This window comes from Arachis ipaensis, chromosome B5, assembly GCF_059453495.1.
Source record: "Arachis ipaensis isolate K30076 ecotype BB chromosome B5, ASM5945349v1, whole genome shotgun sequence".
In the NCBI taxonomy this organism is placed as follows: domain Eukaryota; kingdom Viridiplantae; phylum Streptophyta; class Magnoliopsida; order Fabales; family Fabaceae; genus Arachis; species Arachis ipaensis.
This window is the reverse complement of record NC_142440.1, coordinates 101,862,990-101,935,078: the sequence shown is the minus strand read 5'-3', so window position 1 is coordinate 101,935,078 and position 72,089 is coordinate 101,862,990. Positions and strand designations below refer to the sequence as shown.

Sequence of the window (72,089 nt, the reverse complement as noted above, 5' to 3'; positions counted from 1 at the left end):
AACAGAGGAGAGTATTGGCTTCCTATACTTTTGCAAATGCTAGACATTGTGGAAGCAGCATTCTCACCCCTAATGTCAATGCAAATAACTTTGAACTGAAGCCACAACTCATCACATTGGTCCAGAACAACTGCTCATTTGGAGGAGGACCATTGGAGGATCCAAATCAGCATCTATCTACCTTCTTGAGGATCTGTGACACTGTCAAATCCAATGGTGTGAATCCTGAAACCTACAAGCTTCTGCTATTCCCGTTCTCATTAAGGGATAAGGCTGCACAATGGCTTGAAACTTTTCCCCAAGCAAGTATCACTAGTTGGGATGACTTGGTGACTAAATTTCTAGCCAAATTCTATCCACCCCAGAGAGTCATCAGGCTGAAAACCGAGGTGCAGACATTCACACAATTAGATGCTGAATCCTTGTATGAAGCATGGGAGAGGTACAAAGCCTTAATCAGAAAGTGTCCTCCAGAGATGTTCAATGAATGGGACGTGCTGCAAAATTTCTATGAAGGCCTGACATTGAAATCTCAGGAGGCATTAGATCATTCTGCTGGAGGTTCACTACAACTAATGAAAACTGCGGAGGAAGCTCAGAATCTTGTGGATATGGTGGCCAACAACCAATATTTCTTTGCTCATCAAAGAAGCCGCCAACCATCACAAAGAAGAGGAGTAATGGAACTAGAAGGAGTGGATTCAATCCTAGCTCAAAACAAGATAATGCAGCAGCAAATTCAACAACAATTTGAGCAAATGGCCAAGAGGATTGATAGTCTCCAAGTTGCAGCAGTCAACACTAGCCAACCATCAACCACATGGGGACAGAGTGAAGAAACTCAAGAAGAACAACAACAAGAGCAAGTTCAGTATATGCACAACCAAGGACCAAATGAAGTGTATGGTGACACATACAATCCATCCTGGAAGAACCACCCGAACCTCAGATGGGGAGATAACCATACCCAAAACCAACAACCATGGCAGAGAAACTCAAACCAACACAACCCAAGAAACAACCAAAATCACAACCAGCAGCAGACTAACCAAAACTCCTTCAGAAAACCTCAAAACAACTACCCCAACATCAACCAATACCAATCTAATAACCAATCCACCAACCAAAATGCCTACTATCCACCACCTACATCTCATAACCCACCTCAAGTATCACCTGAAGCCCAAAGACTCACTCACTTGGAAGCCATGATAGACAAAATGTTGAAACACCAAGAAATGGTAGCCAAGAATCAGGAAGCCTCTATAAAGAGCCTAGAGAGACAGATGGGGCAACTCTCCAAGCAAGTATCTGTTGAGAGACCTTCAAACTCACTGCCCAGTGACACAATTCCAAATCCCAAGGAAGAATACAAGGCAATACAATTAAGAAGTGGAAGAGCATTGACAAACAACAATGACACTACAAGGAAGCAAGCAAAGAACATCAAAGAACCAACAGAGGATGAGAATCAAACAAAGGTAGATGAGGACAAGGAGCAAGATGTGATGCCAAACAAAGACACTGAGAAACTCAAAGAGAAAAACAACTAGCCACATAGCTCAAAGGAAGTAGCTCAGGGGCAGCAGCAAATAGGAAAAAGTATCACACCTCCACTGCCTTACCCTCAGAGGTTTAACAAAGAGATTAAAGACAAGCATTTTCACAAATTCCTTGAGATTTTTAAGAAGCTGGAAATCAACATTCCCTTGGCTGAAGCACTTGAACAAATGCCTCTATACTCCAAGTTTCTGAAGGATCTTATCAACAAGAAAAGAAGTTGGCTTGAAAGGGAAACCATACTACTCACCGAGGAATGCAGTGCTGTAATTCAACGGGGTATTCCACCAAAACTTAAGGATCCGGGAAGCTTTGTAGTCTCATGCACTATTGGCAAGATAATTCTTAACAAGGCTCTCTGTGACCTGGGTGCCAGCATCAATTTAATGCCTCTCTCAATGATGAGAAAACTTGCAATAGAAGAACTTAAACCCACCAGGATGTCACTAGTCATGGCTGACAGATCAATCAAGACACCTAATGGAATTGTGGAGAATCTGTTGGTGAAGATTGGGGAGTTTATTTTCCCAGCAGATTTTGTGATTTTGGACACCGAAGAAGAAGGAAACGATTCAATCATTCTGGGAAGGCCATTCCTACATACAGCAAGGGCCATTATTGATGTAGAAAAAGGAGAAATGACCTTCAGGGTCCATAATGAACAAATGATCATAAATGTGTTCAAATCAATGCAAAACGCTCCTGAGCAAGAAGATTACATGAGAGTGGATATGATAGACAGTTTGGTGGAAGAAACAGTGGAAGAAAATTTCCAAGAGCAAGAAGGAAATCAAGGGGCAACAGAGGAACAAGTGGCTAAGACCTCTACTGAGCAAGATGAAAAGGCAAGATAAGAAGGAAGATGTACAAAGACAAGAAATGAAACCTTTACCCACCCATCTCAAATATGCATTCCTTGGCACATCGGAGAGCTTCCCAGTAATCATTAATTCGTCCCTGACAAAGAAGGAAGAAGGAGAACTTCTTGATGTACTCAGAGCTCACAAAGATGCTTTAGGGTGGACCATTGATGACCTGAAGGGAATCAGCCCTGCAGTATGTATGCATAAGATCCTCTTAGAAGATAATTCCAAACCAGTGGTTCAACCGCAAAGAAGATTAAACCCCACAATGAAGGAAGTTGTCCAGAAGGAAGTAATGAAGTTGTGGAATGCAGGGATAATTTTCCCAATATCTGACAGCCCATGGGTAAGCCCGGTTCAAGTTGTACCAAAGAAGGGAGGGATGACGGTCATCACTAATGAAAAGAATGAGTTGATCCCTACTAGAACAGTGACTGGGTGGAGAATGTGCATAGACTATAGAAGATTGAATGATGCCACCAGGAAGGATCATTTCCCTCTCCCATTCATTGATCAGATGCTGGAAAGGTTAGCCGGCCATGCCTATTACTGCTTTTTGGACGGATATTCTGGGTATAATCAAATCGTGGTGGATCCCAAGGACCAAGAAAAAACTGCCTTTACATGTCCATTTGGAGTTTTTGCATATCGGAGGATGCCCTTTGGGCTCTGCAATGCCCCTGCCACATTTCAAAGGTGTATGCTCTCCATTTTCTCTGATATGGTCGAAAAATTTTTAGAAGTTTTCATGGATGACTTCTCTGTTTTTGGTGATAATTTCAATGCTTGCCTAAACCATTTAACCCTTGTCTTGAAACGGTGCCAAGAAACCAATTTGGTTTTAAACTGGGAGAAATGCCATTTCATGGTACCCGAAGGGATTGTTCTTGGCCATAAAGTTTCAAAAAAGGGGATAGAGGTTGATAAGGCAAAGGTTGAGATTATAGAAAAACTCCCTCCACCAATTAATGTGAAATCTGTTAGAAGTTTCTTGGGGCATGCCGGATTTTATAGAAGGTTTATCAAGGACTTTTCAAAAATAGCCAAACCTTTGAGTAATCTGTTAATGCTTGATAACCCTTTTGTTTTTTATGAAAACTGCAAGCATGCCTTTGAAACTTTAAAAAATAGACTCACAACAGCACCAATCATCACACCTCCAGATTGGGAATTACCTTTTGAACTCATGTGTGATGCAAGCGATCTTGCAATTGGTGCTGTACTTGGGCAGAAAAAGGGAAATTTGCATCATGTCATATATTATGCAAGTAAAGTGTTGAATGAGACCCAAAGAAATTACACCACAACAGAAAAGGAATTGCTAGCTGTAGTCTATGCATTTGATAAGTTTAGATCATATCTAGTAGGATCCAAGGTTGTAGTCTACACTGATCATGCTGCACTTAAGTATTTGATGTCAAAGCAGGATGCTAAACCAAGACTCATCAGATGGATACTGCTCCTACAAGAATTTGACATAGAGATAAAAGATAGGAAGGGCACTGAAAATCAGGTCGCTGATCATCTGTCGAGGTTACCACAAGAAACAAATCAGAAAGCATCCCAGCCCATAAATGAAAACTTCCCAGATGAGTACCTCCTGCAAATCCAGCAAGCACCTTGGTTTGCTGACATAGCAAATTACAAAGTGGGAAGGAAGATACCCCAAGAATTCTCTAAGCAACAAGTGAAGAAGTTGATCAAAGAAGCAAGGAAATTTTCATGGGATGAACCCTTCTTATTCAAGAGATGCTCTGATGGAGTAATCAGGAGGTGTATTCCCGAAAGTGAAGTGAGGGACATTTTGTGGCATTGTCATGGTTCAGCTTATGGTGGACACTTTGGCCCAGAAAAAACAGCCGCAAAAATACTGCAGAGTGGCTTCTATTGGCCAACTATATTCAAGGATGCCAGAGAATATGTACACCAATGTAATGAATGCCAGAAAACAGGAGGATTAACAAGAAGGAATGAGATGCCTCAAAATTTTATCTTAGAATTAGAATTATTCGATCTATGGGGAATTGATTTCATGGGGCCTTTTCCTCCTTCCTATTCTTTTAGATACATCCTGGTAGCAGTGGAATATGTCTCAAAATGGGTAGAAGCCATAGCCACAACCACTTGTGATGCACAGATCGTCCTCCAATTCCTCAAAAAGCACATCTTCACTAGGTTTGGAGTACCCAAAGGTCTTATTAGTGATGGTGGTAGTCACTTTTGCAACAAACAAATGGAGAAACTCCTCCACAAGTATGGAGTAATTCACAAAGTAGCCACACCTTACCATCCTCAGACTAATGGCCAAGCTGAACTTGCAAATAGAGAATTAAAGAAGATTCTAGAGAAAACAGTGGGAATCACAAGGAAAGATTGGGCTAGAAAACTAGATGATGCATTGTGGGCGTATAGGACAGCTTTCAAAACTCCTATTGGCAAGTCACCCTTCCAGCTATTGTATGGCAAATCTTGCCATCTCCCTGTAGAGCTTGAACACAGAGCTTTCTGGGCCACTAAACTTCTCAACCTTGATCCCCAAGCTGCAGGAGAAAAAAGGTTGTTACAACTAAATGAACTGGATGAATTCAGACTGGAAGCCTATGAAAATGCGAAGATATACAAGGAGAAAGCTAAGAAGTGGCATGACAACAAGATCACAAAGAAGGAATTCAAGCCAGGGCAGCAAGTGCTCCTGTATAATTCGAGGCTTAAAATCTTCCCTGGCAAACTGAAGTCTAAATGGACTGGCCCATACTTAGTGACAAAGATTTTTCCCTATGGGAATATTGAACTGCTCGATGAGGCAACAAAGAATCAATTCACTGTAAATGGTCACAGAGCAAAGTTGTACTTAGGAGGACAATGGGGTAAGGAAAAAGAGGTTCAGCACCTACAGCCCTCTTAAAAAGAATTGAAAGGTGTCAAGCTAGTGACAATAAAAGAGCGCTTGTTGGGAGGCAACCCAACCTGAGGTAGTTTTCTTTTCATAGTTATTTCAATAAAAAGGTTAAATGATTGGAATGTATTGCAAGGAGCTAAGTTTGGTGTTTCACACCAAAACAAATTAAGGGAGAATAAAGGATTCTAAGTTTGGTGTTCCACCAAAATCCTACTTACAAGCACATTCTCACTTTCCACATAAAAGGATTACTAGCTCCAAGCAATCTGATAAATCATTTAATCATTCTCTGTTTCTATTTTTTTTTGTTTTATTATCTTTAGCAAAGACTTAGGCTTTCTCATAGAGTTATGCATAAGAAACATGGCAAGGGACTAAGTTTGGTGTTCACATACCAAAGTAAGTTCAAACGCCTACAAGAAAGTCCTGCACACTAACCAGTCTTCTAAGGGCTTGAGAAACAAGCAACTTCCATGAACACTGCAGGAATTCAATCACTCTCTTGGGAGGACTATACACCATCAGCTGAAAGGAAGAAGAAACCACCAAGAGGTTGTATTAACACTTAACTCCATCAGCATTGAATTGCTCTAAAATTGGAAGTATGAATATGCCCATTTTAATAGTAACTGTTAGTGTAGTCATCTATGCATCATTTATGTTTGTTTCTTTTAAAACAAATAGGCTAGTTTATGTGTTGGCTTGTGTGTTCATTTTCACTTAACAAAAAGCATGTGTTATCCCCTGCATCTTTTAATTCAATAAAAGAACAGTTTGAATGTGAAGAATAATAGTCTCTGTTAGTTAGAAGTGGAATAAAAGTAAGTGGTGGTATGTGTGTGATTGTATAATAACTCACTTTTAGTGAATAAAGAGCTAGGATATCTCCTTCTAAGTAGAGAGTGGCCTACTGTCTATGAATCTCAATTGAATAAGATTCCTTGGTTAGAAAGAAAAACAAAAAGAAAGAAAGAACAAAGAAAGCCAAAAAGTGGCAAAACAAAAGAAAAACAAAAAGAAACAAAGCTGGACACCAATAGCTTGAACTCTGAAATATATGCCTGTGATGTTTTTGTACTAGGATCTGCTTGGATTAGTAAGCTCTTAGGAGTGCCTCAACACTTGATGACTTGGGTTAACTAACCCGGGATCATCAGCTGAAAATCCACTATCAAGAGCAACCTAACTACAAAGCATTTAGTAGCCCAAAGAGGTGCTGGGCATCAATGTTTCAAGAAGGAATGTGAGCCAAGTGTCTATGGTGAATAATGTGTCAAGTAGAAAGAAAAGAAAATGAACTTGCTACACATGACACTCAATTAAAGCTTTTGAATAAAGTAAAAGCCAAGGATAAAGGAATAATGAGAGGTCATAGCATTATGTCACTTGAAGCTTGTAGGAGACTTTCTGGGCCTAGGAGTCAATAAGAAGTGAGTATTTGCTTTTCCACACAAAACCCCATGAACTGTCAATAATACTCTGCTAGCATGAACATTCTCTTCCATTTCATTCTTTCTTCTCAATAATTCATTTCTTGCTTGGGGACAAGCAAGCTTTAAGTTTGGTGTTGTGATGACAAGTCATCTTAGCCCATTTTAGCTAGTCTTTTTCTTTAGTTTTCATTAGAATTATGCACTTTCTTGAGCTACAAGCAAGCTAATTGAGTAGATTTTCATGTTTCCCTTAATTGAACCAACCATATGTGAATTCATGCCATTTCATGAGGTTTTGTGCTATATTTGTTGCATATTGTGGAAGATTGAATACCTCATGATTTTGAGCAAAGCTTTGATTAGTTTGGTTGATCAATGATAGGTGAAGAAGGCTTGGAGAAAGGGTGAAGCAAAGAGGAATGGCTAGGAGTGAAGAGAGGACAATAGAATAAGTGAAAATTGAACCGGGTTGCATGAAGTTAGCCCCAACGTTAGCCCCCTAACTTGGAGGCTAACGTTGGGCATGTAAATCACTCCCTGGAAGTGGCCAACGTTAGCTCCAACGTTAGCCCCCTAACTTGGAGGCTAACGTTGGAACTTGAGAGTTTCTCCCCTGGGCACCAACGTTTGCGCCAACGTTAGCCCCCTAACTTGGAGGCTAACGTTGGCACTTAAAATACAAAGAGGGAAGGCCAACGTTTGCGCCAACGTTAGCCCCCTAACTTGGAGGCTAACGTTGGCACTTGAATCACAAAGGAGGAAGGCCAACGTTTGCGCCAACGTTAGCCCCCTAACTTGGAGGCTAACGTTGGCACCACTAGCACCAAGCATTGCCAACGTTAGGGTCAAAGTTAGACCCCTAACGTTGGCACCAACGTCCAAACCAGGGAATTTAGCTTGCTGATATGAAAAGTTAGGGTCAAAGTTAGACCCCTAACTTTGACCCTAACGTTGAGACTAACTTTGGCTAACTTCAAAAACCGGTTCAATTGGTTCAATTCGGTTCTTCTTCAATCTTCAAGAGCAATCAACCAAGGCCTCTTTCAACCCAATTCCACCAAGAACAAAGGCCCAACTCAAGGCTTGAAGATCATTTTGGAAAGTGTATAAATAGGATAGAATTCAAGTTATTGGGGAGCTTTTCTTTTAGAATTTTCAGAATAGTTTTTGGGAAGCTTTTGTTACGGAGTGAACTTGAATTTCTTTGTTTCCATTGCTTTTAATTTCATTTTACTTTTGTCTTGGATCTTGGATTGGAGAATTGAAGAAATTCTGTTTCAATCTCAATTTTGGATCTCTCTGTTTCTTTACTTTACTGTTAATTGAATTTCATTTCCTGTTACTTGATCTTCATCTCTTTTCTTTGCAATTTACAATTTCCTTGCTATTGTTCTTGTTGGATCTAGGACGGCATTGAGATCTAGACTTGGTTTTCTAGTCTCTGGGCCCTGAGATCTCAATTTCCCATTTCAATTCTCTGTTTCTTACTTTTAATGTTCATTTACATTACTGTTTTGTTTCCGGTTCAATCCCAATTCCCCTTCCCTCTTCTGTTTGATGCAATTTAGTTTTTCTTTGTTTAAATTCTGCAAATCCACATCCCAATTCCCTTTCCATTTCAAGCAATTTATATTCCTTGCACTTTAAGATTCCGCAATTTACATTTCTTGCACTTTAAGTTTCTGCCATTTAATTTCTTGTTCTTTAAGTTTCAGCAATTTACTTTCCCGCTCTCTTTAATTTCATGCAATTTACATTCTGCAATTCACAAATCACCCAACCAAATCTTGATTCGCTTGACTAAATCAACCACTAAACTAAAATTGCTCAATCCTTCAATCCCTGTGGGATCGACCTCACTCCCGTGAGTTTTTATTACTTGATACGACCCGGTGCACTTGCCGGTTAGTTTTGTGATGTTTTGTGAGAGATTCGTTTCTCATCAAAATATCTCATCAGCTGCCAAGAGGAAGAGGTTAAAATTGAAGAAGCTTGCAAAGAGGTGGAAGTTGTCATAGAGCACAAGGGAGTGGAGCTTGAAATCACCTTACCAAAGTTATTGGAAACCCCTCCCCCTAAGTTCCCATCATCCTTCACAACATTCAAGTGGGTAAAATTCATATCCCATAGCTTTCTAATCCCACTTGAATATGGGCTACTGGAGACGGATGGTCAACTTAGAGCTCTTTGTGGCATTAAGAGTAAGAGGAAGATGGCCAGTGATAAGAATTGTCAAGCAAGGTTCAACATGGTTGTGTGCTCAAAGTTTAAATGTAAAGGTTGGTGTAAAGCTCAACTGAATGGGTCTAGGAAGTTGTTTGGCCGCTTACGTGAGAATTCAGACTGCTTGCCACCCAGAGGGAACAATATTGCTCAACCAAAAGACGAGTGCAAAAGCAAGATCTGGGACCCCGGAATCCATTCTACCAATCACCACTCTTGGGGCCTTGTCACTTGCTTTAACTTACTTGAAGGCTTTCTGCGCCTAGTTTGGGACCCCGGAGGTTACTAGAATCACAAACACTGGTGGAGATTCTTGGATGAGTTCAAGCATAAGCCACCATAACAGGAAGCTCATCAAATGTCCAACTTAAGGACTTTAACTAAAAGTGCTAGGTAGGAGACAACCCACCATGGTATGATCGTCCTTTTTCATTTTTATTTACTTTTATTTATTTTATTTTGTTATATTGAACCTGGAGTTTTGCATCACATTCATATTAACACTGCATTCTGCATTTTTCAGATTACAAAAAAAAAAAGCGAGCACGCGACGCGACCGCATCAGCGACGCATTCGCGTTGCAAGGATATGGGAGACAATATTAATATGAACAGAGAGTTTCGTAGGAGCAGCGCTGGAGGCGTGCCAATGGCACAAATCACCCCACGCGACCGCGTCATATGGGAATAATGGCCTCCCACGCGACCGCGTCACCCACGCGGCCGCGTGGCCTGAAATCGGCGTAAAAAGGGTGCATGGCCAAAAGATTGTGCTGGAGTTAGGCTGGACTCGTGCTGGCAGCCCAAGCCCTCCCACGCGAACGCGTGCCCCACGCGTTCGCGTCGTTTTCAAAAGATGGCCACCCCCGCGACCGCGTCAACCACGCAATTGCGTCACCCAGAATTTTGGCAAAAAGAGTTTCGAACAGAGAGTTGTGCGACCGCGAGGCTGCACTCGTGCCATTAGCACAAATCGAGTCACGTGATCGCGTACCTTACGCGTCCGCGTCGCCTGACCTTATTGCGCACCATGCGACCGCGTCGCCAGCGTCGCACAACCTATCCAGATTAGTGCCAATTTTCTTATCTTTTCTCTTCTAATCCTAATTTTTTCCTTCTCTCTCCTTTTTCACTTTCTTTTTCTACTTCTCATTCTTTTTCACTTTCATTTTATTTTATTTATTTTTTTGCATACTTTCATTCATTGCATATTTTATTTTTCTAAAGTTATTATTGGTGTTCAAATATTCTTATTTAACTGTTACATCTTTTCTGGTATTTTCTTGGTGCTTAGTGACTTGTTTTATTCGGATTGGGTAATATTATTTAAATCAATACTAATTTTTATAATACCGATATTCCTTTTGCATTGACATGAACTCACATTGTCTTTCATTACCCACTCTCTTCCCCATTGTTGCAAATTTTGCACCATTGGTATGCCATGGCTTCTATTGTTTTCTCACTTACATGTTGAAGCTTCCATGTAAATGAGACCCTTATCATTTGGCATTAACCCACCCATACTTCTTTTATTTTCTTATCTCTATTTCTAGGTTACTCTTCTTCCCTTTTTCTTTCAGGATGGCCACCCAGAAGGGAAGCGGAAGACATTTTACATGGGGAGACAAACAAGTCCATCTGCACAATCCTTAGAGAAAAGCAACAGTTGAAACAACCCATCCACCTGCAAATCTCAGCATGCACCGAGGATGGTGCAATCTTTAAGTGTGGGGAGGTCGATACCGATCTCCGTGGGTTAGTACTTTCTTTTCAACACCAATAATCTTATTTTCTTTATTTGTTCATTGTTGCATCTGCATATTTGATTGCATGTTTATTTGATTTTATGCATTTAGTTACTACTTGGTTGAAGTAATATTTTCTTTTTCAAGAAATTTTTATAATATTTCACTAATTTAAATTGAAAAAAAAAATTTCTTGTGTTAAACTTGTTTGGAAGTTGTATTTGGAACATGGTTTTTGAACCAAAGAACACACAACCTGTGAGATTTGAGCTTATTTATATGGTTACATTATTTAACCATAAAATTTTTATTCTTGTGTGTTTTCTTCTCTATAATTGCAATCTTTGCTTTGTTCCATTCTATATGTCCATTATTTAGTATATTTACATGCTTGCATATGATTGAAGCCATTATTTGTTATTAGCTCACTTATCCCAAATAAGCCTACCTTTTACATCACCTTTGTTAGCCCCTTGAGCTTTTAATCCCCTCTTGTTCTATAACCACGTTACTAACCTTAAGCAGAAAAACAAATTAATTATCCCAAATTGAATCTTTGGTTAGCTTAAGTTAGAGATTGTGCATCAATTAAGTGTGGGAAAATTGTGGGAACATGGGTTGATAAGGGAATGTAACATGTTTCTAATTTATTTGAATATTAGGAATTTGGGAACCTACTCATGAAAAACCAAAATAGAAAAATAATGAAGAATCCATGTGCATTAATAAGTTATGTTTGCTTTTATGATTCAAAAAAAAAAGAGAAAAAGAGAAAAAGAAAAAAAAAATATATATATAGATAAATAAATAAGGGGACAAAATTACCCCAATATTAAGTTTAATAAAAGATCAATGCACATGTGATAAAAATTAAAGAAAAATTGGTACATGAGTATGGGAATTATACAAAAGTGGGAATTATGGGTAGCTAGGCATGAATTTAAAAGTATATAGAGTATATGTATATTAGGTGAGAGCTTAGGTTAATTAAAGATTCATATTATAGCTCACTTGGCCATACATATATCCTTACCTTTACCTCAGCCCCATTACAACCTTGAAAAGACCTCACGATGTTTGCATTGGTATACTAAATTTTGTATATAATATGCTATAGTTCCCCTGACGTTAGGCGACGCGACCGCGTGATCCATGCGACCGCGTGATCCATGCGGCCGCGTCGCAGTGACGGAAATCCAACGTGGCAAAATTTGAAACCAGCGAATTCTGGATTGTTTTTTACCCAGTTTGCGGCCTAGAAAACACAGATTAGAGGCTATAAAGTGGGGGAATACATCCATTCATGGAGAGGCACACACATTCACAATTTTAGGAGTAGATGTAGTTTTTAGAGAGAGAGGTTCTCTCCTCTCTCTTAGGATTAGGATTTAGAATTTCTCTTAGTTTTAGGAGTGACTCTCAATCCCAGGTTCTTTATTTTTATTTACTTTCTCAATTTAATTTATGAACTCCATGTTAGAATTGATTTCTTTATTTAATATAATTTGAGGTATTTTCAGACTTATGATTGCTCTCTTTAATTTATTACTGCCCTTTGTGTATCCAAATTATTTTCATTCAAGTAGACATTTTTCCCTTTTGGCTTTGGTTGAGTCATTGGAGACACTTAAGTTATCAAACTCATTATGGATTGAAAATTGGATTTCTTCATTTCATTAATTCAAGTTCCAATAACTCTAGTCTTTCCCAAAGAAAGACTAGGACCTGAGGAATAAAAATTAATTCATCCACTTAACTTACCTTCATAGTTAGAGGTTAACAAATTGGGAGAAAAATCCAATTCTCATCACAATTGATAAGGATAACCAGGATAGGACTTCCAGTCTTCATACCTTGCCAAGAGTTTATTTTATTATTATTATTTTATTTTATTCTTTTTGTGCAACATACTGCTTCCTTACTTCCAAAACCCCCAATTTACAATCTTCCTAACCAATAATAAGAACATACCTCCCTGCAATTCCTTGAGAAGATGACCCGAGGTTTGAATACTCGGTTATCAATTTCAAAGGGGTTTGTTACTTGTGACAACCAAAATGTTTGTATGAAAGGACTTTTGAAGGTTTAGAAACTATACTTGCAACGAGGATTTATCCGCAATTTCTAGACCACGCAAAAGTTACTCGCATCAGAGTGTCACTAACGTTGGCGACTCCTTGCTCCTCCCACGTTAGAGTTCACGTTAATGTAGTTAATGTGACTCTTAACGTGGCCAATTGGGCTTAGTCCAACGTTAGTGACAAAGGTGAGTGTCACTAACGTTGGCATGGTCTTCCTTTCCATGTTAGAGTTCACGTTAACTAAGTTAACGTGACTCTTAACGTGACTAATTGCCAATTTGGAGCGTTAGTGGTATTCACTTTTACCACTAACGCTGGAGCTCCCTTTCTCTCCACGTTAACTACCACGTTAATGTAGTTAACGTGGCAATTAACGTGGGCCACGATGGTTTCGAAGGCGTTATTGGCAATCACTTTTCTCATTAACGTTGCAAGTTTATTCCCATTCCACGTTAGTGGTCACGTTAATTAGATTAACGTGGCTACTAATGTGGCTCTTCCTTGCTTCCTTTGTCCTGAAATCAAGCAAATAAAGTGCATCAAAGCTCTAATCCAAGTTATGAGACATGCATTATCCAATTTGTCATTCAATTCATGCATAATTCTCATAAAATCACATGAAATTCACAATGTTTGCTTGAATCAAGATGTACGTGATTATCTACCCAAAACTTGCTTATTAACTAAGAAAATGCATGAAACTACCCTAAAACAGTAAAGAAAAGGTCAGTAAAACTGGCCAAAATACCCTGACATCACAACACCAAACTTAAAGCTTGCTTGTCCCTAAGCAAGTACTGAAACATAAGAATGATGAATGAAATGACAAGAGAAATGAATCATTATTGTGGAAGTCATGTCCTTGGTTTTATGGGGTTTCATACATAGCAACTTAGGTTCATTCCTTTATTGGCTTTCAGACCTTTACCATGCCCTGGAATACTCACTTGATTGCACGCTGTGAGACTTTTATTTATTGATCCCTTTTTCTTTTCAGGGTTTGATTGTGTTCTTTAGGCTAGGTGCTTTGTAAGGGGGCGACTCTTTAAGATAAGCTTTCAGCCAGCACTCCCGAACTAGTTGGTCCAAGGTGCTGGGTGTTAAGACACCCCTAAGGACTTACTCCCTCAAGTCTCTTTCCCCCATACATACACACCACAGGCACATGGTTTGTTATTTTCTTACTTGAGGCCTTGGTGTCCAATACCTCTTTGGGTTACTAAGTGTTCTGTAGCAAAGGTTACTCTTGATAGTGGACTTTCAGCTGATAATCCCGGGTTAGTTAACCCAAGTTACCAAGTGATAAGGCACCCCTGAGAGCTTATTCATCCAAGTATATCCTTTGCACAGGAGCACCACAAACACATGCCTTAAGGTTCAACCCTTGGTGCCTAGCCTTATTTCTTATTCTTTTTCTTTATTTCTCAACTTTCATTTTTCTTTCTCTTTTTCTAATTAGGATCTTGTTATGTAGCTAGTCTCATGGGGTGTGTTTCAAGCATATGATTCAGGACAGATAGTTGCCTTCCTACCTTGTTGGTGAACCAACTTAGCTAAGTAATTACTACACCACAAGCTTAAGAAATTTAATCCACAAATTGAACATCACTCTGGTCTTTCATAACATCTCTTTTTATTTGACTTCAAAGGACAAGCATACAAGTAAGCAAGGTGAAAATGCAGCAGATAATTTGGCACAGCTAGCATAGACCTAAGCAGTAAACTTAAAGGCAGAATTTAAAATCCTAAATTACCATGGAAGCATGTTCTATTTCATACATGAATTTCCTTATTTAAAACTTGAAAAAGATGGAACAAAGAGGGAACTCCACTACCTTTTACTCATGGGAGTGCTCATGCTCTCCCTCTTGTTTGTCCTCTTTGTGTCCACTTATGCTTCCTTGTATCCGTGCCAGTCTGGCTTTCTTCCACTCCTCAAGTGCCTTCCTTACTGATTCGTGACCCTTTTCTACCCTCTCTCTTTCTTCTCGCGCTAATTCATCTTTCACCTCTTCATATCTTGTGATTCCCGGATGCAATATAGGCAGTTGTCCAACTAAGTACCCTAGCCTGGCTTGAGTGTTTACATGATGTCCAGTCTCGTTCATGTAAACTACCTCTGCGAACGCTCTGTATTCATCAAAGAGTTCTGCCTGTTCTAATTGTTTCCGATGCATTTCATGTATGTGTGCACCTTGATGTGCTTGGATGTTGATTAGCTTTTGGATGGCTTCTTGTTGTTGATCCTGCCTTTGCTTTATCCTGTGGAAGGATTCACCCCATTGTTTCCCTTGTTCCAGTTGTTGTTCCATTAATTGCTTTTGCCACTCCCCTTGTTGATTCGTCCATCTAGAGAGTGATTCTTCTTGACGATCCATCAATTGTAGTTGAAGCTCTTTCTGTGCCCCTTGATTTTCCAAGTATTGTCTAGATAAGCCATCAATGGCTTCCTGTAGTTGGTGCATGTCCAGAGGGGCTTGCTCCTCTAAGTTTTGTCCTTCTACCACTTGCTGGGCTGGCCTCTTTCTTTGCTTTCTTTGAGGTAGGGGAGATGCAACAGCATGCATCCGTCGAACAGTAATTGGGATGCCCACTTTTATCCACTCAGGGTTCTCATCCTCGAACACCACCCCAGCCTTGTCACACAGACAGAAAATAGTGCTGGGGTAGCCCAACCTTCCTCCAGAATCGCTTTTCTTAGCCATCTTCCTAATGCCTTGGGCTATGAGTTCATGAACCTTGATCTCTCCCCCTTTTAGTATACATTGCACCATTGTTGCTCTCTTAAGATTTACCTCTGAGTTATTCCCGGTGGGGAAGATGGATCTCCTTACAATTTCGAACCACCCCTTTGCTTCAGGAGTGAGGTCCCCTCTCTTGATGAACTTGGGCTTCCCTTGAGGGTCTCGTACCCAATCAGCCCCTTGTACACAAATATCTTGCACAATCTTGTTATGATCGGGACTGCCATCTATTTTGGAGTGATAGCTTTCTTCTGCAAATGGTATGGTTCTTAGCTTTAACGCCCTCATGATGCTCATAGGACTGAAATCCACGGTCACCCCTCTTACGAAGCTTATATAGGATTCATCTGCCTTATCATACCTGACTGCATTTGCATAAAACTCTCTTACAAGAGTTGCATTTACTTTTATGACTGGATCAGTAAGGAGCTCCCATCTTCTCTTTTCCACCTTCTCTGTGATTTCGGGGCACTCAGTTTTTCTTACTTGAAAGCCTAGCTCATAGATGATCTCCTTATCAACCATCCACCCGAATTGTAATGCATGGTGAAAGGTTCTAAATTTCTTCTCATCAAAAGGGCGTTGCTCCATAGGCTCCTTTCCCTTTCTTCTTTTAGAGCTTGACGATGCCATCAATAGGAGTTGGTATGTAAAGGTGGTGAGGAGTATGAGTTGCTGGTGAAATTCGATTGGGTTTGGATAGAGTGTAGTTAAAGGAGTAGGTGAGAGTGCTTTTGATGGGGTAAGAGGAGTTGGGTGCCAAAAGTGGGAAGTACAAAGGATGGAAATTAGAATGTGAAAGGGAGTATAAAATAAGAACCACTTATATAGGGAAGTGGTGAGTGAATGAAAGGTGTGGATTGATGGAGTGGGTGTATGATGAATGGATGGGGTTTAGCATGGGATGAGCACAAGGATCATCAACTTTATGATGGGTTTGGTTCGATTTCCAAGCGTGTCATTCTTCCAATGTTGCATGGCAACATTTCCCAATGCATCTCCCTTGAAGACACGTGTATAGTCCTCTCCTTTTGTGGTGGCCGAACCCTTCCTCCTTCAATTGTCCCATCAATTCTCCTACAAAACAAAAGGGATGTGATTAATGAAATTGTGGAAAGTGGCGGCAAAATTTAAAACAAAATGGGATAACTACTTTTTTTAAAGTTTTTGTTTCTAACTAACTAAGTGCTATTCATGACTGCAAACCAACTGTCTATTGAATTGTCCATGTATGCAACATTGGTGACACCAAACTTAGTTTGTGGCCATGTGGTGTACAAAGTTTTGTTCAAGGTTCTAAGAGTGACATGATATGAATTGCATTCATGCCCTCTTAGTGTGCCTTGAACACCAAACTTGTTCTTCACTATATGTTGCATAAAAGGATTCATTCAAGTATATGTCAGAGTTGAATTGGAATTCATGAACCTTGCATTATTAACTACTTAAAAGCATATAAAACATGGGTTGCCTCCCATGAAGCGCTTCTTTAGTGTCACTAGCTTGACATTCTGACTTTGTCAGGGTGGTTGGTAATGCTTCAAATCTTCCCCCTCGCAGTAAATCTATCTCCATTGGCTTCATCAAGGATCTCCACATGTTCTAAGGAGAGAATCCTGTTGATGGTGAAAACTTTAGGTAGCTGAGATGGGATGGTGGGGAGATGAGGTGGGATAACTGGGAAATAAGATGAGATCACTTTATCCCCTGGAGAGAAGTCCTCTGTAGGGGTCTTCTTGTTCCTCCACCTCCTTGGTGCCTTCTTCTTTGTTCCTTTTGATGTTGCCCTGCTCTTTGTGACCTCTTTTTCCAAGGAAATTTTGTTGCTGGTCTCATATGACTCTGGTGGTTTAGGTTCCTCCTGGTTTTCCTTTTTCTGTGACAACTGCTGACTGTCTTGTTCATCAACCAAAGGGATTCCCAGGTGTACAGCTTGTGCTTCAATGCTTGTTTCTTCCACCAGTGCTTTGTCGTGCTCTCCCCTTGGTTCCTTGCTTTCCTGATCTGCTTCTTGTGAGGGTTTGAAGACATTGAATGCGAGTTGTTCATCATGTATCCTCAGTATTAGCTCTCCTCGCTCCACATCTATGAGCGCTCTGCTGTAGCTAGGAATGGTCTTCCCAATATGATTGGGTGAAGGTGACTCTCTTCCATTTCCAATATGACAAAGTCTGTGGGAAGGAAGTAGTTCCCAACCTTCACCAACATATTTTCAACCACTCCTACTGCTTGTTTTTTAGTTTTGTCAGCCAGCCTGATGACTACGTCTGTGGGCATTAGCTCATTGATCTCCAGCTTCTTCATAAGGGATAAAGGCATTAAGTTGATGCTTGCTCCCAGGTCACAGAGTCCTTTGTCAAACATTGTTTCTCCTATGGCATAGGGGATGTGAAAACTCCATGGGTCCTTCCTTTTTGTAGGCAACTCTGGTTGAATGAGAGCACTGCACTCCTTATTCATCACTATTGTTTGCCCTCCTTTGAGTGAGCCTTTCCTGGTCAGCAGCTCTGTCATACACTTAATGTATGAGGGCATTTGTTGGAGAGCCTTGATGAATGGTATGTTCACATGGAGAGATACAAACATATCAAGTAATTTTGAGTATATTCTCTTTTCTACACCACCCTTGAGTTTTTGGGGAAAAGGTGCATAGAGTTTCAGCATCTCCTTCTGTGTAATTTTGGTTTCTTGGTGAACCTCTTCCTGTTTCTTTGCTGAGGTACCTCCAGGTTGTTCTAATGGTTTGTTCAGCTCTTCCTCAATCCCCTTATTACTTATAGTGACCATCTTGCAATCTTCCCATCTTACTTTCGTTGCTTCACCTCTCGGGCTTTTCTCTGTGTCACTTGGGAAGCTGTCAGTAGGTTTGGGAATCTTCTCAGAGAGGTATCCCACTTGAAATTCTAGCCTCTGAATGGTGTCTCCCTGGTTTTTGAGATTAGCTCCCACCTCCTCCTTGAACACCTTGTTCTCTTGGAGTTCCTTACATATGCCTTCAAGTAAGGTCTCAATCCTTGAGAGTCTATCCTCAGATGTTGATGAATTGGAGTTAGAGTGATGAGAAGGGCCATTTTGGCTTTGGTATGGATGTTGAGGTGTGTTGTTAGGTGGGTGCTGATATGATCTCTGTGTGGAATGTTGGTGAGTTGCATTGTTGTTGGGGTTGTGGCGTCTCTGATCTTGGCCTTGATCTTATTGATTTTCCCACCCAAAGTTTGGGTGGTTCCTCTAACCAGGATTATAAGTTTTGGAATATGGATCATGGGTCTGCCTAGGTGAGTTTCCAATGTAGTTGGCTTGTTCCTGATCACCCTCTGCCTCTGCATTTACTCCTTCTTGAGTTGCTGATGAGGTGGTGATTGCTGCTACTTCGTTCCTCTCCATCTTCTTGGTAAGGTCAGCCAGCTGCTTGGTAATCAACTTGTTCTGGGCCAGCAGTGCATCCACATTATTTAGCTCCATTACTCCTCTAGTGTTGCCTCTTTTAGAAGCATAGAAGTAGTCATTCTCAGCTACAATCTCAATGACATCTATGGCTTCTTCAATGGTCTTCTTCTTGTTCAGAGATCCCCCAGATGAGTGGTCTACTGCCTTCTTTAATTCGTAAGAAAGACCCTCATAGAAGATGTGTAACTGCACCCATTCATTGAACATATCTGGTGGGCACCTTCTTGTCAAATCCTTAAACCTCTCACATGCTTCATATAGAGTCTCACCATCTTGTTGCCTGAAGGTCTGTACCTCGGCTCTCAACCTGTTGATCCGTTGAGGAGGATAGAATCTCGCCAAGAATTTGTTCACCACATCTTCCCAGGATGTTAAACTCTCCTTCGGGAAGGATTCTAGCCATTTGGATGCTTTGTTCTTGAGTGAGAAGGGAAACAAAAGCAGTCTATAGGTGTCGGGATGAACACCGTTAGACTTCACAGTATCACATATCCTCAGGAATGTGGTTAGATGTTGATTGGGGTCTTCTTGGACACTTCCTCCGAATGAACAGTTGTTCTGAACAAGGGTGATGAGCTGTGGCTTTAGTTCGAAGTTATTGGCATGTATGCTTGGCTTTCGAATGCTACTTCCACAGTTTCCTGGGTTTGGATTGATGTAAGAGCCCAGAACTCTTCTCTCTTTCCCAGCATGATTTGCTGGACCTTCTCTGCCATGGTTGTGAGCCTCTTCTTCATGATGGTTCTCCATATTCTCATCCATGTCTGGTTCAAAGTACTCTTCCTCTTCCTCAGCACCAACAATTCTCTTTCCTCTTGCTTCCCTTCTTAGTCTAAGGAAGGTCCTCTCAGGTTCGGAATCGAAGGAAGTTGAAGCCCCACTTCTTCTACCTGTCATACAACTAACAAGGCCAAAGCAAAAGAAAGATAGAGAGTATTCTTTGTTAAAAAAATTGTTGTTAGTGTGAGTGATGCAATATATCAAACAGTTAGTGGGTTAGTGAACTAAATTGTAACAACTACGAGAACACCACTAACGGATAGGGGTAAAGGGAAGGAAATAACTAAAACTGAAAGTAAATTACTCAAATAGAATTTAAATCAAACAAAAGAAAATTGCTCAATCTAGTTATCCACCAATTTAATCATTGTTGATACAAAATCAATCTCCGACAACGGCGCCATAAACTTGATGCACGGAAACTTGTTTCTCAATAATTCTCCCTCGACAAGTATACCGAATTGTCGTCAAGTAAAAACTCACAATAGAGTGAGGTTGAATCCCACAGGGATTGATTGGTCAAGCAATTTTAATTGGAGGAATGTTTTAGTTGAGCTAAGCCGAATTTGGTTTGAGAATTGCAGAAAATTAAATGGCAGAAAAGTAAATAACAGAAAGTTTAAATGCTGGAATTAAAGAGCAAAATGTAAATGGCAGAAATTAAATTGCAGAATCTTAAATGGGGATTTGGGGAAATGAACATAAAAGTAAATGGCAGAAAGTAAAGAGAATGGGTAAGATTAGAAATGGGGAATTCATTGGACTCAGGAGATGTTGTATTCTCCGGATCAAGTTCATCTTCATCTCTTCCTCAATCAATGCATTTATTGATCTCCTTGGCAATCTTAAGTGATTGAATTCCAATTCCTTGGTAATTCAATCTCTCAAATCTTGATCAATAGCCAATTCCTTGGTCTAATTGCTCATGAGAAGAGATGAAGAGTGGTCACTGATTATACCACATGTATTCCCAAATCAAAGTGTTGGTAGGATTATATGTCACTCTATCCATCCAAACCCTAATTTGGTCCAACATGAGAAAGCATTTCTAGCATAATTTCTTCATTCCTCTTCCAAGGTTCCGAAGAGATCCAAGTATGAATAGCTTCTTTTCCAAGACAACTACCCAATTTGATGAAGATTGAAAGCTTTCTAGTAAAATCAAGAGAAAAGAAAGAAGAAGAATAATGAAAACTATTATTGATCCATCAAATTACAACATAGCTCCCTAACCCAATGAAAGGGGTTTAGTTGTTCATAGCTCTGGGAATGGAAAGCAAAGATGGAGAATACATTCTGAAAGTAAAACTAGAAGTTGCAGAGAAAGTAAAATTATACAAAGAGTAGTTCTCCCAATGCCAAAAGCTCCCAATCTAGTTCAAAACTACTCCTATATATACTACTCTTCTGATCTTCTAGTTGGCTCTTCAAGTCTTTGAATATGGACCTTTGGATCTTGAGTTTGAAGCAGTTTGGAATCTTCAGTGGGCTCAGCTTTACTTGCAGAGGAAGTGTGAAGTAGGCATGGACTTTAGCTAGGACGTTAGTGGCGTTAACGTTAAGTGAAAATGTGGGTTCGAGAATGTTAGTGACGATCACCTTTTTCACTAACGTTCCTAGCCCAAGATGGTTCACGTTAACTTCAACGTTAGTGGCACTAACGTGACCACTAACGTTGCCTCTTAGTCCATCGCAAGCGTTATTGGCGTTTACCTTTGCCAATAACGTTGCTCTTAGCCCCCTTTTTTCACGTTAGAGTCCACGTTAGTATAACTAACGTGGCTCTTAACGTGGGCATGCCTTAGCCTCGAGAGCGTTAGTGACACTTACCTTTGTCACTAACGCTCCAAACGCCCCTTCTCACATTAGTGCCTCACGTTAATTGTCTTAACGTGGCCACTAACGTTGTGGTGATAGCCATCTCCAATGTTAGTAACAAAGGTGGGTGTCACTAACGTTGGTTCATCATTCCTTCCTCCACGTTAGCTTCCACGTTGATGTAATTAACGTGGCAGCCAACGTGGCTCATAGTGGCTTGGTCCAACGTTAGTGACAAAAGTGAGTGTCACTAACGTTGGCGACTCCTTGCTCCTCCCACGTTAGAGTTCACGTTAATGTAGTTATCGTGACTCTTAACGTGGCCAATTGGGCTTTGTCCAACGTTAGTGACAAAGGTGAGTGTCACTAACGTTGGCATGGTCTTCCTTTCCATGTTAGAGTTCACGTTAACTAAGTTAAAGTGACTCTTAACGTGACTAATTGCCAATTTGGAGCGTCAGTGGTATTCATTTTTACCACTAACGCTGGAGCTCCCTTTCTCTCCACGTTAACTACCACGTTAATGTAGTTAACGTGGCAATTAACGTGGGCCACCATGGTTTCGAAGGCATTATTGGCAATCACTTTTCTCATTAACGTTGCAAGTTTATTCCTATTCCACGTTAGTGGTCACATTAATTAGATTAACGTGGCTGCTAATGTTGCTCTTCCTTGCTTCCTTTGTCCTGAAATCAAGAAAATAAAGTGTATCAAAGCTCTAATCCAAGTTATGAGACATGCATTATCCAATTTGTCATTCAATTCATGCATAATTCTCATAAAATCACATGAAATTCATAATGTTTTCTTGAATCAAGATGTAAGTGATTATCTACCCAAAACTTGCTTATTAACTAAGAAAATGCATGAAACTACCCTAAAACAGTAAAGAAAAGGTCAGTAAAATTGGCCAAAATGCCCTGGCATCACACATAAACCCACATTTATTCATCCAAATAGCATACTTTTGCGTTCTCTCCCTAAATTGAGCCTAATTGTGAAAACATGCTATTTTGTGCTTAATTTAATCTCTTTTATCCCACTTTTATGCCATTCGATGCCATGACATGTTTGTTGAGTGATTTTCGGTCTAAGAGGCTAATTTGGCAAGATAAGAGTGGAAGAAAAGCATGCAAGAGGGAGAAAACATGAAGAAAACAAAGGAGAAGCACACATCGGAGTGTGCGTGCACACAACCCCCTATGCGTACACACAAGAGCCACAAAACCATGTGTGCATACGCATAACAACCTGTGCGTATGCACAAGAAGAAAATCAGCATGTGTGCGTACGCACACACCTGTGCGTACGCACAGGTCCTAGCGCGTGACTCATTTATTGCAAATCGCTGGGCCCAGTTTTTGGACTTTCTGAAGCTGATTGAGTGCTATATGAAGGAAGGCCTCACTCCATGTGAAAGGGGGGAGAAATTAGGGTTAGTTTAGCATTATGTAGTGTAGTTCTCTAGAGAGAAAAGCCCCCCTCCTCTCTCTAGAATTAGGGTTTGTTAGTTTAATTTCTTGTAATTTCTACTTTTAATTCTTGTTTCTATTTACTTTTCCTTGTCATTTATTGTTATTGCTTCTTTCTTCTTCTTCATTCCTCTTGTTATTTCCTTTATTTTGTCATTTTTATGTTTTATGAAACTCTTGTTATTTTAATTTACATTTAATGCAAATTTATGTTCCCATGTCATTTATTGCTTTCTTTAGTTGTTATTGTTATTTTCTTGCTTTGGTAGCTTTAGATTTTACTTTAATATAATTTAATATTATTTTATTCTCATACACACCAAGTGTTTGATAAAATGCTTGGTTTAGTTTTTGCTTAGTTTCTCTCCACTCTTGGCTTGAAATTGATGACTTTGGTGATCCTTGAGTCATTGATGTCCATTCTTGTTTGATATATTAGAGTAGTTAGTTGATTTTGTCTCCCTTGACTCTATGTGACCCCTTAGTGTTGACATAGGACTTAGGGATTGAAATTAACTATGCCTATTTGACTTATCTTCGATGTAAGGTTGAATAAGTAGGATTAATTCTTCATAATCATCATGTGTTTGTGGTCAATGGCTAGGATAGGTAACATTAGCTCCCAATTGCTTGCCAAGAGGTTTTCTTGCATTTTAAGTTTTCTTTCCTTGCATTTAATTGCTTTGACTTTTAATTCCTTGCATGTTTATTTAATTGCTTTGATGTTTAATTTCTTGCATGTTTAATTTTCACACTCTTAGTTAAAAAATTGGGTGTTTTGGTGGAATTGAGTTGTGGATGTCCATTCCACATTGTGTGAGAATGGTTAATTGGTTTAGTTTCCATTGACGCTAGTCTTTCACTAAGTAATTAGTGAGTTGACTAGAACTTATGGATTGAGATCAATTACGCCTTTTGACTAATTCTCAAGGAGGATTGACTGATTTGGATTGATTCCACATAATTGCCATATTTGTAGTCCATAACTAGGATAGGAACCCTAAATTCCCCAATTCTTGCAAAGAGTTGCCATTTACATTCCTTGCATGCTCATTTACTTTCTTGCTATTTACTTTCTTGCATGCTAAGTTACCTTCTTGCACTTAATTTCTTGCCATTTATAGTACTTGCTCTTGCTTGCAATCATCCAACCCTCATTTCCCTTCATAGCCAATAATATGACACTTAATTGCAACTCCTAGGGAAGACGACCCGGGAACTCAATACTCTCGGTTAATAATATTTGTTTTATATTGTGACTCATCTTTAGAATTTAAATTTGATGTTGAGAGTTAGTTGTTGATTTGGCTATGCTTACAACAAAGTGATCTTATTTTGAGAGAAAATCCAAATCGACACCAATTCTCATCTTATCACTAGTGAATGAAGGGTGATTCTTAAAAATGATGCTGAAAAAATATATTTAACTGAAATTTGTCTTTTTAAAATAATCAAACAAACCTACCTAAAATATATATCCTCCTTATTAAAACGTTGTTCCAAGAAGTCCTGAGAGAATGCAAAGCTAAATTAAAACAGTAAATACAGAAAGTAACATTTCAAAGAGAGATAACAAGTATATCAATACTCAATACTCTTAAATGTTATTATCCTATTCCGCAACATATGTTATAATGTACAAATACTTTGTTTCTACTCAAATATCTGTATCGTAGGCGTATCTGCATCATATATTATTAAATTAAACTTCCTAATTGTGACTATAATTTTGATAAAATGGCCATATTTACTTATTTCTATTTGTGCAAAATGGAAGGCCAGACTTGCTAGCATTAATTCTCTTACAAGAAACTAGTATAACTTAGAAAACAACAATGATAAAGCCATGAAGAGATTATATTAGTTCCTATTAAACAAAACAATTAGATTAGAACTAAAGGTGAATTTTTAGTATTAAGAAATCAACTATCTCTCTTAAATCTCCAATTCAAATATGCCAGTAATCCAAAAGGTTGACTTACTATACAATGAACGAGTGCATAAATAGAAGGAAAGATGAAGAGGTACTAAAGGGCAGAAAAAGAGTTAGTTTTCTTATTCCTGCAATTGTGAGCACACGCTGATGCTGCGAAAATCCTTTTGCTGGTTCAGATTGCCATTTTCCCTCTCAATTCTGATAAAGAAAATTGACAATTGAGAAAGATGATCAATACAATGCAAGTGAAGAGTGAACATTGACAATTGAGAAAGATGATCAACATAGCAGAGCCACAAAACACACAACAGCACACCAGAACTAGAACCCAGAACCCACAGCAGCAACAGCACAACTAGAAATTTAATAACAGCGCAAAATTAATACTACCAACAGCATTCAGCATTCAGCAACAAAAATTATCCTTCAGCAACAAACAACACTTGATTTGATTTCCATTTTTAAAAAATAGTAACAAGTAGTCCCTAATCACACTAAACCTGAAATCAATAAAGCTAAACAAAAATTTCAATAATGATTTGATTTCTATTTTTAGTAGCAACAAGAAAATTTCAACAAAAATTTCAGTAATTAAAAAAAAGAGCAACAGCACAAAATCAATTATTTGATTTTTCATTAATCCATTCACAGTTTCACATTCAAAAATTAGGAACAGGGCATAAAAGGAAGAGAAGAACCGAAGAAGTGAAAGTAGTGCCGCTAACCTTCGACGGAGACATGGACGGTGACCGGCGAGACAACAGCGAGTGGCGACACAGCGACGAGTGGCGGCACAGCGGCGAACTGCTCCAAGTTCGAGAGAAGCCAGGGAGGACGGAGACAGGGGGAAGGAGGACGCCGAGCTACAAGAGAGGAAGTAGAGGTGCCGACAGCACTGCAACGGAACCGTTGCAGGGAGAACTTAGGGTTTTGGTTGGGTGAGTTTGACCTTGGGTTCAGATTTCAGGGGGATAGTGATAGTAATTCATGAATTGGGGGGTGGGGTGGGTGTTAGGGGGAAGGGGTGGGTTTTGGAAAGTGGACCGGACTATTTTTCAGGCCGATTTCGGTTGAACTGATTAGACCGGCCAGTTCGGCCAGTTTTCAGAATATTCATTATTGTTATAACAAATCGGTTTTATTCTGGTTAGTTAAAAAATTTTAAAAAATCAGTTCATTAAAACGTCCAATAATATAACGACACGTAAGCGTCTTTACAAAAAGACATTTTATGCAACTTTATGGGAGCATCCCCTTATTCTAATACTCACATCATTCTTCTTTATCGAATATGCCATACGAATATATATGTGTGTATTGGCATATTTTAAAAAATTAAAGTTTAGAAGAAATTCATTGAAGATCATACCTCAATTTCTTCTAACAAATTCTAATCTTTTTATCTAAAAATAAATTGAGCAAGGGAGAATCAATACTAATTAAAGAGAAAAAACTAGTAATAGTTATCAAAGAGCATGGCATATTTATCATTAGTAATCAAAAGTCGCGAATGCAAATTTTTATACAGATTTAGAAATTCAATGAAGCTTGGCAGAAAAGGAAAAGCTTGCATGATTAAACTCGATGGAGTAGGAGAAACTCGTGACACATAATTTATCAATGGAAAAGAAGCGTTGACGGAGGGAAGCATCGTTGGAAGAGAAGCGTCGATGGAACTGATTGCACGGCAGTTTCTTGTGGCAATAGGAAAGATTAAAGGTCTCACTCTCTCATAGCTATACCCACGTAAAAGTCACCAAAATCACCAAAAAAGCCATTAACTGCAAATGAATTATGGCAACAACATAAACCGTTCCAATTTGGTTGCGTCTCTGGTGACTATACCACTGGTGGATACAAATGGCTACGCGTTGACTACGCAATAGGAAGATGACACCTAAATTGTGAGAGCGTATCAGTAACGTTTGATTAACATATTAAATGCGATAACCTATGTTTCTTTTACCGCAAAAATTGTGTGAAAAAATTAAGATGTATTAGAGGTATGATTATTAGTAGAGTGAATCAATTTGTGGAGAGAATGGGTGGTTGTCTCGACAGCTAGAGATGGCTAGGTCCCAAGTTAACCTTCGGCGATGCAGTCTATATGTAGTAGAGGAAGAAGAATAGTAGTTATCTTTCGAGTAGAGTGGGGGTTTTGCCGTCAACAGTGGTCGTTGTGGAACCCGATGATGTGATGATCATCCTCTGTGTAAGAAGGAAGAAGCTGAAGTAGGTTAAATTAGATGGTATATGAAGGGCGTTAGTTGATGTCCTTTGTTCTTGGTTTGCGGCCATGGAGCTTTTGCGATGTCTGGTAGCATCCCAGGTGGTAGGATGTTGGAGTTGCAGGTGGTCATGGCGAGTAGTTTCAAGTTGTGGCATTTTTTTTTTTTTTGGTCTTGGCTTGGAGATGTTGAAGATGAGTGTGTGTTAGTGTCATTGAGTTTAAGACATTGATTTTTTGTTCATAATATATTAGTGTTCATACCCTGACCCAAAGCATAAAAGTCAAGCCCAATAAAGATGAAAGGTCCACTCAAGAGGGTGGCCTCTACCGCGTATCTGACCTTTTTAAAGAGGTCGGACACTATGAAAGGGGCTAGCTTATACTTATCCAAATAAGAATGTCTTCCTAAATCTCTCCCACTATCATTATCTTTCCCAAAAGATAGACCCCAACAAACTCCCAAGATTAAGAGAACGGTTACCCATCAATAAAAGTGGAACAACTTCAACAAAAGTAGTCAAGCAAACTCTACTATAAACACACTAACACCCCTCAGGTATACACGTGTTCCATTCTACTAAAACTCTATCTAAAAACCTTGCTAATTTAAACATTGGAGTCTCTTGCAGGTACCACACCCACCTCCTCATGAGGAACTCGGATGGCAGCACCTTGGTGGAAGAACAAGTCGGATGCTGCCTCATAAGGAGTCTGGACCTCATGTTTAGATCCAAATTAACGTTTCAGGTAATTCTCAGAATATTGACGCCATTGCTGAGGACCTGAAATTCAACCCTTGACAATGGCGGACGATCACTACAAAGACAGTCACACGACATCCGAATCTGAATCGGAACCCCATCATGACGATCTCACACTTGTAATACTCTCTCCCCGGGAAAGAACTCACATTCCCCACGGAGAAGGAACTTCAGGAAACCTCCAACCAAGGCAGATCCAGTCAGAGGTCCATCCTCCGGAAGACAAAGAACCTCCCCATCCAACAGAGATACTAGGTCTAGTCCATGGCTATCATGGATGACTTGAGTAGCTCGAACAAGAAGATGAATGACAACGGAAAGCAGAACAAGAATTGCGAAGGGAGGTGCGACGGTAAAAGGAGCCAGAAGAAAAGCTCTTAAAATTGGAAGCCAACCTCCAAAGAAGGAGTAATCAAGCAGATCAGGAAGAAAGTCCTCTAGGAGGAGAAGTTCCATTTGTAAAAGAGATCATGCGGGGTAAAGTCCTAAGAAATTTCAAAACCCCCGATATGGATCTCTACGATGGAACGACCGACCCGAGGCACCATCTCAGCAACTTCAAAAGTCAGATGTACCTAGCCGACGCCTTTGATGCTACTCGTTGCAAAGCATTCCCGACGACTTTGACCAAAGCTGCGATGATGTGGTTCGATAACTTACCGCCTAGGTCGGTAACTTGTTTTGATGACCCGGCAAGGAAGTTCCTTACAAGATTCTCGAATCAGAAGGATAAGGTGAAACACACACCGAGCCTGCTAGGTGTCAAACAGGAGGTTAGAGAGACGTTCCGAGGTTATATGGAAAGATTCAATAAAGGCATGCTTGGAGATACAAAACTTACCCACTGAATCAGTCATAATGGGATTAGTTAATGGCCTCAAAGAAGGGTTGTTCTCTCAATCTATATCCAAGCAACTCCGGGCTTTCTTGTATAAAGTGCAAGAGCGGGCAGAGAAATATATCAATATAGAGGAGAATTCCCAACTAAGAGAACTGCTTCCAAGACCTAGCCTGCCCTATCTACCTCGGGAAAAAGATAAAGAAGCTAAAAAGAAAGACGAGTATAACCCAGAGAAACCTCGCATGTATCATAACTATACTCCTCTCCAGGTCTCTCTTGTAGATGTCTACAGAGAGATATATCATACCGAGAAGCTTCCTCCTCCTCGTCCAATCAAATACAAAAAAGCAGGAAGTCGGATAGAATATTGCGAGTATCATAAACTCTATGGGCATTCTACCAATGATTGGCATGATCTAAAGAATGTCATTAAAAAAGTTGGCTAGAGAAGGTCGACTAGATAGGTACTTGACAGATAGGTCAGACAATCAAAGAAAAAGGAAAAGAGATGAAGAAGGAGGACGACAAGAATGTCGGCCTCAAACTCCCGAGCGACACATACACATGATTAATGGAGGATTTGCTGGACGAGGAATCTAAAATTCGTCATGAAAAAGGCATCTTAAAGAGGTATACCAAGTTGGAGAAGATAGCAGATTTCTACCTTGCCTACCATCTTGTTCACTAAAGAAAATGCTCACAAGGTAACGCCTGGTCATGACGACCCAGTATTGATAACAATGATCCTCGCCAACGCAAACCTCCATAGAACCCTTATAGATCAAAGTAGCTTGACAGATATATTATTTAAACCTGCTTTTGATAAACTCAAAAGGATCTTAAGGCATACCCAGATAACCTCTTCGGACAGGGGGACACGCCGATCCGACCTCTGGGGTACATCTCTTTATACGCTACTTTTGGAAAAGGCACGAGGTCAAAGACGTTAAGCATCGATTATATCGTGGTCGACGTCACTTCATCATATAATGCCCTAATAGGTCGAACAACCTTGAACCGACTTACAGCAGTTGTCTCTACGCCTCGTCTATATAAGCATGAAGTTTCCCACTATGGAAGGAATTGCTACCATAAAGGGAGATCAAAAGCTAGCACACAAACGTTACAATGAAAGCCTAAATAAAAAGGCAGTCCAGGAAAAAAGAAGTCAATACTATTGAACTTGGTGGTATTCGAACTCGAGAGAAACTACGCCCCCAACCTGGAAAAAAAGCAGAAGAAATGCAAATTGGAGATCACCCTAAAAAAACAACAAATATAGGGGTTAACTTGGAAGAAGGTCTAAAAGAACAACTCATTGACCTCCTAAGGAAATTTCGACCTCTTTGCTTGGAAAGCCTTCGATATGCTTGGTATAGATCTCAACGTGATGTCCTATAAGCTCTCCGTGTACCCGGGATCCTAACCTATTCAACAAAAGCGTCGAAAACTTGGACAGGAAAGGACACAGGTCGTAGAGGAACAAGTGCAAGCCCTGTTAGAAGCCGGATTCATAAGGGAGGTAAAATAGGCACTTTGGCTAGCGAATGTGGTCCTAGTGAAGAAACAGAATGAAAACTGGAGGATGTGTGTAGATTACACCGACCACAATAAAGCTTGTCCTAAGGATCCCTACCCCCTTCCAAGTACTGACGCTCTGGTCGATTCAACCTCAGGTCATCGGTACCTATCCTTCATGGACGCTTACTCGGGATACAACCAAATCCTGATGTACAAACCAGACCAAGAGAAGACCTCATTCATCACTCCAAAAGCTAACTATTGTTACATATAATGCCTTTTGGATTAAAGAATGCCGGCATGATGTACCATCGACTAATGAACAAAGTATTTTTTTTCTCACATAGGGAAACTTATGGAAGTGTATTTGGACAATATGCTTGTTAAAACCAAGGTTGACTCAGCACTCCTGTCTGATCTCTTCGAGGTGTTCTCTATAATAAGGAAGCATGGGATGAGGCTAAACTCCTCAAAATGTACCTTCGCAGTAGAGGCGAAAAAATTCTTAGACTTCATGCTAACTCAAAGAGGCATATAGGCAAACCCAGACAAGCGCAGAGCCATACTAAACATGAAGAGCCCGACCTGCCTCAAAGAAGTTCAACAACTAAATAGAAGGATGGCAGCTCTATCCAGGTTCTTAGTACGATTAGCATTGAAATCGCTACCCCTATACTCAATTCTCAGAAAAGGGAAGCAATTTGAATGGACCCCAGAATGTGAAAAAGCCTTTCAAAAATTTAAAGCCTTTCTGGGTCAACCCCCCATACTTACCCGACCTACAGTAGGAGAAGAGCTCGTCCTCTACCTAGCATTGGTGAGCCGAGCTATAGCTTTGGCCTTGATCAGAGAAGATAAGAACGGACAGCAACATGTCTACTTCGTCAGTAAAGCGTACAAGGAGCAGAACTAAACTATCAAAAGATAGAAATATTTGCGTATGCTCTTGTCCTCACTTCTCGAAGGATCCGACCTTATTTCCAGGCCCACACTATAAAGGTATGCACTAACCAACTAATGAAATACATTTTGCAAAAGACGGACCTAGCAGGAATGTTGCAATGGACTGTAGAACTATCCGAGTTCAATTTGAGATACAAAGCTCGGATAGCAATCGAATCTGAGTATCTCACAACTTTGTAGCTGAATACATTGAAAGTCAGGGAAGCCCAACAACATGGAGCCTATACGTAGATGGTTTGTCCAATAAAACTGGCAGTAGAGCAGGAGTCATCCTGGAAAGTTACCAAGGAACTCGGATAGAACTTTCGCTAAGGTTCGAGTTCTTGCTTCCAATAATCACGCAAAGTATGAGGCCTTGCTTGCTGGCTTAAAACTGGCTAAGGAAGTAGGGACAAAAAAGCTGATAATGTTCAGTGATTCTCAATTAATAACATCACAAATTAATGGCACTTATCAAGCCAAAGACCCCAACATGAAGAAATACTTAGAGGAAGCACGGGAACAACTATCAATGTTCTCAGAAGGAGAAGTTTGGCATATAACTCGGGAATCAAATGTCCGAGCAGATGCCTTCTCCAAACTAGCTAGCACCAAGCCAAGGGACAACAACAGAAGCCTCATCCAGAAAACTCTCCATGCACTATCAATATCAAAGGGAGATAACATCTCGATGTGATGACTGTATCTAATCAAAATTTAGGATGGATGACCCCTATAGTCAACTATCATAAATTTGATGTCCTCCCTAAGGACGAAAAAGAAGCTCAAAGACTTATAAAGGAGGCACAAAATTATACATTGGTCCATAATGTCCTATATAAAAGAGGCATATCAACACCTCTATTAAAGTGCGTCCCAACCTCTAACACAAAAGAGGTCTTAGAGGAAGTACACAATAGCATATGTGGAAATCACTTAGGAGCACAATCACTATCCAAGAAGGTGATCCAGGCCGGCTTCTTCTGACCGACCTTACAAAGAGAAGCGGTCGAGTTCGTTAAAAAGTGCCTGCCTTGTCAAAAGCATACCAATTTTCATGTGGCACCTCCTGAAGAGCTTATTAGCATCACTTCCTCTTGGCCGTTTGCAAAATGGGGACTCGATCTTCTCATACCATTCTCTTGACACAATTAATTTTTTTATAACTATCTTCTCTTATTTAATTACACTAAAAGTCAATTCTAAATTTAATGTGAATTAAATCTCAAAAAATGCTCTTTCATTATTATTACATTCATAATTCTATGATTTTTTTTTAAATAAAATTTTAAATTTTAATATTTTTAATCCTAAAAAAAATCTCAAATCACCTCAATACATTTTATAAAAGAATAAAACATCTTAAATTTGATTAGTTTCTACTTATTGAAAATAAAAAACGTCAAAAATTATTAGTTTTTGACCTACAAAATAAAATAATAAATAATAAATTAACACTAATTCTTTAATTATAGATATTATGTGTTTAAAATTATAGATGTTATACATATAAAATTATAGATGTTAAATTAAAAAATTTAATAAATTCTACTATACAACTCATATTTTACATATAGACTATTAGAAAATAAAAAATAAAAGTGAAATATAAACAAAAATTAAGAAATAAATTTTTAAAAGTAATTATTGACTCATTATACTAAAATCAATAAATAAGCATACATATAAATATTAAATAAAAATATTAAAATAATTAAAATCATAATCTATTAGTGCACATATAAGATAATAATTTGAAAAACACAATAGAATACATAGTTTAAAATTTGGTAATATTAATTATGGACATCATATATTTGAAATTATGGATATTATGTGCATAAATTTATGGATATTATAAGTAAATTTGTCAATCGAATAAATTAATTTAAGTATTTGATATTTTTTAAATCAAATTATGATAAAATTTAAAAATATTTGTATTAAAAAATCAGAATAAATTATTATTCCACTTTGAAAAATATAAAACAAATATTACGTAAGTGAGACAATAAATTAGTGATTATAAAAAATTAATTAAAATTAATGATAATTAAAATTTAGATTACTCTAACTTCTACAATATTATGTAGGTACGTAAAACAATGAGAAAACAATAAATTAGGAGTTATTACAAAGAAAAATCAATTAACATTAATGACATTCAAAGTATATTATTATGATTAGTATTTAATGAAATAATATATATAAAAATTAAATTATAAAAGGTCTCATTAATATATAATATGTTACATCTTAATAGTTAGGAATATAATGTAATAAATTAAATGATAAAAGAATGAGATAAAAAATTAAAAAATAAAAAAAAATTATATAAATAAAATCAAATTAAAAAATTTTTTATTAGTTATGACTGAATTATTTTGGTTCCCAAATTTTTTTCAAATATTATTTATCGTTATAAAAGTGCTAACCTCGATCTTTGGCTAGATTAATTCTTTCACAATTGAGAGAAGCAGACTTCCAGTTGGCAATGACCAATAGAATAAGAAAAAGTGCACGTAATTAACTAGAAAAAAATAAAAAACAGCACTCTCATAGAATTAATCTGATTTTACTTTCACTTCTGTTCACGGTAAAAAATGATCACACAAATATGTATCCCTCTCTCTATAATCGCACGCCGCACCGTCCAGCCACCTCACATCCGTGCCGCTGTTTGTGCCGCCGACCAATGCAGCACGACCTCCTTCCGCCATCAGCCACTGCAATGCCTCCACCGCGAACCGCAACGCCTCATGCGTTTGGGCACAGAGGAAGGCCACGAATCACGCCACCGCGCCGCGTCACATGCTAGCAAGTGAGACCTCCTGCCACCGGTCGCCGCATCGCCTCCACCGCGAATGTCACAACGCCGCACGCGTTTGGACACATTGGAAGGCCGCGGTCACGCCACGGTGACGCGTCATAAACCTAGCGAGTGAGACCCGCCACCAACCATGTTTTTTTTTCAATATTTTTTTATGTCTCATTTTATTAGATTTTTTATCTCTCTTTTTTGTTAAATTTTTTATTGTTTCTTTCTGATATGTTTTAGATTTATTTTTATTAAATTTTAAATATTATTTTTACAATGATTTTGGATGTTTATTTTTATTTAATTTTTTAAATTTTTTTTTAATTTTAAATTTTTATTTTCATTTAATTTTTGATATTTTTTATGATAATTCGAATTTACGTCCTCTCTCAAAATAAATTTAAAAAGTTATTATTTGACTGCATTTAGTTGTATCCCTTATTAATTAGTTAGCAGAATTGATAGAATAATTGTAAAAAAGGTTTTTACAGGGACTCTTGACAATCAAATTAGTAGAATTTCAAGAACTAAGAAGTTGAGTTAGATTGCAAACCTTGAGCGAACGAATTTTGTATCATTTGAAATAACGAAAAATCTAAATGGAATTCAAACTTGATCAATGTCAAATTTGAGCAGAATTTGATATGAATTAGTCTCGCATATATTTATTAACGTGCCCTCAGAAAGGGGTGTATTTTAACCAACTACTATTCTATCATCACATTTATATACCTTGTTTAGAATAAATTTAAAACAAAGATGATGAAAACATAACATTTATATATCAAAAATGCTATATCTACAAAAAAAAGTTAGTGATTAAATTAATTATTATATATTCATGTATAAATTTATATTATTTAATTTATTTTTAATGTATATTTTATATTCTAATATATATTTTATTACGATTATTTGTTAGCAAACCCATACCATAATTGTTTTATATATAAATAAAGCGAGAACTCTGGTGTAGAAGGGGTGTAGCTTCTATACATGTAAAAATGTTGTGGCATTGTGAGATAATGACAGGTGTTCATAGAAAAATAGATTCTGCGCTATTGCAGGTCATGTGCAGGACGTGTTTAGCATTCATCACGTGAACAGTACACTAGTTTCCGTTGGTGATTAAGTGGATTAACACTAATTAGCATTCCAATGATAACGGACCTGATGATGGTCTGAATTTTTTTTTTTTTTTTGGTTAAAGAGGAGGCATTGCTAAGTCCAAGATGTAGATCCTGCTGATTACAAAAAAAATTTTAATAAAACGGACTCGATATAAATAAGATGGGTTATGAGAGAATTTTGTATTGTTATTTGAGCTAGTAAAAGAAACCAAAAAACAAAAAAAAATTAAGAAAATGATGCTTTTGAAATAAAAAGGAATGCAGCAGAAATGCCAAAAAAAAAAAACATTAGATGCAAGGAGGGGAAAGAAAAAAATAAAATGGATGAAAAAAAAAAAAGAAAGTCATTTTGGTTTATAGAGATTTAGTGCATAATGGGATTAGATAAAGTTAGTTTGTTAACAATGCTGAAAAAATATAGTAGATAATAGCATGAATAATTTTCTTATTAGATCGGTCTGTATAGATAATCAAGCTTGATTTCAGAAAGGATTAGGTTATACGAAATTAAAATGATTAATTTTTAAAAATAAAATGAATAATAAATTATGGAAAACTATAGGGTAGTAATATATTATCTGTTAACTTATTATCAACAACAATTAATTATTATATTTTAAACACATGTATAAAGAGACACATTCAAAAAATATATATATAAAGACACTTTCATTAAACACAATCATAAAAAAGACATTTTTATTAGACACATCCACAAAGACACTTCTATTAAATACCATCATAAATAAGAGTTGGCAGAAGTTGACAGAAATGCTGTTGATAACATAACGGGATTGATAAATTATAAATTGTGTCTGAAATAATTAGTAGTAAATTTGAGCTATACAAGTGAAAAATTAAAATTGTGGAATTAGAGATAATATTAAAAGATTGTACTAGTATTTAAACTAAAACTGTATATTATTTAGAGTTAAACTATGGTGTTTATGAGGATGGATAAAAATATTAAAATTTTGTGAAAATTTTACAATGGTTAAATGAAATAAGCAACTTTAATTTTGACGAAATTGTTTTGCTCCTTTTTTTTTAACTTGTGTGAGCTAATTCTATTACTTAAATAAATCTTACTTAAATAACTTCGACGAAATAACCTTTTTTTTTTTGGCAATTCAGCTGCATTCTTATCTATTTCAAAAACATCATTTTCTTAATTTTTCTTTTTGTTTTTTGTTTCTTTTACTAGTTCAAATGACAACACAAAATTCTCTTATGACCCATCTTATTCATTAAAAACTTTTTTGTAATCAGCAGGATCTACATCTTGGACTTAGCAGTGCCTCCTCTTTAACAAAAAAAAAATTCAGATCATCATCAGATCCGTTATCATTGGAATGCTAATTAGTGTTAATTCATTTAATCACCAACGGAAACTAACATACTGCTCACGTGATGATCGCTGAACACGTCCTGCACATGACCTGCAATAGCGCAGAATCTATTTTTCTATGAACACCTGTCATCATCTCACAATACCACAACATTTCTACATGTATAGAAGCCACACCCCCCCTTCTACACCAGAGTCTTCGCCAATAAATAATTGTGTTTTCAAATTTCAATCGCTATCTTATATGTCCGTATCTTTGCTTATGTCTCGTTCTTTATCAGATCTTTCTTACACTATCTAACCAAATACTATATTATTTTATATGAAATATTTATTAATTTATCTATTATGATAAGTTAAAATTGTAAGACATGCAACCCCTATATAAAAATAAGTACAACACAATAACTGAATTCAGTCACAGATCCACTTGAGAGCAAATAAGCCGTCTTGAGCAGTGTAATATAGCACATATTTATGTCAGCGAAAAATAAGTAAATGTGGCCGGTTTAGCAGGACTCCGAAGAAGCTTCGCACAAGGCAACAAAAAACGCCCCTGGTTTTTATTAAATTTCGATCATTTGATCCCTTTCATTTCATACCCTCCACCCAAGGGGGCTATATCAAATGAAAATATGCCTCATCAACGTGTTCATATAGACAAAAGGGTCATATCAGCGTGCTCAATGATTCAATTTGTTAACATCAAATAGCTTATTAACCAATACTAAATTAGTCAAATAATAGCAAAAAGCCAATCACAATTTCTCAAATTGAATTAATTAAATTCCTGACAATATAAATTCTAGTGGGAAAAAAGCCAAGAGAAATGACATTTTTACAAAGTAAAAAACATGTTGGGCAGAAGTAATTATTGAAAGATTGGACCAACGTATGAAGTTAGTAGACAACCAAATACTAATCCAACACATGTAGACTATTAGTAAATGCAAAAGTTAAGAGGCAAATGATGATATTGTCCTGTGCAGAACTATTTGCTACTATTTATCTCATTATATCATTATATGTATTAACAAAAGCAACAAGAATCTAAACTTTCGGCAATTACTTTAGAAAAATGTATCTATGAAATGAAAATTTAATAAACCTTCGTCCTTCAGAAATTACTTAGAAGAAATGGATCTACCTAACCTGAAAATCCAATAAATTCTGCATTAATTGTTCCCATCCAGGGTCCATCCATCACAACCCATTTCTTTGGGTAGAGAGAACAGAAAATCTAAAATACAACACACTCGGAGTGAGGATTTGCAACCAAATTCGCAAGTTTAAGAAAGATAGAAGACTGATTTTGGTTGCTACTATTAGCTGACAAGCTGCACCATAAAAAACACGCAGATATTTGCTATATCCAGAAACTCAAACAGATTGGTGCATTTTCTCACCCAAAAAATGTAAGTTTCCACGTAATTCAGTCTTTATCCCCCTTCTTGATCAATGATATGAATAAAAAACACAATTATGTCAACCAATGGATTAACCTAAACCACATCCCCGGAAAGTAAGCTAAGGAATTCCCCAGAAAATATAATTAAAAGAAAGATTGAACATGTCATTCACTATATACATAAAATTTCATTTCATGATTTCTTTTTTTTTAATCCTACATATTATTTATCAGACAAAAGTGCAGGGGAGAATAAAAAAGTAAAGAAAAAATGAAATAACAAAAATAAAAAATACAAACAAATTCTAATGTCTCACCACTTAGCAGATGCCAAGCAATATTTACAGCAGTTCTCCTATATCCAAATCTCTCGTAAAACCAGAAATACTCCTAACAAATCCTTCATTCCCAGAAATTTATATAATCATAAGCAGCTTTATTCTCCATCCTATAGTACTCTCTCTTTCTATGATACCAACATAATTTGCTCAAACCTCAAAACTGGCACGAAGTACCGAGCCTCTGCCTCTGCTTCTGACCTAAGGTTATCGACTTCCTCTTCGCAAATGCCGGATACAGCAGCTCTTGAAACTTCTCCAGAAACAATGTCCATTCATCCTCGGTCATATCCGCAAGCTTCACAAAGCTAACACTCGCAGGAAGCTGCTCGCTGGCACTCCTATGACCGGATGATGAATTTGCAAAATACCCATTTTCGGCTTTCCCTCCAGAATGCTTCTGGTGACTCTGGGGGCATTTCTCGCCTAGCATGGTACCTTTCAGTGACATGGAGAGTTTTGAAACAGTTGAGATCTTTTCCTGAGAAGAAAGAGTGACTAATTCCTGAGGAGATTCTCCATCACTTTCCTCCTCTCCTTCCTCGACGCACTCATCAAGCTTTGAAAGTGGGATGCGTGCATGCCCATTTCCGAGTCCAGATTGAAAAGGCACTCTAGTAAGAGTAAAGGGATCATCTGTTGCCATCTTTGTGTTGCAACCTGACCCATCTTCATCATAATCTATGTCAAACTGGAATTCGATGTCACCTGGCTCACTACGAGGAGATAGTTCCTCAGTTTCTGCCAACAATTTCCTCGCCTCCAAACAAACCACCTCGAGCTCACTGGGTTCCTCCTCACCCCTGCGGAACTCCCGGGTCATCATCTCACCGATCTCAGCGAGACAGAGACCATACGCAGCAGCCTCCTTGAGGAATATGGTGCAGAGCACTAATACTCTCAGACAAGCCTCTCGAATCATTGGTAGCTCCATTTGTAGCATGTCACAATCTCGGACAGGATCAAGATTTTCAATGTAAGCAAGCTCATCCTCGGAGAATGGAATTGAAGCCTGTGGCCAATGAATCCATTCAAAGTAAGGGTCCTCCAAGGTTTCTGGAAGGCAAAGCCCATGATCAATGGGAATCAACTCCACTTCACCAAAAGCACCAGTGCTATCTAGTTTCCGAACTAACAAATTTCCAGCATGCCTATCCGTGTTAAGAATCCTAATGTCTAATATCCCGATACGATGCACAGATGCAACAGGGAAGCTAGATGTCCCATGATCACTCGCATCAAAATCATGGGGTATGAACTGCTGGCAAGATGCAATCTTGCTAACCAGCCTCTTCCTGCTGAAATTGTTCCCATTGACCTCATCATTGACATTGAAGATCGAGTGAGTAACCTTAACCAACGCTGTAGGAGGCACATTAGCAAAATGGTCGTAGTCAAGAAGATACGCTGCAACTTCCCTGAACCCTGTCTCCCCAACCCGAACAGACCGTTTCAAACCAGGTTGTCCAAGAGCTTTTCCCACAAATCCTTTTGGGTTATTCGGGGCAAAAGGCTCCTCATCTGTAGGTTTCACAATCGCAACACTCTCGCCCTTGCTGTTCCGGAAATAGTAAGCCCCTCCAAGACCACTATGAACAGGAACAGGATCTATTCCCATCTTGATGGCCTTACTTATGTCATTAACCATATGTTTCATTCTATCAAGGTGGCTCGATTGTCCCAATATCTCAATTGGACCACTCTTGTCCCTTTGCTGGATATCCCTTCCGGATGGTGACAGGCAGGGCGTCGATGAGCTCCTATGCATTAGATTCCTGGTAAGAAGCAGTGGAGAATCATTGCGAACAGCGCTAAGGTCATTCTTCAAGACCTTATCCCCAAATGTCAGTGAGCTCTCTTCAATCGGGACATTAAGGGCAATCTGCAACCTCCGCTTGACCGTATGGGCATTGTCACTACGATCCAATTCCATCCCAAGTACACATCCCTTCTCGGTCTGCACGAAAACTCGCCTCCTCCCAGCAGGTTGTCTCCCTCCTCCTACTCCCACCGTCTGGTTCCCATGGTACTCTCTGCTAAGTGGGCTCCTTATCACTGCAACAGCCATCTGAGTCTGAACAGGACTCTCTAGCTTCCGAGACATGAACCGGAGCAAAGATCAGAGGAAGGAACAAAGGTGGTGGCAGTGGAAGAAATAAGGCTTCTTCTTCTTCTTCTTTTTCCCTCCACAGTAAATTCCAAACTCGAGAGACAATGTTGATTGTGTGAAACTAATGCCTTGGACCCCAACGATCATTAATCACTCAACCCCAAAATTACAGAGTCCAACCTTGCAAGTGAATAACCAAACAAGCAAAAGGGAAACAGCTAGTAACACTAGGTGAATGCAACATCTAGTAGGCCATCATGCCCACATGGCAAAAACCACAAACAAAACCTGCACAAAATACATAGTTTCAATCAAATTCCAATGCAAATAATATGGACCATATGATAAGTTAAATGTTCACAAAGAAATATTATACCAACATGTAACAGAGTACTGAGTTCGATGTATCTCCAGTATAAGTAAATCAGCTACAACCGTTATCTAAATATGAAAGTTAATAAACTTCAGGTTTTTTAACATTAAGTAAACATTACTACGCATTTTTCACACGCATGAAAAATTCAAGCAGGGAAATTAATCACAATAAATAACAATTTTGAGAAACCACCACAGCAATAACTTAAATGAATGAACCAATGACTTAATTACTGAGCTAAAAATGTAACGTAATGAACCAGCAAAAACAGTTTAGAAAGATTTTTCTTAAGGTTATAAATGGAAAGCTATAACGAACATACATATGAAAAAATAAATTCACACCCCCCCCCAACAAAAAAAAGAGCTGAAGAGACATGCTTCGAACCAACTTCCTCTTTCAACAGAATGAAAGTTACAAAAACTTTCTGAAAGATTACAGAAACAATGTTTGAAGGAATCGAAACAAATGAAAATAAATTTAAATACCCCGAAATCGATTGAGCTGAATCTTGGAATCCGAACACCCCCCAATGCCGAGATCTGAACGGAAAAAAAAAATATCGCAAGAGAAAAAGGAAAAACAAATCAACGGCGAATTCGTGAGGGTTATCGAAGAGAGGACGGCAGAACCGAGTACGAGGTGGTAAGCTACGATGTAAAAATGGGTGAGGCAACTCGTCCGAGTTGACTCGGAGGGATTTCTCTTTTCTCGTTCAAGCAAAACACAACACTGAAACAGGCTCGAAGAGACGAAGCCCTCTCTCGTTTCCTTTTATCTCTTTCTATTTTCTTTTCCTTTTTTCTCTTTTTTTTCTTTTGGGCTATTTCTCGTTGTGTTGCTCTCTGGCAGTCTGGCTCACGCGCTGCGAACGTTCTTTAACCCGGTGCGCTGAGGATGGTTAACAAACTAACCCTGGTTAAAACTTGACCACTTTCTCTTTCTACTCTCAGTGTTGGAGTGAGTGGAAGGGTCTAGAACTGGTAATCCGGACCGTTGATATAGGAATTGGAAAGCATATACGAGTCGTCTGATCAACTCGGGGGAACGAGAGGGAACAACGTGGAGATAAGGGACTGGACGATGACGTGGGTCACCGTCAAACGATTGTTGTCTTCGAATGGAGGGTGGCTTTTTTATTACGTGCGCCGGTACCATCGTCCATTCAGCTAAGACCAACGGATTCTGCCACACCTCGTTGTGAAATTTCAAAACTACCCTCATTCTGAATAGAATATGAAAGGTTGTAAGAACCGATCCTATCAATGAACTGATAAAGTGACTGATTCAATGATACAATAGTCTAATCTAGGAGTGACAATGGAGTGGGTAAAAGTGGATTTTTATCCTATTCGATTCTATTCCACCTTACAATAACTCACATAGAACTCGTTTCACTTCTATCTGCGGGTAGTAAAAAGTTGAACTCTAATTCGTCATGTTCTTACCCGCCCTATAATTATTAAAATTTAATAAATTAAATTATATTTTAAAATTTATATAACCATCATCACATACAAAACATAAATTAAGATAAAAATTTAAATATAATATAATATTATTAATTATTTTACTAATTATTTTACATATATTACATATATTATCTATATTATATATTAAAATTTTATATATTATATATATACCGGCAACGAGCAGGGGCGGGTATTACCTAAATCTGACCCCGTCTCGCATCACCCCGTCCAAGATCCTGCTCAGCAGAAAACTCGCCCCGCGCCCGCATTAGAGCGGGTAATTACCCGCCCCGAGCGGGTAGGGGCGGAGTGAATACCTAGGAATTCGGATAGTGTTGCCACTTGCCACCCCTAGTCTAATCAGAATTCAATCGGTTTAATTAAATATAAAATAAAAATATTAAAATTTAATATATAATTTTAAATATTTAAATTTAATAATTTTGAAACTAATAAAATTCAAAATTTCATAATTTCACATAATTAAAAGTTCACAAACAACTTCAAATGTCAAAATTTATAAGTTAAAATTATAAAAAATCAAAACGCACATAAATAACAAATACATAATGTTGTATCACCAAAAAAGACAACATTAACAAATAAATTTTCAACTAATTAAAGACATTACTCATCACAAATCATAATCAAAGCCTCAAAGGCACTACTCAAAGTATTTCAATATGCATAAAAACCCGTTTGAGATTCTTGGAAAGTATTCTCTTGTGGTTGATGATCACTTTGTGATTGTTCTATCTTTAATATACAGCCAAAAAAATTATTCATCAACAAAATTAACTTGGCAAAAATTATTCACGGAATCATTCATTCAGTTATTATTTTAGAAAATCAGCAACTCAGAGTAAACAAATATTCAACGAAATCATTCAATTCAACCATTATTTCAAAAAATCAACAATTCGGAGTAACCAAATATTCAACAGAATCATTCAATTCAACCATTATTTCAGAAAATCAGCAACTCAAAAAATTAGAAAATTGAAGCAGCTCAGACAACTCAGCAACTCAAAATTAAATTGAAGTTGCAGTGCTTACTGGTGACGAGTGAGGAAGGAAAATCATGACGACGGAGGAATGGAAAGTGACAGTGATGGAGAAATGGGAAGTGAGCTCAGACAGAGAATGAGAGAAAGCTCAAAGAGCAGTGTTGAGCTCAAATAGAGAGAGAGAGAGAGAGAGAGAGAGAGAGAGAACGAGGATGGCACCCTACGCAACGGTGACGCTACGAGCTCAACGCAAAGCTTCGTGTGACGGGAAAGAGGAAGAATGATGAGAAGAGGGCTAAGCAAACCTTCTATAGGCAACAACGGTACCCACAGTCTATCCTTCCGATGGTGATGGCACTCTCTACCGAAGAAGATTCTTCTTCAGCGATACTTTAAGAGGGAACGAGGGATGGTGGCTGGGTTCCAAGTAGGTTTAGGGTTGGATTTGATGTGAGAGAGAGAGAGAGAGAGAGAGAGAGAGAGAGAGAGAGAGAGAGAGAGAGAGAGAGAGATGATGGAGTGTACCGTGTATCTGAATTCTGATTTCTTTTTTTTTTTAAAGCAAAACGACGTCGTTTGAGGGGTATCCACCAAACTGGAAAGCCCTTAAAAAAATTGACTGGTTCTCGCAATTCATCGGTTAATGATAGATTCAGCCGGTTCTCAGGCCAATTTTTTGCCAGACGATTCTTAGCATCAACCGAACTGTCTAAATAACCGATTTTTTATTAATCCGATTGAACTGGCTAGTCTGGTTTGATTTTTAAAACGATGCATATAATAGTAATACGAATATAGAGTAAAATCCCACCTCGGCCCCCTAATTATTGCTTAAAATAACAACCTATCTTTTATTGATCGAAAAATGACAATGCGGCCCTAACTACTAATTTCATCAGACTTTCAGACCCTTTTATTAAGTGGAGCACAGGGGTCGTTTGGAAACAATGTCTCTGTGAAACTCAAAATTCATGCTAGAAGAAAACCATAGATGATCATAGTGAGAGTGAGGGCATTTATCAACATGAGATTTGAAGGCAACTGGATTAGGGTAAATGGGTTCCTTCATAGAGTTAAAGAAGGGTCTTTTATTACCTTTTGAAGACGAGAAGAGGCGGCGGAGCGTCCTTGTGGATGAGAGGTTTATCGAGGAGGAGGAGAAGATGATGGTTCCTCATTTGTCATAGGTCTCTTTTCTTTCGCCACTTTGGCCCGTGACGTGCCTTCCTCCTTAGGAGCCGAAGATGATCTTAGATTGGTGGTCTTGGTTCTGGCCTTTGGTTTGGGTGGTTGAGAGGAGTGACATGAGGAGGAGTGTGAATGTATATGAATATGAGTGTAGGCTTGTGGTTTTTGTGGAGGGTTGCAAGGAGGACGTAGCCAGCGCCTCTTCAAGTGGCAACCTTCTTTCTCATCTTAAAGGAATATAAACGGAAGAGAAAGTAGGAGTGGTAGAGTAGGGGGGAAGATGAGAGGTTAACACTTAAAAAAAATAGCTTTAAATGCTCAGAAAACCTTTGAAAACCAAAAGAGAATTAATGAAAATGTGATTCAAAAAATTTTGAATTTTAAAACTAATTCAGGCAGTTTTGAAATGACAAGTCAAATAAAGATTAAAAACTGAAACTGATTTGACATGAGTGAAAAATAAATAAAAGCAAAAACTCTGTTTTAAAGTTAGTGATCAAAACAAGTAATGAGACCTACTTCATAAAACAGAATATCTTTCTCTTGGGCTCTGTGGTGGTTTTAAGGAAACACATTGGACCACCAAGGATTTGGTTCAGTTCCAGATTAATTAAAATCATTAACACATTTTTCAGATCTTCATGGAACCTAGAGGGAGTCATCATCTACCTAATTTATCTCGTGTTGACCTGAGAGACAAAAACAACCAGAAATCAAATTGAGCATATTTTGTTCAAAAACTCAGCATCAATGATGAGCGGATATTTTATACGCTTTTTGGGGATAATTTCATATAGTTTTAAGTATGTTTTAGTTAGTTTTTAGTCTATTTCTATTAGTTTTTAGGAAAAATTCATATTTCTGGACTTTACTATGAGTTGTATGTTTTTCTATAATTTCAGGTATTTTTCTGGCTGAAATTGAAGGAGCTGAGCAAAAATCTGATTCAGGCTGAAAAAGGACTGCTGATGCTGTTGGATTCTGACCTTCCTGCACTCAAAGTGGATTTTCTGGAGCTACAGAACTCGAAATGGCGTGCTTCCAATTGCGTTGGAAAGTAGACATCCAGGGCTTTTCAGCAATATATAATAGTCCATACTTTGCATAAGAATAGACGACGTAAACTGGCGTTCAACGCCAGTTCTCTGCCCAATTCTGGCGTCCAGCGCCAGAAAAGGATCAAAAGCTGGAGTTGAACGCCCAAACTGGCATAAAAACTGGCGTTCAACTCCACAAATGGCCTCTGCACATGAATTGCTTAAGTCTCAGCCCCAACACACACCAAGTGGGCCCCAGCACACACCAAGTGGGCCCCAGAAGTGGATCTCTGCATCATCCATCATAGTTTATCCAATTTTTGTAAACCTAGGCTACTAGTTTAGTATTTAAACAACTTTTAGAGACTTATTTTGTATCTCATGACATTTCAGATCTAAACTTTGTATTCTCTAACGGCATGAGTCTCTAAACCCCATTGTTGGGGGTGAGGAGCTCTGCTGTGTCTCGATGAATTAATGCAAGTATTTCTGTTTTCCATTCAAACATGCTTGTTCCTATCTAAGATGTTCATTCGCGCTTAACTGTGATGGAGGTGATGATCTGTGACACTCATCACCTTCCTCAAATCATGAACGTGTGCCTGACAACCACCTCCGTTCTATATACGATTGAATGAGGATCTCTTAGATTCCTTAATCAGAATCTCCGTGGTATAAGCTAGAACTGATGGCGGCATTCATGAGAATCCGGAAAGTCTAAACCTTGTCTGTGGTATTCCGAGTAGGATTCAAGGATTGAATGACTGTGACGAGCTTCAAACTCCTGAAGGCTGGGCGTTAGTGACAGACGCAAAAGGATAGTAAATCCTATTCCAACCGGATCGAGAACCAACCGGTGATTAGCCGTGCTGTGACAGAGCGCATGAGCGTAGTTTTCACTGGAAGGATGGAAGGTAGCCATTGACAACGGTGATCCACCAACACACAGCTTGCCATAGGAGGACGTGCGTGCGTGAATCAGAAGACAGAGGAAAGCAGAGATTCAGAAGATAAAGCATCTCCAAAACTCCAACATATTCTCCATTACTGCACAACAAGTAACCTTTAATTTATGCTCTCTTGGTTATTCGCAATTCAACTGATAAACATAATTGACTTCCTGACTAAGATTTACAAGATAACCATAGATTGCTTCAAACCAACAATCTCCGTGGGATTCGACCCTTACTCACGTAAGGTATTACTTGGACGACCCAGTGCACTTGCTGGTTAGTGGTACGCGTTGTGAAAAGTGTGATTCACAATTCGTGCACCAAGTTTTTGGCGCCGTTGCCGGGGATTGTTCGTGTTTGAACAACTGACGGATTATTTTGTTGCTTAGATTAGGAAAAAAATCTTTCTTTTTGGTTTAGAGTCTTTTATTATTTATCCCTAGTTAAAACACTTTAAATTTATAGCTCAGTTAATTAGAACGTGGTGTTTATGTTCATGGTAATTGGCTATCATAATTTTTTTTAAAAAAAAAAAACCTTTTTCAAAAATAATTTTTCTATTAAATCCTGTGCCAAACTTTAAGTTTGGTGTTTTCAAAAATAATCTTTCTTAAAATTTTCGAAAATTCCATAACTCATTTGGCTAGAGCGTTAATCTGTGTTCTTGGTAATTGGGTTAGAATCTTTTATACTCTTTTCAAAAACTTCTTTTTCATAAATAATATTTTCTCTATTAAATTGTGTGCCAAACTTTAAGTTTGGTGTTTTCTTGTTGAATTCCCTTTGGTTTTCGAAAAATTTGGTGGTTTTCTAAAAATTTTAAGTTTGGTGTTCCTTCTTCATGTTCTTGTGTTCTTGTGAGTCTTCAAAGTGTTCTTGAGTTTTCCTTGTGTCTTGATCTTAAAATTTTTAAGTTTGGTGTTCCTTGGTGTTTTCTCTCCAAAATTTTCAAAAACAAGGAGCATTAGATCTAAAAATTTTAAATCTTGTACTATCTTATTATTTTTCTCTCTCCTCACTAAATTCAAAAATATCTTTTCAAAATTTGTTTCAACTAACTAACTAACTTTTTTTTTGTTTCTTAACTTTTTCAAAACTACCTAACTAACTCTCTCTCTCTCTAATTTTCGAAAATATCTTCCCTCTTTTTCAAAAAAATTTCTGTTTTTTTTAACTAATTATTTTTAATTTTGTTTACGAAAAAAAAAATTTTTTAATTTCAAAATTCAAATTCTTTTTAGTTATTTTATTTTATTTAAGTATTTACTTCTTATAAAATAAAATAAATAAAAAGATAAATCAGTCCAAGTTATATCCATATATCCATCATGGACATAAGTGGAAATGAACAGTCCAGGAGGACTCTGGGGTCATATTCTAACCCCTCTACTGCTTCATATGGGAGTAGCATATGCATACCCTCCATTGGAGTTAGTAGCTTTGAGTTGAATCCTCAGCTCATTATCATGGTGCAGCAAAGTTGCCAGTATTCCGGTCTTCCACAGGAAGAACCTACAGAGTTTCTGGTACAGTTTTTACAAATTGCTGACACAGTACATGATAAAGAAATAGATCAGGATGTCTACAGACTATTACTGTTTTCATTTGCTGTAAAAAATCAAGCTAAGAGGTGGTTGAATAACCAACCTAAGGCCAGCATAAGGACATGGAAACAGCTGACAGAAAAATTCCTGAATCAATATTTCCCTCCAAAAAGGATGACACAGCTAAGGCTGGACATCCAAGGCTTCAAGCAAGGAGATAATGAATCTCTTTATGATGCCTGGGAGAGATACAGAGAGATGCTACGAAAATGCCCCTCTGAAATGTTTTCAGAGTGGGTTCAGTTAGACATCTTCTACTATGGGCTTGCAAAAGGAGCTCAGATGTCTCTAGATTACTCAGCTGGTGGATCTATCCATATGAGAAAGACAATTGAAGAGGCTCAAGAGCTCATTGATACAGTTGCCAAGAATCAGCATCTGTATCTAAGCAGCAACCCTTCCATGAATGAATAGGTTAAAACAGTAACTGCTGAATTCAGTACTGTAAAACAAGCTGCTGAATTCAATCAGCAATTGGATTTTCTAACAAAGCAGCTAGCTGAATTCAAGGACAGGCTACAGGAGACAAGGATAGCTAATATACATATGGACGAACAGTTTAAGCAAACAAAGCAGCAGCTATCAAGGCAAATAGCAGAATAATGCCAAGCAGTTCAATTAAGAAGTGGGAAAATATTAAATACCCCACCTCAAGGCATCAAAAATTCAAGAAATGAGCAACCCACCAAAGATTCACCTGAGGACAGTAAGAGCCCAGGGAAAAATAAGTCTGGCACTAAAACGCCAGAAAATGGGTGGAAGGCTGGCGCTGAACGCCCAGACCATGCCCAAAACTGGCGTTCAGCGCCAGAAACAAGGCAGGATTGGCGTTCAACGCCAGAAATGGGCAAGAATCTGGCGTTGAACGCCCAATTGGGGCAGAATCCAGCGTTGAACGCCCAAAATGGGTACATTTCTGGTGTTCAGGCGCCAGAACAGACAGTGAGCTGGCGTCTAACGTCACTCCAGCTTCTGACTCTGGCACTCAATTGCCAGTGAGGGATCAGACACACACAAGTGCTGATAACAACCCCTCTAAAAAGGCTTATTTAACCACTAAGGTTGAGGAATATAAAGCCAAGATACCTTATCCTCAAAAACTCCGGAAAGAGGAGCAGGATAAGCAATTTGCTCGCTTTGCAGATTATCTAAGGACTCTTGAAATAAAGATTCCATTTGCAGAGGCACTTGAGCAAATACCTTCTTATGCCAAGTTCATGAAAGAGATCTTGAGTCATAAAAAGGAGTGGAGAGAAACAGAAAGAGTTCTCCTCACTGAAGAATGCAGTGCAGTCATTCTGAAAAGCTTTCCTGAAAAGCTTAAAGACCCTGGGAGTTTTCTGATACCATGCATATTAGAAGGTGATTGCACCAAGACAACTTTATGCGATCTTGGGGCAAGCATCAACCTAATACCTGCATCCACTATCAGGAAGCTTGGCTTAACTGAAGAAGTTAAACCAACCCGGATATGTCTCCAACTTGCTGATGGTTCCACTAAATACCCATCAGGCGTGATTGAAGACATGATTGTCAGAGTTGGGCCATTCGCCTTTCCCACTGACTTTGTTGTGCTGGAAATGGAGGAGCACAAGAGTGCTACTCTCATTCTAGGAAGACCCTTCCTAGCAACTGGACGATCCCTCATTGACGTCCAACAGGAGGAAATAACCCTGAGAGTCAATGATGATGAGTTCAAGTTGAACGCTGTCAAAGCCATGCAGCATCCAGACACATCAACAGACTGCATGAAAGTTGATCTCATTGACTCTTTGGTAGAAGAGATCAACATGGCTGAGAGTCTCGAATCAGAGTTGGAAGACATCTTTAAAGATGTTCAGCCTGATTTGGAGGATTCAGAGGACATGAAAGAGCCTCTGAACTTTCTTCTGAAAGAGGAAAAACCTCCTAAACCCGAGCTCAAGCCACTACCACCATCCTTGAAATATACATTTCTGGGAGAAGGTGACACTTTTCCAGTAATCATAAGCTCTGCTTTAAATTCACAGGAAGAGGAAGCACTTATTCAAGTGCTAAGGACACACAAGACAGCTCTTGGGTGGTCCATAGGTGACCTTAAGGGCATAAGCCCAGCTAGATGCATGCACAAAATCTTGTTGGAGGATAATGCCAAACCAGTGGTGCAACCACAGAGGCGGCTAAATCCAGCCATGAAAGAAGTGGTGCAGAAAGAGGTCACCAAATTACTGGAGGCTGGGATTATTTATCCTATTTCTGATAGCCCCTGGGTGAGCCTTGTTCAAGTCGTCCCAAAAAAGGGAGGCATGACAGTGATTCATAATGAAAAAAATGAACTGGTTCCTACAAGAACAGTTACAGGGTGGCGCATGTGTATTGACTACAGAAGGCTCAATACAGCCACCAGAAAGGATCATTTTCCTTTACCATTCATAGACCAGATGCTAGAAAGACTAGCAGGTCATGATTATTACTGCTTTTTGGATGGCTACTCAGGCTATAACCAGATTGCAGTAGATCCCCAGGATCAAGAGAAAACAGCATTCACATGTCCATCCGGAGTGTTTGCTTATAGAAGGATGCCATTTGGGCTATGTAATGCGCCTGCAACCTTCCAGAGATGCATGCTCTCTATTTTCTCTGACATGGTGGAAAAATTTCTGGAAGTCTTCATGGATGACTTCTCAGTGTATGGAGACTCATTCAGCTCCTGTCTTGATCACCTGAAACTTGTTCTGAAAAGATGCCAAGAGACCAACCTAGTTTTAAACTGGGAAAAGTGTCACTTCATGGTGACTGAAGGTATTGTTCTTGGGCATAAAATCTCAAACAAAGGAATAGAGGTGGATCAAGCAAAAATAGAGGTAATTGAAAAATTACCACCACCTGCCAATGTTAAGGCAATCAGAAGCTTTCTGGGGCATGCAGGATTCTATAGGAGGTTTATAAAGGATTTTTCAAAAATCGCAAAACCTCTAAGCAATCTGCTAGCTGCTGACACACCATTTGTGTTTGACACAAAGTGCCTGCAGGCGTTTGAAACGCTGAAAGCTAAGCTGGTCACAGCACCAGTCATTTCTGCACCAGACTGGACATTACCATTTGAGCTAATGTGTGATGCCAGTGATCATGCCATTGGTGCAGTATTGGGACAGAGGCATGACAAGCTTCTGCATGTCATTTATTATGCCAGTCGCGTTCTAAATGATGCCCAGAAAAATTACACAACCACAGAAAAAGAACTACTTGCAGTGGTTTACGCCATTGACAAGTTCAGATCATACTTAGTAGGATCAAAAGTGATTGTGTATACTGACCATGCTGCTCTTAAATATCTACTCACAAAGCAAGATTCAAAACCCAGGCTCATCAGATGGGTATTGCTTCTGCAAGAGTTTGATATAGAAATAAGAGACAGAAAAGGGACAGAGAACCAAGTGGCTGATCATCTGTCCCGGATAGAGCCAGTGGAAGGGACGTCCCTCCCCTTTCTTGAGATCTCTGAGACGTTCCCTGATGAGCATCGATTTGCCATTCAGGAAGCACCATGGTTTGCCGATATTGCAAACTATAAAGCTGCACGGTTCATACCCAAGGAGTACAATAGAATACAAAAGAAGAAATTAGTCACTGATGCAAAGTACTACTTGTGGGATGAACCCTATCTCTTTAAGAGATGTGCAGACGGAATTATCCGTAGGTGTGTCCCCAGAGAGGAAGCACAGAGAATCCTATGGCATTGCCACGGATCTCAATATGGAGGCCATTTCGGAGGTGAGCGAACAGCCACCAAGGTCCTCCAATGTGGCTTCTATTGGCCCACACTCTATAAAGATTCCCGAGAGTTTGTACGTAATTGTGACAGTTGCCAAAGAGCTGGTAATCTACCTCATGGTTACGCCATGCCTCAACAAGGAATCTTGGAAATTGAGTTGTTTGACGTATGGGGAATTGACTTCATGGGACCTTTCCCACCATCATACTCAAACACTTATATTCTGGTGGCAGTTGACTATGTATCAAAATGGGTTGAGGCTATTGCCACATGACAAACCCCATTTGTAGGGTTTATCTTGTATTGATTTTTGGAGATTTTATCACCCTTTTACCCATATTTATTCAAGAAATAGCATGGTTTTGTATATTCTCCTTCAATTGTGCTTGAATGTGAAAACATAATTTTTAGGACTCAAAATAGCTAAATTTAATTCACCTTGATTCTATTAGATGCCTTGATATGTTTGTTAAGTGATTTAAGGTTTAGGAGGCAAAGATTGGATCAAGGGAATGAAGAAAGAAAGCATGAAAAGTTGGAGAACTCATGAAGAAATGGAAGAACCGGAAAGCTGTCAAGCCGACCTCTTCGCACTTAATCGACCATAACTTGAGCTACAGAGGTCCAAATGATGCGGTTCTAGTTGGGTTGGAAAGCTAACATCCGGGGCTTCGAAACGATATAAGATTTGCCATAGTTGCTATACGTATGGTGGCGCGCACGCGCAAAGTACGCGCACGCGCCGTTGCTGCCACCTAGTTCACTTAAAGCAAAACGTGGCCAACGAATTCAAAAGCCTTGTGGGCCCAATCCAACTCATTTCTGATGCTATTTAACCCAAGGAGTGAAGAGGGAAACATAGGTTAGTTACCAATTAGTTTAGTTTAGCTTTGTAGTTAGTTTCTAGAGAGAGAAGCTCTCACTTCTCTCTAGAATTAGGATTAGGTTTAGTTCAATAATCTTAGATCTAGGTTTTAATCTTTCCTTTCTTCTACTTTTACCTTTCAATTCTTTGTTGTTACATTGCAATTTCCTTTATGTTGTTCTTATGTTTTGTTGTAGACCTACTATTGTTCATTCCATTTTCTTTCAATTCAATAAGAGGTAATTCATTTAGATCTTGTTTCCTTTAATTGTTGTTAATTCTTTACATTTGATTGTAGTTAGAATTAATTCTTGTGATTGATTTACTATGTTTTCCTTTTGTGCCTTCCAAGTGTTTGATGAAATGCTTGGTTGGATTTTAGAGTAGAGTTTTATGTTCTTGGCTTGGAAAGGTAACTTAGGAACTCTTGAGTTATTAATGTCCAAGTAATTGATGATTGGGATCCATTAACTCTAGTTCTCACTAATTGAATTAGTGGAGAGTTAGGACTTATGGACTAGGATTGATATAGCTCATTTGACTTTCCTTTACTACTAGTTAGAGGATGATTTAATGAGATTAATCCTTGCCAATTCTCATATTGTGGTTAGTGATTAGGATAGAGATCCTTGACCACCAACCCTTGCCAAGACCTTTTTAGTTGTTAGTTTATTTTCATTGTCATTTACATTTCATGTCTCTTATCCCAAAACCCCAAAATACAATCCATAACCAATAACAAGACACTTTATTGTAATTCCTAGGGAGAACGACCCAAGGTTTGAATACTTCGGTTTATAAATTTTACGGGTTTGTACTAGTGACAAACAACTTTTTGTATGAAAGGATTAGTGATTGGTTTAGAAACTATACTTGCAACGAGAACTCATTTGTGAATTCTAAACCGTCAAAAATCCAATCGTCAAAATGGCGCCGTTGCCGGGGAGTTGCAATGGTGTTATGTTATTGGTTATTGTATATATGTGAATATTGTGAATAGCTTGATTTTTGGATTGCTTGTTAGTTTTGCTTGTTCTAGGACTTTGTTTCATTATTTCTTGTTAGCTTTTGTTTCTTATTTTTTACTTTTACTATGAATTCTCACTTTGGCTATGAGTGTGATTACAACTATGTTGTAGGAAATGGGAACTTCAATGAAGATGTGCATCAAGGATGGGATGACCAAAGGTGGGTGGAGCCATATACATATGATCAATCTTCATGGCAACAACCTCCACCAATGCACTATGAAGAAGAGCCATTCTATGATGCATACTAACCCAATGGCTATGGTGAATCTCCTTGTGACTTTCAAGAACCACCACCATATGCCTATGAGTCATATCCTCAACATGAACCTCAACCACACTCACAAGCCTATTTTCACCAAATACCTCCATATGACCCTAATTCTTATCCACCATACCAACCACCTTATGAGCCATATGAACCATACATGGAACCACCACCATTTCAACATCAATATTTTCAAGAGCCACCTCCTCCACATTATTACCAAGATGAACCACCTCCAATATATGAAAATTTTTAACCACAAGATGAATACTACTTTCCACCACAACCTCCCATGGAAGAATACTCATATCCATTGATCCAAGAGCCACATGATCCTAATCATACTATCCAAGAGGAACAAGAGTCAAGGAATCATCTCAAGGAAGCATTGGATCAATTTCAAGCAACCATGGAGTGTGTTGTGCAACAAGTGGAAAGAATGGAAAACATAGAACCACCACAACTCTACCAAGAAGAACCACCTTCCTACTATGAACCTTCCCCCCAATTTAATGAACCCTTCCACCCACCCCAATCTCTAATGGATAACATCCTTGGTGTTCTTGTTCAAGGGCAAGAAGAGATGAAAAGGGATGTGCAAAATTTCATGGCCACCTTGGATACGGTAACAAATCAATTAGCCTCCCAATGCTTGAACACTCAAGGAACTCCCATGGCTACATGTGGAGAATCAAATGAAGAACATAGCATGAAGGAGAGATTGGAAACTCCGGTGGGAAATGAAGGAAGTTGCTTTGTATTGGAACAATTGGAGGAAGCTTTAATTGTTGAAGACAAGGAAGAAGTGGTAGAAGACTTAGGAGATGCGGAGCCTCCATAGGAACATAGAGTTGAAGAAAACCCCTCCAAGATGTTTGAAATTGATGCTAGGGAGGAAAGTACACACCTTCCAAGGCATATTCCATATGAAGACTTGGATGGGATAGAGCAAGAATTGAGTTCCCATGGCAATGAAGAGCAAGCATCAAGTCCTAGTGGTGGAGAATCCTTTGAACTTGAAGAACCTTTTCCCGGTGCATTTGAAAATGTTGCAGAGGTAAACTTCTTTCACCCTCCCAATTATAGTTTGATTAAGGGAAAAGGCTTAGATAGTATTAATGAACAAAGGATTGAATTAGAGAGATCTTGTGAAGAGGTGGAAGTCCTTAGAAATAGAAGGATGGGAGTGGAATACGCTTTGTCAAGATCTTTGGGAGCATCTTTGCCTAGGTTGTCATCTAACCCTTCACTTAAGTGGGTAAAATTCATTTCTATTAGCTTCATTATCCCACTTGAGTATGGCTTGCTCGAAACGGATGGTCAACTTAGGATGCTTTGTGGGATGAAGCGTAAGCGAAAGATGTTTCATGGTTGGCGTTGTAAATCAAGGCTCATTTTGGTTGACACTTCAAGAGTTGAATACAAAGGTGGGAATAGTGCTCAAATAGATGGGTCTAGGAGGATTGTTGGCCACTATATAGAGAATTCACCTTACTCACCACCCGGTTGGACTAATAATGATGACCAACCTCAAGACGGGTGTGAAAACAAAGTGTGGGATCCCGGATTACAAGAAGAGGATCAACTTTGGGAGCCCCAAGCTTGTGAAGAACTCCATCAAGACTTGGCTCAATCCATGAAGAATCTTGGGGCACAATGGAGAACCAAGCATTGGTGGGAGTTCCAAGATGAATACAAGCACAAGCCACCTTGATGAGGAGCTCCCCATAAGTCCAACTTAAGGACAATAAACAAAAGTGCTAGGTGGGAGACAACCCACCATGGTAAAATCCTTTCCTTTTCTCTTTTGTATATATTGGTAGAATTAGCTTAATTTCATGTTTTGTTTAGTTAGTCGAGTATGTTTGGTAGTTTAAGTATGTTAAATAAGGTTTTATGGTGTTTTGGTAGCTGTTTGGAGGTTTGGAATGCTTGGATTGGTGCAAAAACATAGAAAAAAAAATTTTTTTTTTTGAAAAAACAGAGCACCATCCACGCGTACGCGTACATGGCGCGTACGCGCACTTACAGCATTTCCGACCATCCACGCGCGCGCGCCATGCGTGCGTACGCGTGCATTGAGAAGTTCCAACCTCCATACATTTTCCAGAGAGTTGTGCCTGCGCCGCGCCAACGTTGTGCTTTTCGCACAAACCAACTCGCGCACACGCGCACATGACGCGTACGCGCCACTCTCGAAATAAGCCAACGACGCGCGCGCGCCATGCGTGCGTACGCGTGGATGTCCTTTCCTCCATCCACTTCTTTTCTTTTCCTCTTTCCATTTCTTTCCTTCTCCTTTCTTCTTCCCTTCTCCTACCCCTCATCCAACACTTCCAAACACCATGAATAACCATTTATTTTAGTTAGTTAATTAGTTAGTTGGTTAGTTAATTAGTTAGTTTTCGTTTAGCTTTCATTTTATTTTCTCTCTTTTCATTATACGTGTTGGAGTATTGACTTTGTTTACTATACATTGCTATATCCCTTATTGCCTAAATGCTATTTTAGCATGAATGTTTTTAGATAATCTTTGTTGGATTCTATGATTGAGGTTATATTTTGTTACTTGGTTTTGAGTTCTTCATGCTTACCTTTTGAAAAATACCAAGTGATGAGAATTGTCTTCGAGCTTATAACTCTTTTGAATTGCATGTTGTAGCTAGCCACCATGTGATTTGGATCCTTTTCCCTCGATTAGGCAACCTATTGATGGATGATGTTGTGCATTTACCTTAATGCATTGTATATCATGATTATATCCATCCATATGTTTGACTTGAATGCTTTCATGCTTCTCTAATGCTTGTTTTACCTTACAAGTTCACTTAAAGCATCTCAAGCACACTAGGATAAGTGAAGTGCATGCTTCTTTTGTGACATAGCTTTTATGCTAATGTGTATTCTAAACCGCGCAATTTAGAATTCACACACCTAATATTTCTTAATGTCACACTAATTCACTCACCTCATTCTAGTGATTTACCTCATTCCAACAATGTATGCTTCCTTGCTTTTATATCTTCTCATCTTATGGTGTTGTATTTTTGTTTTTCATAACGAATGCACCACAAGCAACCATGGAAGCGGAAGAAAGAACACATAGCAATCCGGAGAGTCGCCGTACCCCCTTGCTCATCTTTGAGTGCACCGAGGACGGTGCAAACTTTTAAGTGTGGGGAGGTCGTCCGACCGGTCGGCGATTTTGGGTGACAAATTTCTAATCCCAACACTTTTGCATTTCATTTTAGGTTTTTTGGATTTTTGTTGCATTTTCTTATTTTTGCATATGCATACACAATAAGCTTAGTCAAAATAATGAAATTTTTCAAGATTTCTATCTATAGGGCATGTCAATTGATTTGAGTGAAAACTTTTCATAGAACTTGCTTGAATTATATATATTGTGAAACATGTTTTGAGCTAAGAACACAAGCTTGTGAGATTTGAGCCTAACGGTGTGGTTACATCTTACAACCACTTATTTTTCCTTCTTGTGTGCATTATTCTCTTTCTATGATTGTAATCTTTGATTTGTTTGATTCTTTATGTCCATTATTTTGTGTATTCATGCATTTATATGATTGAGGCCATCATTTTATTAGCTCACTTACCCAAATAGCCTTACCTTTTATCTTCCTTTGTTAGCCAAATTTGAGCCTACGCTTAACCCACTTATTCTTATTTTAGCACATTACAAGCCTTAAAGCGAAAAACAATAATTGTCCCTTAATTTGGATCTTTGATTAGCTTAGGCTAGTGTGTGTGAGTATCATTCAAGTGTGGGAACCTTGGGACATTGGGTGAATAAAAGGGTATTTTGTGTTGTTATTAAAAAAAATATTGGGAATTGGGTATATACTCATGTATTGATCAAATGTAAAACCTTATGCATTGATGCTCTTGTATATAGAAAGAAAAAAATGAGAAAAACAAAAGAAAAAGAAAAAAAATGATATGGAAAAGAAAAAAATAGAAAAAAAAAAGAAGAAAAAAAATAATAAAAAGGGGACAAAATGCCCCAAGGCAAGGTCCAATAAAATCAATGCATAAGTGTTGTGAAATGAAAAAGAAAATGCATGAGTATGTGAAAAAGTGAAGAATGGGTAGCTAGATTAGAACTTAATTGTATAGGATGTCATAGGTTAGGTGGGAAGTTTAAGCTTATCAAAGATTCAAATTTCAAGCTCACTTGACCAAATATGCATCCTACCTTGACCCTAGCCCCATTACAACCAATGAAAAGACCTCATGATACTTGTATGCATGCATGAAATAAATGTTGATTGTTAGAAGAAAAACAAATCTTGGAAAGCATGAAATAGAGGAGAATTGAGTGAATCAACCCTAAACACTTGAGCGAATAGAGTGCAAACACATCCGGTGAGGGTTTGATGCTCAATTACATGTTTTCACCTATGATCATCATTCTTCATGCAAGTTTGTAAAAATATCTAATAACCCAATTCAATTGTGGATTAGACTTGCTAGTCCTTAGCCCTTGTGCATATATGTTTCTTGGGAATTGATTTATTTTGACCAAGCACTTGCATTCATTTAGATAGTTGCATATAGGTAGATTGCATTTAGTTAGTTTCCATTGAATAAATGCCATACCCTTACTTCATTCTTGGTTTAAGCATGAGGACATGCTTGGTTTAAGTGTGGGGAGGTTGACAAACCCCATTTGTAGGGTTTATCTTGTATTGATTTTTGGGGATTTTATCACCCTTTTACCCATATTTATTCAAGAAATAGCATGGTTTTGTATATTCTCCTTCAATTGTGCTTGAATGTGAAAACATGCTTTTTAGGACTCAAAATAGCTAAATTTAATTCACCTTGATTCTATTAGATGCCTTGATATGTTTGTTAAGTGATTTAAGGTTTAGGAGGCAAAGATTGGATCAAGGGAATGAAGAAAGAAAGCATGAAAAGTTGGAGAACTCATGAAGAAATGGAAGAACCGGAAAGCTGTCAAGCCGACCTCTTCGCACTTAATTGACCATAACTTGAGCTACAGAGGTCCAAATGATGCGGTTCCAGTTGGGTTGGAAAGCTAACATCCGGGGCTTCGAAACAATATAAGATTTGCCATAGTTGCTACACGTATGGTGGCGCGCACGTGCAAAGTACGCGCACGCGCCGTTGCTGCCACCTAGTTCACTTAAAGCAAAACGTGGCCAACGAATTCAAAAGCCTTGTGGGCCCAATCCAACTCATTTCTGATGCTATTTAACCCAAGGAGTGAAGAGGGAAACATAGGTTAGTTACCAATTAGTTTAGTTTAGCTTTGTAGTTAGTTTCTAGAGAGAGAAGCTCTCACTTCTCTCTAGAATTAGGATTAGGTTTAGTTCAATAATCTTAGATCTAGGTTTTAATCTTTGCTTTCTTCTACTTTTACCTTTCAATTCTTTGTTGTTACATTGCAATTTCCTTTATGTTGTTCTTATGTTTTGTTGTAGACCTACTATTGTTCATTCCATTTTCTTTCAATTCAATAAGAGGTAATTCATTTAGATCTTGTTTCCTTTAATTGTTGTTAATTCTTTACATTTGATTGTAGTTAGAATTAATTCTTGTGATTGATTTACTATGTTTTCCTTTTATGCCTTCCAAGTATTTGATGAAATGCTTGGTTGGATTTTAGAGTAGAGTTTTATGTTCTTGGCTTGGAAAGGTAACTTAGGAACTCTTGAGTTATTAATGTCCAAGTAATTGATGATTGGGATCCATTAACTCTAGTTCTCACTAATTGAATTAGTGGAGAGTTAGGACTTATGGACTAGGATTGATATAGCTCATTTGACTTTCCTTTACTACTAGTTAGAGGATGATTTAATGAGATTAATCCTTGCCAATTCTCATATTGTGGTTAGTGATTAGGATAGAGATCCTTGACCACCAACCCTTGCCAAGACCTTTTTAGTTGTTAGTTTATTTTCATTGTCATTTACATTTCATGTCTCTTATCCCAAAACCCCAAAATACAATCCATAACCAATAACAAGACACTTTATTGTAATTCCTAGGGAGAACGACCCGAGGTTTGAATACTTCAGTTTATAAATTTTAGGGGTTTGTACTAGTGACAAACAACTTTTTGTATGAAAGGATTAGTGATTGGTTTAGAAACTATACTTGCAACGAGAACTCATTTGTGAATTCTAAACCGTCAAAAATCCAATCGTCACCACACCCACCAATGATACTAAAACAGTGCTGAAGTTCCTCTAGAAACATATTTTTAGCAGGTTTGGTGTCCCTAGAGTACTAATCAGTGATGGGGGCACTCACTTCTGCAATAAACAACTTTACTCTGCCATGGTTCGGTATGGAATTCGCCACAAGGTGGCCACTCCATATCATCCACAAACCAATGGGCAGGCTGAAGTCTCTAACAGAGAATTAAAGAGAATCCTGGAACGGACAGTAAATATGATGAGCGGATAATTTATACGCTTTTTGACATTGTTTTTAGTATGTTTTTAGTAGGATCTAGTTACTTTTAGGGATGTTTTTAATAGATTTTGTGTTAAATTCACATTTCTGGACTTTACTATGAGTTTGTGTGTTTTTCTGTGATTTCAGGTATTTTCTGGCTGAAATTGAGGGACTTGAGCAGAAATCAGATTCAGAGGTTGAAAAAGGACTGCTGATGCTGTTGGATTCTGACCTCCCTGCACTCAAAGTGGATTTTCTGGAGCTACAGAACTTGAAATGGCGCGCTTCCAATTGAGTTGGAAAGTAGACATCCAGGGCTTTCCAGCAATATATAATAGTCTATACTTTGGCCAAGAATTGACGACGTAAACTGGCGTTCAACACCAGCTTTCTACCCAAATCTGGCGTCCAGCGCCAGAAAAGGATCCAAAACCAGAGTTGAACGCCCAAACTGGCACAAAAACTGGCGTTCAACTCCACAAATGGCCTCTGCACGTGCAACACTTAAGCTCAGCCCAAACACACACCAAGTGGGCCCCGGAAGTGGATTTATACATCAAATACTTACTCATGTAAACCCTAGTAGCTAGTTTATTATAAATAGGACCTCTTACTATTGTATTTGACATCTTTGGATTACCTTATGATCCTTTGATCACGTTTTAGGGGGCTGGCCATCTCGGCCATGCCTGGACCTTCACTTATGTATTTTCAACGGTAGAGTTTCTACACTCCATAGATTAAGGTGTGGAGCTCTGCTGTTCCTCAAAGATTAATGCAAAGTACTTCTGTTTTCTATTCAATTCTTCTTATTTCTCTTCTAAGATATCCATTCGCACCCAAGAACGTGATGAAGGTGATGATTATGTGTGACGCTCATCATTCTTCTTCCTTATGAACGTGTGCCTGACAAACACTTCTGTTCTACATGAATTAAGCTAGAATGAGTATCTCTTAGATCTCCTAACCAGAATCTTCGTGGCGTAAGCTAGAATGATGGCGGCATTCAAGAGAATCCGGAAGGTCTAAACCTTGTCTGTGGTATTCTGAGTAGGATTCAATGATTGAATGACTGTGACGAGCTTCAAACTCGCGAGTGTTGGGCGTTAGTGACAGACGCAAAAGGAGGGTGAATCCTATTCCAGCATGATCGAGAACCGACAGATGAATAGCCGTGCCGTGACAGGGTGCGTGAGCATATGATTCACTGAGAGGAGGGGATGTAGCCACTGACAACGGTGATGCCCTTGCATACAGCCAGCCATGGAAAGGAGTAAGACTGATTGGATGAAGATAGCAGGAAAGCAGAGGTTCAGAGGAACGAAAAGCATCTCCATTCGCTTATCTGAAATCCCTGCCAATGAATCTACATAAGTATCTGTATCCCTTTTATTGTTTATTTTAATCTAATAAAGTATCATGTTTAAATCCGCCTGACTGAGATTTACAAGGTGACCATAGCTTGCTCAAGCCAACAATCTCTGTGGGATCGACCCTTACTCGCGTAAGGTTTATTACTTGGACGACCCAGTACACTTGCTGGTTAGTTGAACGGAGTTGTGTCCACACATAGTAAAGAGCCATAATAATGATTCCATACAATAACAAAGAGTACTACATTAATGGGAACACAATTTCGTCCACCAAGTTTTTGGCGCCGTTGCCGGGGATTGTTTGAGTTTGGACAACTGACGGTTCATCTTGTTGCTCAGATCAGGTACTTTTCTTTTTATTTTATTTTCAAAAATCTTTCAAAAATATTTCAAAATTTTCTCACTTGTTTTCGAAAAAAAAAAAATAAAAAAAAATGTTTTCAAAAATAAATTATTCTATGGCTTCAGAATTTTTAAGAATGAATTCTAGTGTTTCATGAAGCATGATTGAAGCCTGGCTGGCTGTAAAGCCATGTCTCAATCCTTATACCCAAGAGAAGAGCTTCTTTATCTTTCTTAGCCAATTGGCTGTTAAATGTAAGGAATGTCAGGCGTGTCATGTCTGAGTTACATACTAAAGCTTGGCTGGCTATTAAGCCATGCCTGACCCTTTGATTGGAGCTTTAGAGCATAAGATTCCTGGAATTCATATTAAAAATTTTGGAATCCTTATTTTTCCTTTTAATTTTCGAAAAATATAAAATAAAAATCCAAAAAATTTAGAAAAACATAAAAATAAAAAATAATTTTCTGTTTCTTGTTTGAGTCTTGAGTCATATCATAAGTTTGGTGTCACTTGCATATGCATCTAGCATTTTTCGAAAATATCATGCATTCATAGTGTTCTTCATGATCTTCAAGTTGTTCTTGGTAAGTCTTCTTGTTTGATCTTGATGATTTTTTGTTTTGTGTCTTTTCATGTTTATCATATGCATTCTTGAATTCTTAGTGCGTAAGCATTAAAGAATTCTAAGTTTGGTGTCTTGCATGTTTTCTTTGCATTAAAAATTTTTCAAAATTATGTTCTTGATGTTCATCTTGACATTCATAGTGTTCTTGGTGTTCATCTTGACATTCATATCATTCATGCATGCATTCATTGTTTTGATCTAAAAATTTCATGCATTGCATAATTTTCATGTTTTTCATAAAAATTTCAAAAATAAAAAAATATCTTTCCCTTTTTCTCTCATCAATTTCGAAAATTGAGTTGACTTTTTCAAAAATTTTTAAAATCAAGTTGTTTCTTATGAGTCAAATCAAATTTTCAAATTTGAAAATCTTATCTTTTTCAAAATCTTTTTCAAAAATCAAATCTTTTTCAAAATTCTTAGTTATTTTCGAAAATTCCAAAAATATTTTTCAAAAATCTTTTTCTCATTTTAAATCATAATTTTCGAAAATAACTTAAACAATTAATGTTTTGGTTCAAAAATTTGAAGTTTGTTACTTGCTTGTTAAGAAAGATTCAAACTTTAAGTTCTAGAATCATATCTTGTGATTTCTTATGAATCAAGTCATTAATTGTGATTTTAAAAATCAAATCTTTTTCAAAACTAATTTCAATCATATCTTTTCAAAAATATCTTCTTATCTTATCTTTTTCAAAAATATCTTTCCAAAATATCTTTTCTAACTTCCCAACTTCTTATCTTTTCAAAAATTTGTTTCAACTAACTAACTAACTTTGTTTGTTTCTTAACTTTTTCAAAACTACCTAACTAACTCTCTCTCTCTCAATTTTCGAAAATATCTCCCCCCTTTTTCAAAATTTCTTTTTAATTAACTATTATTTTAAATTTTAAATTCTAATTTTCGAAAAAAAAAAAATTTCGAAAAAAAATACTAACAATTTTCAAAAAAACAATTTTCAAAAATCACTAACTCTTTTTGAAAATAATTTTCGAAAATTATTCCTCCCCCATCTCATTCTATTTATTCATTCATGTCCTAACATCTCATCTCACATTCCAATCCTCACAGTTGTGTTTCTTCCTTTACATCACATCCTTTATCTCCCCCTCTTCTTCTACTTACAAAGGGATCCCTATACTGTGGTATAAAGGATCTCTATTATTATTATCATTTTTCTGGCCATTCTTCCTTGTCATATGAGCAGGAGCAAGGATAAGAACATTCTTGTGGAAGCAGATCCAGAACCTGAAAGGACTCTGAAGAGAAAATTAAGAGAAGCTAAAATACAACAATCCAGAGATAACCTTTCAGAAATTTTCGAACAGGCAGAGGAGATGGCAGCCGAAAATAATAATAATGAAAGGAGGATGCTTGGTGACTTTACTGCACCTAATTCCAATTTACATGGAAGAAGCATCTCCATTCCTGCCATTGGAGCAAACAACTTTGAGCTGAAACCTCAATTAGTTTCTCTGATGCAGCAGAACTGCAAGTTTCATGGACTTCCATCTGAAGATCCTTTTCAGTTCTTAACTGAATTCTTGCAGATATGTGATACTGTAAAGACTAATGGAATAGATCCTGAAGTCTACAGGCTCATGCTTTTCCCTTTTGCTGTAAGAGACAGAGCTAGATTATGGTTGGATTCTCAACCCAAAGATAGCCTGAACTCTTGGGATAAGCTGGTCACGGCTTTCTTAGCCAAGTACTTTCCTCCTCAAAAGCTGAGCAAGCTTAGAGCGGATGTTCAAACCTTCAGACAGAAAGAAGGTGAATCCCTCTATGAAGCTTGGGAAAGATACAAACAGTTGACCAAAAAGTGTCCTTCTGACATGCTTTTAGAATGGACCATCCTGGATATATTCTATGATGGTTTATCTGAGCTATCAAAGATGTCACTGGACACTTCTGCAGGTGGATCCATTCACCTAAAGAAAACGCCTGCAGAAGCTCAAGAACTCATTGACATGGTTGCTAATAACCAGTTCATGTACACTTCTGAAAGGAATCCTGTGAATAATGGGACGCCTATGAAGAAGGGAGTTCTTGAAGTTGATACTCTGAATGCCATATTGGCTCAGAATAAAATATTGACCCAGCAAGTCAATATGATTTCTCAGAGTCTGCATGGAATGCAAGCTGCATCCAACAGTACTCAAGAGGCATCTTCTGAAGAAGAAGCCTATGATCCTAAGAATCCTGCAATAGCAGAGGTAAATTACTTAGGTGAACCTTATGGAAACACCTATAACTCAACATGGAGAAATCATCCAAATTTCTCATGGAAGGATCAAAAGCCCCAACAAGGCTTTAATAATGGTGGAAGAAACAGGTTTAGCAATAGCAAGCCTTTTCCATCATTAACTCAGCAACAGACAGAGAACTCTGAACAAAATGCTTCTAATTTAGCAAATCTAGTCTCTGATCTATCTAAGGCCACTGTAAGTTTCATGAATGAAACAAGGTCTTCCATTAGAAATCTGGAAGCACAAGTGGGCCAGCTGAGTAAAAGGATCACTGAAATCCCTCCTAGTACTCTCCCAAGCAATACAGAAGAGAACCCAAAAGGAGAGTGCAAGGCCATTGACATAAGCGCCATGGCTGAACCTGTAAGGGAAGGAGATGACGTGAATCCCAAGGAGGAAGACCTCCTGGGACGTCCAGTGGTCAATAAGGAGCTTCCCTCTGAGGAACCAAAGGACTCTGAGACTCATCTAGAGACCATAGAGATTCCATTGAACCTCCTTATGCCCTTCATGAGCTCTGATGAGTATTCCTCTTCTGAAGAGAATGAGGATGTCACTGAAGAGCAAACTGCCAAGTTTCTTGGTGCAATCATGAAGCTGAATGCCAAATTATTTGGCATTGATGCTTGGGAAGTTGAACCTCCCTTGTTCATCAATGAACTAAGTGATCTGGATCAACTGACATTGCCTCAGAAGAGACAGGATCCTGGAAAGTTCATAATCCCTTGTACCATAGGCACCATGATCTTTAAGGCTCTGTGTGACCTTGGTTCAGGAATAAACCTCATGCCCCTCTCTATAATGGAGAAACTGGGAATCTATGAGGTGCAAGCTGCTAAAATCTCATTAGAGATGGCAGACAGCTCAAGAAGACAGGCTTATGGACACGTAGAAGATGTATTGGTAAAAGTTGAGGGCCTTTACATCTCTGCTGATTTCATAGTCCTGGATACTGGAAAGGAAGAGGATGAATCCATCATCCTAGGAAGACCTTTCCTGGCCACAGCAAGAGCTGTGATTGATGTTGACAGAGGTGAAATAGTCCTTCAATGGAATGAGAACTCCCTTGTATTCAAAACTCAAGGATCTCCCTCTGCAACCATGGAGAGGAAGCATGAAAAGCTTCTCTCAAAGCAGAGTCAACCAGAGCCCCCACAGTCAAACTCTAAGTTTGGTGTTAGGAGGCCACAACCAAACTCTAAGTTTGGTGTTGAACTCCCATATCCAAACTCTAAGTTTGGTGTTGGAAAGTCTCAACAAAGCTCTGCACATCTGTGAGGCTCCATGAGAGCCCACTGTCAAGCTATTGACATTAAAGAAGCGCTTGTTGGGAGGCAACCCAATGTTTATTTATCTAACTATATTTTTCTTAGTTATGTATAGGTTCATAATCATGAGGAGTCACAAAATAAATATAAAAATTAAAAACAGAATAAAAAACAGCAGAAGAAAAATCACACCCTGGAGGAGCATCTGTCTGGCGTTCAAACGCCAGAACAGAGCATAGTTCTGGCGCTGAACGCCCAGAATGGGAGCATCCTGGCGCTGAACGCCCAGAACAAGCATGGTTCTGGCGTTCAACGCCAGAAATGGCAGCAAATGGGCGTTGAACGCCCAAAATAGGCACCAACCTGGTGCTGAACGCCCAGAGTTATGTGCAAGGGCATTTTGCATGCCTAAATTGGTGCAGGGATGTAAATGCCTTGACACCTCAAGATCTGTGGACCTCACAGTATCACCTCAGGATCTGTGGACCCCACAGGATCCCCACCTACCTCCACTCACTCTCTTCTCTCTTCTCAATCATCCTCTATTCCCAATAAACACTCTTCCCTATTAACTCTTTACCACTCACATCCAAACACCCACTTTCCTTCAAAATTCAACATCTCTTTCCCACCCAATCCCACCCATATGGCCGAATACACATCTCCCTCCATCTCCTCCATATCTTCTTCTTATTCTTCTATTCTTTCTTCTTTTGCTCGAGGGCGAGCAACATTCTAAGTTTGGTGTGGTAAAAAGCATAGCTTTTTTGTTTTTTTTTCCATAACCATTGATGGCACCTAAGGCCAGAGAAGCCTCTAGAAAGAGGAAAGGGAAGACAAAAGCTTCCATCAAGGGTCTATAGCTCAGTGGTAGAACATTTGACTGCAAATCAAGAGATCCCTGAGATACCTCAGGGGATACATTTTCTTCCACACAATTATTGGAAGCAACTAAGGGTGGAACATCAAGAGCACTCCATCATCCTTCATGAAATCAGAGAAGATCTAAAAGCAATGAAGGAGGAGCAGCAAAGACAAGGAAGAGACATAGAAGAGCTCAAGGACATCACTAAGGTGGACTCATTCCTTGTTCTTACTTTCTCTGTTTTTCGTTTTCTATGTTATGGTGCTTATCTATGTTTGTGTCTTCATTACATGATCATTAGCAGTTAGTAACTATGTCTTAAAGTTATGAATGTCCTATGAATCCATCACCTCTCTTAAATGAAAAATGTTTTAATTCAAAAGAACAAGAAGTACATGAGTTTCGAATTTATCCTTGAACTTAGCTTAATTATATTGATGTGGTGACAATGCTTCTTGTTTTCTGAATGTATGCTTGAACAGTGCATATGTCTTTTGAAGTTGTTGTTTAAGAATGTTAAATATGTTGGCTCTTGAAAGAATGATGACTAGGAGACATGTTATTTGATAATCTGAAAAATCATAAAAATGATTCTTGAAGCAAGAAAAAGCAGCAAAGAACAAAGCTTGCAAAAAAAAAAAAATAGGCGAAAAAAAAATGTAGAAGAAAAAAAATTAGAAAGAAAAAGAAAAAGCAAGCAGAAAAAGCCAATAACCCTTAAAACCAAAAGGCAAGGGCAAATAAAAAGGATCCCAAGGCTTTGAGCATCAGTGGATAGGAGGGCCTAAAGGAATAAAATCCTGGTCTAAGCGGCTAAACCAAGCTGTCCCGAACCATGTGCTTGTGGCGTGTAGGTGTCAAGTGAAAACTTGAGACTGAGCGGTTAAAGTCAAGGTCCAAAGCAAAAAAAGAGTGTGCTTAAGAACCCTGGACACCTCTAATTGGGGACTTTAGCAAAGCTGAGTCACAATCTGAAAAGGTTCACCCAATTATGTGTCTGTGGCATTTATGTATCCGGTGGTAATACTGGAAAACAAAATGCTTAGGGCCACGGCCAAGACTCATAAAGAAGCTGTGTTCAAAAATCATCATACTGAACTAGGAGAGTCAATAACACTATTCGAAATCTGAAGTTCCTATAGATGCCAATCATTCTAAACTTCAATGGATAAAGTGAGATGCCAAAACTATTCAAGAGGCAAAAAGCTATAAGTCCCGCTCATATGATTGAAGCTCTGTTTCATTGATAGTTTGGAATTTATAGTATATTCTATTCTTTGTCTCCTATTTTGATTTTCAGTTGCTTGGGGACAAGCAACAATTTAAGTTTGGTGTTGTGATGAGCGGATAATTTATACGCTTTTTGACATTGTTTTTAGTATGTTTTTAGTAGGATCTAGTTACTTTTAGGGATGTTTTTAATAGATTTTGTGTTAAATTCACATTTCTGGACTTTACTATGAGTTTGTGTGTTTTTCTGTGATTTCAGGTATTTTCTGGCTGAAATTGAGGGACTTGAGCAGAAATCAGATTCAGAGGTTGAAAAAGGACTGCTGATGCTGTTGGATTCTGACCTCCCTGCACTCAAAGTGGATTTTCTGGAGCTACAGAACTCGAAATGGCGCGCTTCTAATTGATTTGAAAAGTAGACATCCAGGGATTTCCAGCAATATATAATAGTCCATACTTTGGCCAAGAATTGACGACGTAAACTGGCGTTCAACGCCAGCTTTCTACCCAAATCTGGCGTCCAGCGCCAGAAAAGGATCCAAAACCAGAGTTGAATGCCCAAACTGGCACAAAAACTGGCGTTCAACTCCACAAATGGCCTCTGCACGTGCAACACTTAAGCTCAGCCCAAACACACACCAAGTGGGCCCCGGAAGTGGATTTATACATCAAATACTTACTCATGTAAACCCTAGTAGCTAGTTTATTATAAATAGGACCTCTTACTATTGTATTTGACATCTTTGGATTACCTTATGATCCTTTGATCACGTTTTAGGGGGCTGGCCATCTCGGCCATGCCTGGACCTTCACTTATGTATTTTCAACGGTAGAGTTTCTACACTCCATAGATTAAGGTGTGGAGCTCTGCTGTTCCTCAAAGATTAATGCAAAGTACTTCTGTTTTCTATTCAATTCTTCTTATTTCTCTTCTAAGATATCCATTCGCACCCAAGAACGTGATGAAGGTGATGATTATGTGTGACGCTCATCATCCTTCTTCCTTATGAACGCGTGCCTGACAAACACTTCTGTTCTACCTGAATTAAGCTAGAATGAGTATCTCTTAGATCTCCTAACCAGAATCTTCGTGGCGTAAGCTAGAATGATGGCGGCATTCAAGAGAATCCGGAAGGTCTAAACCTTGTCTGTGGTATTCTGAGTAGGATTCAATGATTGAATGACTGTGACGAGCTTCAAACTCGCGAGTGTTGGGCGTTAGTGACAGACGCAAAAGGAGGGTGAATCCTATTCCAGCATGATCGAGAACCGACAGATGAATAGCCGTGCCGTGACAGGGTGCGTGAGCATATGATTCACTGAGAGGAGGGGATGTAGCCACTGACAACGGTGATGCCCTTGCATACAGCCAGCCATGGAAAGGAGTAAGACTGATTGGATGAAGATAGCAGGAAAGCAGAGGTTCAGAGGAACGAAAAGCATCTCCATTCGCTTATCTGAAATCCCTGCCAATGAATCTACATAAGTATCTCTATCCCTTTTATTGTTTATTTTAATCTAATAAAGTATCATGTTTAAATCCGCCTGACTGAGATTTACAAGGTGACCATAGCTTGCTCAAGCCAACAATCTCTGTGGGATCGACCCTTACTCGCGTAAGGTTTATTACTTGGACGACCCAGTACACTTGCTGGTTAGTTGAACGGAGTTGTGTTCACACATAGTAAAGAGCCATAATAATGATTCCATACAATAACAAAGAGTACTACATTAATGTGAACACAATTTCGTCCACCAAAATACCCGTAGAAAGGATTGGGCAAGGAGCTTGGATGATGCTCTGTGGGCTTACAGAACAGCATTCAAGACCCCTATAGGGACCTCTCCATACCAACTGGTGTATGGTAAGGCATGTCACCTGCCCGTGGAACTGGAACATAAGGCCTACTGGGCAACCAGATTCCTAAACTTTGATGCCAAATTAGCAGGAGAAAAAAGATTGCTCCAGCTAAATGAGCTAGAGGAGTTCAGATTCACAGCTTTCGAAAATGCCAAGCTTTATAAAGAGAAATAAAAAAAGTGGCATGACAGAAAGCTGTCATCTAGAATCTTTGAACCAGGACAGAAGGTTCTGCTGTTCAACTCTAGACTCAGGCTATTCCCTGGGAAATTGAAATCCCGGTGGAGGGGACCATACGTGATTACAAACGTATCACCATATGGTTATGTAGAGCTTCAAGATATTGACTCTGACAAGAAGTTCATTGTTAATGGACAGAGAATCAAGCACTATCTTGAAGGCAATGTTGAGCAAGAGTGCTCAAGGTTGAAGCTAGATTAAAAGCTCAGCAAGGTCCAGCTAAAGACATTAAAGAAGCGCTTGTTGGGAGGCAACCCAATTTTTATTTATTTTCATGGTTTTTCATGTTTTATTAGGTTCATGATCATGTGGAGTCACAAAATAAATATCAAAAATTGAAAATGGAATAAAAAACAGCAGAAGAAAAATCACACCCGGGAGGAAGCACCTATCTGGCGTTCAACGCCAGAACAGAGCATGGTTCTGGCGCTGAACGCCCAAAATGGGCAACATCCTGGCGCTGAACGCCCAGAACAAGCATGGTTTTGGCATTCAACGCCAGAAATGGCTAGTAAACGGGCGTTGAACGCCCAAAATGGGCACCAACCTGGCGCTGAACGCCCAGAGTTGTGTGCAAGGGCATTTTTGAATGCCTAAATTGGTGCAGGGATGTAAATGCCTTGACACCTCAAGATCTGTGGACCCCATAGGATCCCCACCTTCCCTCCTCATAATCCTAATTTTTTTCCACATCTATTCCTTCCTCTTTTGCTCGAGGGCGAGCAACATTCTAAGTTTGGTGTGGTAAAACAATTATGTGAAGGATCTATAGCTCAGTGGTAGAACATGTGGCTGCAAATCAAGAGATTCCTGAGATCCTCAGGGGATGCACTTCCCTCCACATAATTATTGGAAGCAACTGAGGATAGAAATACAAAAAAAATAACTAGGAATCAAACCACAAAGGCAAGGAAGAGACATAAAAGAGCTCAAGAATATCATTGGTTCCTCAAGAAGGAAATGCCATCATCACTAAGGTGGACTCGTTCCTTGTTCTTACTTTCTCTGTTTTTCGTTTTCTCTATGTTAAGTGCTTATCTATGTTTGTGTCTTCATTACATGATCATTAGTAGTAATTAGTGTCTATTTTGATTTTATCCCCAATTAAGCTATAGTTTATTTTTCTCATCATCAGCAAACATGAATAAAGTAGTAGATCTTTTGAATAAGAGGCAATAAAATTTTGAGTTTTAATAAGAGAAAATTCTAATTAGTTAAATGTGGTGGCAATGCTTTCTGTCTTCTGAATGAATGCTTGAACAGTGCATATGTCTTTTGAATTTGTTGCTTAAGACTGTTAAATATATTGGCTCTTGAAAGAATGATGAACATGAGACATGTTATTGATAATCTGAAAAATCATAAAAATGATTCTTGAAGCAAGAAAAAGCAGCAAAGAACAAAGCTTGCAGAAAAAAAAAGCGAAAAAAAAAATTATAGAAAGAAAAAGAAAAAGCAAGCAGAAAAAGCCAAAAGCTCTTAAAACCAAGAGGCAAGAGCAAAGAGCCAATAGCCCTTAAAACCAAAAGGCAAGGGTAATGAAAAGGATCCCAAGGCTTTGAGCATCAGTGGATAGGAGGGCCAC

The 72,089-nt window shown here is 38.5% G+C and overlaps 1 protein-coding gene, 2 non-coding genes and 1 pseudogene across 3 annotated transcripts; 2 read left to right on the top strand and 2 right to left on the bottom strand.

Moving 5' to 3' along the window:
- The first annotated feature begins 19,199 nt into the window (after positions 1-19,199).
- On the top strand, positions 19,200-19,306 carry LOC148565180 (small nucleolar RNA R71). Its single transcript, XR_015884905.1, has one exon. It is a non-coding gene; the product is annotated as a small nucleolar RNA R71 (small nucleolar RNA).
- Positions 19,307-38,165: 18,859 nt separating this feature from the next.
- LOC107643746 (phosphatidylinositol 4-kinase gamma 5) lies at positions 38,166-41,792 on the bottom strand. Its single transcript, XM_016347476.3, has 2 exons — positions 41,315-41,792; positions 38,166-40,738 (listed from the first exon to the last, which is right to left on the bottom strand). Exon 2 carries the CDS (start codon positions 40,442-40,444, stop codon positions 38,498-38,500), a length of 1,947 nt encoding a protein of 648 aa, XP_016202962.1. The 5' UTR covers positions 40,445-40,738; positions 41,315-41,792; the 3' UTR covers positions 38,166-38,497.
- A 12,007-nt stretch (positions 41,793-53,799) lies between these two features.
- LOC148565179 (uncharacterized) lies at positions 53,800-55,716 on the top strand (annotated as a pseudogene).
- Positions 55,717-64,524: 8,808 nt separating this feature from the next.
- LOC148565178 (small nucleolar RNA R71) lies at positions 64,525-64,632 on the bottom strand. The gene has a single exon (XR_015884855.1). It is a non-coding gene; the product is annotated as a small nucleolar RNA R71 (small nucleolar RNA).
- Between the last annotated feature and the right edge of the window lie 7,457 nt (positions 64,633-72,089).

Excerpts from the sequence above, each read along its gene's own strand:
- LOC107643746 (XM_016347476.3), bottom strand. The coding sequence starts at position 40,444 with ATGTCTCGGAAGCTAGAGAGTCCTGTTCAGACTCAGATGGCTGTTGCA.